Source organism: Glossina fuscipes, unplaced genomic scaffold, assembly GCF_014805625.2.
Source record: "Glossina fuscipes isolate IAEA_lab_2018 unplaced genomic scaffold, Yale_Gfus_2 61051, whole genome shotgun sequence".
Taxonomy (NCBI): domain Eukaryota; kingdom Metazoa; phylum Arthropoda; class Insecta; order Diptera; family Glossinidae; genus Glossina; species Glossina fuscipes.
Genome location: NW_024003300.1, coordinates 202,134 through 274,222, shown reverse-complemented (window position 1 = coordinate 274,222; position 72,089 = coordinate 202,134). Strand labels below are relative to the sequence as shown.

The window sequence follows — 72,089 nt, the reverse complement described above, 5'->3', positions numbered from 1 at the left end:
TAAAACTTAACAACAATAGCCAGAGCGCGCAGAAACGGCCCTTAAACCCCGAGTATCATTCGTGAGATAAACATACATTATAATATTATAACATATATATATAAATGTTATAGTGAAAGCAGACACACGCAGTACATGATCATAACATACCTCTTGTAGATTATTGTGTGTGTATGTGTTATCTATATACCTGCCATGATATCTGCTTTTTTCATTATGTGCAATAAAGTTCACTTCCTTTTTCAAAGTCTCTGGATTTCTGTAAAAATTCAACCCTGGAACACTCTTTTTCGTTCCTTTTTTATATAAATCTACCCTTATCATGTAATTTGAAGCAAATCTCAATTGGAAATGTGTTTAGCTTTCCTTTGTTTTTTATACCCATCACGGAAGGATTAGAAGTCAAAATGTTTGCAATGACCAAAATGGAGCTCAAGAAACCCCTCATTGTATATATATTCTTAATCAACATCAAATTCTGAGTCTATTTAAGTATGTCCCTCTGTCCGACTGTGTTATGTCTATTGTAAACATTCTCCTGGCCGCAAAATAAAGCTATCTTCCTCGAATTTGGCAGAAATCAAGAAAATTCATGCACGCAGATTTGTATTGGAAATAGGAAAAATCACTCACAAAATGCGTCTATATGTTTTTCAAAAGTAGTACAAATTTTGTACTATCTGTAAAAAGAAAAATTTGACTACTTGTATTCAATATTATAACATATCAAAATTTAATTTACTTTTTCAGTACCTTTACAACATGCAGAAATCAGGTCTAAAAAGTCCATAAAGTATATATGTATAGTGAGAACACATCTGTTTTCCGCAAGAAATGAATATTTGGATTTTTGCTCATTACTATAGCGAATATATATTAGTTTGAGGAAAAAGAAATCCATTATTTTTATATGAACTTCAGGACTTTATTTAGGTCAAATATGCACCGTTTTGTTGTATGATTGTTGCCACTTTAAAGGTAACTTCAAAATGCCTGTCTCATAGAAGTCCTGGTCTCTATTTGCAAAAAAATCTAGTAGTCGATTTTCACAAGCCTCCCTAGATTCCAATTTTTTATCATTAAAGAAATTTTGCAATGCAAGGAAAAGATGATAATCCCTTTGTGCCAAATCCGGACTGTATGGCGGATGCATTAAAACTTCCCAACCAAGCTCCCGAAGTTTCTGGCGAGTCACTGTACATGTGTGTGGCCTAGTGTTGTCCTGGTGGAACACGACATCTCTCCTGTTGGCCAATTCTGGCCGTTTCTGGTCAATCGCTATCTTCAAACGGTCCAGTTGTTGACAGTAGAGATCAGAATTTAGTGTTTGGCCATATGGAAGCAACTCATAATAAATAATCCCCTTCCAGTCCCACCAAATGCATAACAAAACCTTCCTGGCCGCTTGAGGTGCTTCACCGCTTTTTGACCACGATCGTTTTCGCACAGAGTTATCGTATGTGATCCATTTCTCATCTCCAGTCACCATCCGTTTAAGAAATGGGTCTATCTCATTCCGTTTGGTCAAGGCTTCGCAGATGGAAATTCGATCCATCATGTTTTTTTCTGTTAATTGGTGTGGCACCCAAACATCGAGCTTCTTTTTGAATCCAGCTTTGTGTAAATGGTTTAAAACTGTTTTATGGTCGATTTTTAGCTCCTGGGCGATGTTACGACTGCTAACATGCCGGTCAACTTCGATCATTTCTCCGATTTTATCGGCTTTTTCGACGACCGGCCTACCTGTGCGAGGGGCATCTTTAACATCAAAAATTCAAAGCATTATCCAGAAAATTAAAACAATGTTCGGTGAGTGTCACTACTTAAAGCACTCAGTTTCTCCTCAGACTTGTAAAAGCGCAACTTATAGCGTAGCTTGCGGCCCTTTACTTCCGGCTTCACATAAAACGCTTACATACGACAACGTTGCTCGGCACACTTACTCGCCGTTCTGTAATCGACAAATCCGGTCAACAATAGAGCTTGCGGATCTGTAATCGGCAAATTGTTTCAAAGCATTGAATCTTTCAACTCTACGTTTTGAAATTCTAACATTTCGTCCATCGAAAACCTAGCTGATAATACTAATAAGCTGAATATACTCAACTAAATTTAGTGAGCAAAGAATTTTGTGTTTTGCCTTTTAATGATACCTGGCTAAAGCATGATTTGTATTTTTCGGAACTTTTTCCCAACACTCTATATTTTCAGAAAATATCGATCGCACTGGTGCAATTTAATTACCACATCAGTAGTTTTTCCGTTCAAATTTATTATCACCCGTGTGAAAATAAGTAATAAGTTAAGGCTCATATATTCCACCAAGCGCGGACATTTCTACTTATAAGAAATACATCGCCCTTCTTTGCGACGTGGCCGAAACATCAACAGCTAATGATATAGTCGAGTGTTGTGACAATTTAATTTACCCAAACTCACTTGATGTTACATTTATAATTCAAGCTGAGCAGTCCCGACGCCCACAAATTACGACGAAGGCTTTAACCAAGCTTCAGCGAAGGCCAAACAGGAAACGTCCGTGCTCACTGAATTTAGGAAAGTAGAACGATTTTTGAATTTAGGCCCCTAACATTTTGATAAATGAGAGTTAATGAAACCGCATATACTTGCACATAAGTACGAGCCCATAGTTCGCCTATGCGCAAGATCGTCGAAGGCTTTGAACACACTCTCATCGTCCACGAGCATCTAAGATTTTTGTAAATTTTTGTGATCCTGCAAGAAAGATCTGGAGGCTACGGCTCACGGATGCGATTTGTACTCTAATTTTGACCGCATAAAGACTATGTAAATTACACGAATGCCCAAGTATTTTTTTCACCGATCTAAATCCTATGTTCTTGGTAGTTCGATACTTCGAGCACATGTTATGTCCAATGAACATCATTTTATATTGTCATTCCTAAAATGTAGAGGTGTTGGTACTCTTTTATTAACACCGCCAAAGAAAAGAAATTGTTCATTGGGTCCTGGTGGCGTTAATGTTTACCTTATCGGCTGGATGGTAGTAATTATTCCCTAAATTTTGCGAAGAGTATGCTTTCAGTTGTTGTATAGACAATTTTGTAAGAAGTTTCCAGTTCAAACTTTACGTTTTATGGTGTATTCGGATATATAGTAGACGATACAAAAAACGATAATTGAAATATATCTAATATTTGTTAAAACGATTGGACACTTACTTTCACAAACGCACTTAAAATAAAGCAGCTTACATTAAGCGAAGACAGAAGCAAACTTTAAATGAAATGTTGTCAAGTAAATATATATATCCATATATCTATGATGAATTAATTGACTTTAAATTCACAGGATCGCGCAATGACTTGCAGCGGATTGGCTAATTAGTAAGCAGGTACCTGTATTCTTCAATTATTTTTTCATTTCTTCAATTTCTTCATTACCTTCAATTTTTAGATAACAACGGATATTGTTTACAGCCGCGGTAGATAACACTACTTGGAAGTTCAGTGAATCCAATTAAAAGGAAATACATTACAAAATAATGAACGTTGTGGACAGATACATTGGAGTGTATAAAGGTCAGCCTTATATATTTCCAAAACCTTAACTAAGTCTTCTTCCCAGTAATAATAGTAACACCCTTAAATGTTTGCATAGTGCTTCACTACAAAATTAAAGTTTTATAGAGACCAGCTACATTTCTTCTTGTTTTTTTTTTTTTTTTTGGTTTAATGTCCACTTACCCTTTAAGAAAAGAGAGAGACAGAAAGGAACCAGAGCCTGGCATATGCATATCCAAACACTCACTACAGTTATGACCAAACATTAAAAGTAAATAAATTATGGGCTGCTGCGTTGGCAACTAGACGTGGTATGCCGACTTCATCTTCTTAATTTTTAACTACTCGGCTGTGCGGTAACTCATCAATTCTGTATGGAAATAATATATCTATTCGGAATTTAAACTTTAATTTATTGTTATATCCATTCTTTCCATCTTGTACATATATAAGCGTCTATAAAAACATACATGTTGGCACTGATCATTTATGGCGTTAACTATGTTTTGTTTTGTATTAGTCGTTATGGGTTAGTATTGGTTTATTAGAGCTTGCAACTAAGGTGTCTGTATATCCAATCTAAACATTTGTTGATTATGTATGTCTATCCAATCTGAACGCTGGTGTTGCTTTGAGAGGATTATGTGCTGCACGTGTCATTGATGAGTTAGTTAGTTGGGAAGAAATGGGGTATTTCAACTTTTATCCCGGAGACACACCACAGACGGTTACAAAAAAAGATATACATGTACTTTAACTCATATAAGGTCCAACGAACGGACGAAGCGCATTTGCTGGACGGGCTGATCCTACACCCTGGGCAGTTCTTTTCCCTGCTCTGCCTACGATCTCCTTCGGTCCATGATTTTCAATGAAAGACCCCGAACTTGGGTCCAACGACTGCCTAACTACTTTTCTCTATACAGAAAAAAAACCTCTAACTCATTTTCCTTTTTTTCACATGTTCATTTTAATAATAAAAAAAAATTAATGAGCAAATTTATTGGGTGAAAAAATTGACCCCACTTCGGAAAGGTAAATTTGCTTCTGAATGATTTATCAGTATAATATATAACAAATTTTCTTGCATTGCATGTCTAAGCGTTAAAAATTATTTCAGTTTTGTAATTATCGCAAATCATTCTCCATTGTCGCCATTCGTAACATTGTCATATTCTCATTTATACATACATTTTCAGATGTGATCGAATCGAACAAAAAAAGGATCGATCCATTGTCTCCTACTAAATAATCGTTTTCTTTCTTTATGGTTTACGTGTAAGCAGATTGAACATGTCTTGTTCCAAAGTTAAAACTTCATTTTAAGAAATGTTCTACTTTCTCTCTTTTAATTTTAACTCAAAAAGAAAAAAAAATGTAGATGTTTATTATTCCCACAGCAGATTTTTTATCGGCAACTGTTTGTTTTCATTAAACTTTCTACCGTTTCTTTAGATATCTCAAATCAAAGTAACTGTAAATTAATTCCACTATACTTTAAAAAGCATAGAAGACATGTTTCTTAAATAATTTTTTCATTGCCAAAAAAGCTCGAAATTAATATTTACAGCTTATCACTGTTATTACCAAATTATAATTTTTTTTTCCTCGTAAGGCAACTCTGTCGCGCGGTATAGTCGTCTATATTTTGTTTTCGGTAATTAATAATTAATTTTTTGTTGAATTTCGTGGCTATGTTGCCTTATAGTGTATGCATTTATAATATACTTTGAGAAGAAAGTGATTGAATACAGAGTAAAAGACGTATTTTTTCTATACGCTTTGATTCAGTGGTTTTTTCGAAACAAAAATCTTGAGCTTTGATATAAATCTCTCTTCTTTTTTTTTTTGTTTTCTCTCTATATCTCTGTTTATTTTTTCAATGTTAGTAGTTTGTTTTGTTTTTTATATCATGTTATAGTGTCAACGTAACAGAGAAGTTTTGCACAAATTGGTTGATAAAATTTTATGTTGAAGATTTTTTATGCAATTTGTCTGTTTGTTCTTCATAATCCACAACTGTCTTTTTGACTGGACATGGAGTGTTTATATACATCTTGTGCTGCTGACGCAATCGCTGACCCGTCTAAAGGTTTAAGATGGTCATGTCCTGACTGTAGGCAGCGGGACATTGATTTTTATAAACTTTTCACGGAGACGCGTTATGGTTTCTCGGAATTGAGTAGAAATCTCGGCTCCTTGTGAGAAAAGTTTGAGCTCATTAAGTCTAGGTTTGATGAGTGTCGTTTTATTGGACACTCATCTTCTACTTGTAGCGTAGCGTGTGGGACGTCACCTCTGGCTTTCTTCAAATCTGATTCGTTGGTACAAGTTACCGCTCCCTCTAACTCTAAAATGAACAGTAATGTTTCCGATATTGCTGAGTCGGTTGGTAGCAAAACAGTTACAAACAAACAAGTCCATCGGTTTTAAGCTACGCTGAAGTGGCAAGGGTATCTCCGCCCAGAACCGCCACTCACTCTAATCAAGCGCCATCACCTAAAAGTAATGAAGAGAAAAATAAATCATTCTCTCCTCCTGCCTGTTCGCGTGTGAATGCTGGTCACCAGACTGGGCAAGTCTCACAAACTGCCGGTACAAGGGCGATAACCCCATCTATATTCTCCCCAACTCGAAACTTTCCTACCGTGAACCCCCCTCCTGTTCCAAATAATGAAATTTGCTCGGCGGCAGTTCCTCCCAGAAAAGCAATATTTGTGTCAAGACTGGCACCTGAAACATCGGTGGATAACATAAAAGTTTATCTGGCGACGAAAGTCCCATCAGTCAACTTAAAGCGTGTTAGCATCTTCAAAATGGCTCCTTCTCAAGCTAGGGCAATCTCCTCTTTTAAAATATTAGTTCCGACTGAAAACAGGGATATGTTGTTAAACAAATCACTGTGGCCAGTAGGATCCTTAATTAAGGAATTTATCCCTCGAGATCGTCCCCGTAATACCAAAGCAATAGTCTTGTCGGCTTCAAAAAAACTAATTGTTTCTTCATGCCCACTATCTCTCATTTATCAAAATGTTAGGGGCCTAAATTCGAAAATTCGTTCCACTTTTCTAAATTCAGTGAGCACGGAGTTTTTCTGTTTGGCCTTTACTGAAACTTGGCTAAAACCCGATCTACATTCGTCGGAACTTTTTCATAATTCTTTCCAAGTGTTTAGAAAGGATCGAGTGAATCGCATTGGTGGTGGTGTATTAATTGCCATATCTGCGTCAGTCCCGTCCAATTTAATTGAATTTCCCACTTCTCCTGACGTTGAATTTATCGCCATTCGTGCGAAAATGCCTAATAAACATCTATTTATAACCTGCTCCTATATTCCCCCAAATTCTGATATCTCCATTTACAGGCAACACGCTGCCCTCATATGTGAAGTGGCCAAGCGGTCTAGACCCACCGATTTGGTCGTTGCATTGGGTGACTTCAATTTGCCTCAAGTCACTTGGTGTAACACTGATAATTCTGGCTGTTTGGTTCCTACTTCAACGTCTGATAGGGCTGTTGTGTTCTTTAGTGAATTGTTTGATCATAATTTGGGTCAATATAATCGTACCCCTAATTGTAATGGTAGACTGCTTGATCTCTGCTTTGCCAATTTTCCCGAGATTTACGTAAATCGTTGACCACCTTTTAGTTTACCTGAGGATCCTTATCATCCATCAATATGCATTTCCTTTCATCATATGAATGATGGTTTGTTGAAATGCCTTAATGTGCCAAATCAAACTTTTTTAAATAATTATTGATTTTCATAAAATCAATATTGTATTGCTAAAACATCGTCTTTCACATTTGACGCTTGATTTCCCAACCGGTAGTATTGAAAGCTTATTTTCATCGTTCTACAATACATTAGATCTAGATATTGCTGTGTCTGTTCCGATCAAGCAGTGTCGACCTCGAAGCAGTTGTCCCCCGTGGTTTAATAAGACAATTAAATATCACAAGAATAGAAAAAACTCCCTATTCAAAAAATATTCGAAAAATGGCTCTGCGGTCGACTATTTCGCTTACTCGGTGGCGAGGCATAGATTTAACTCCCTCAACCACCATTATTACTGCAGATACCTTCAGTTCATTAAATCCTCTCTGTTTGCTAATCCTAAATTCTTCTTTAAATTTGTTAACTCTAAAAGAAAAATTTCCACATATCCCTCTCATGTTTCTTTTAATGGCTCTGATTTCTCGGATTATATTGAAATCTCAAATCTATTTGCTGAGTATTTTCGACGAAACTTTTCGATTGCTAATTTCGATTTATCAGCAAACTACCCATATCCTATAACTAACTTGGTTTCAATACCTAACTTGGTTATTTCGGAAGATGACGTCTTTAGAGGGTTGAGTTTTCTAAAATACAGTTGTTCGCCTGGACCTGATGGAATTCCATTATGTGTACTTAAATCTTGCGCTGTCGAGTTATGTCGTGTGATCTCAAAGATTTTTGACATGTCGTTGTATTTAGGTGTTTTCCCTTCATGTTGGAAGAGTAGTTTCCTTATTCCTATCCACAAAAGTGGAAGTAGACAATTTGTTGAGAACTACAGAGGCATAGCCAAGTTGAGTGTCTTGCCCAAGTTGTTCGAGCGTATTGTGACTCAGCATTTGGCCTTTGCCATTAATTCGTATATTTCTCCGCACCAGCACGGCTTTCGGAAAGGGTGATCTACAGTCACCAACTTGTTAGAGTTTACCTGCCATGTTTTCAAGACTTTTTCTAGCGGCTCTCGCACAGACGTTATTTACACTGATTTAAGCAAAGCATTTGATATGGTTAACCATAGACTACTTATCTTTAAACTCCAAGCCTCTGGTTTCCCACCCTACTTAATGAAATGGATAAGCTCATATCTGCACAATATATCCTTCAGGGTTTTGTTTAACTTCATTACCTAGGGTGAATTCCCCGTTATGTCTGGCGTACCTCAAGGAAGTCACTTAGGTCCCATTTTATTTAGTTTATACATTAATGGTCTCCCATCGGTGGTTAACTCCAGCCAGATCGTAATGTATGCGAATGATTTGAAACTGTTTTCCTTCTTCTCTGTTGAATCGCAATCACATCAGGTCCAAGGTGACTTGGTATAATTTTGTTGGATGGTGCTCTGTGAATCTTCTGAAACTAAATATGAGTAAATATAAGAAGCTTTCTTTTTCAAGAAGAAAGTCATTCATTACTCAGTATTTCATAGATTCGCATAAGTTGGAGGACGTCGTTTCGTTCACAGATTTAGGCGTTCTATTTGACCATAGATTACATTTTAACTTGCACATTAAGCTCTCGATAAGCAAAGCTAGGTCCGCGCTTGGTTTTGTAAAAAGGTGGTTCAAAGAACTTGATGATCCCTACATTACGAAAAGGCTGTTCATATGCTTGGTTACACCCATACTCGTGTATGCCTCTGTTGTGTGGTCTCCTTCATATAGGTGCTATGTAGATTCAATTGAATCTGTTCAAGAGCAATTCTTGCTGTTTGCCGTTGGAAATTCGGTTTGGGATCCGATTGCCTCTCTTCCTCCCTACGAAAATAGGTTGCTTCTGCTGTCCTTACCGTCTCTTGAGAAACGTAGGTTTGTTCTTGGCGTTTCCTTTGTAATCAAAGTAATAAATGGTGCTATTGACTCGCCTTCATTACTTTGTGAAATAAGCTTTAATGTCCCTAATCGCTTCTCTAGGCACTTTATCTTGGTTAAGCTGAAACTAGCTTTTATCCTTAAAAATTCGTTACGATTCAAAAATGAATTATTGTTAATTATTATCGGTTGCCAGACTTGTGCATGTTTGCGATGGCTTAGGGGTTCATTCGCAATTTGGTCCAGTACCGGTTGTAAGTGTGGCTCTATGCTGATTGTGTACATGCTTTCTTCTTTTTCCTTCTTATTTGTCTTATTGTACTTATACTAAGTTTTATTATTAATTAATATAAGTTTTGCATTAAGAGCCAATTGAACTCGACTGTTATTTGTTTAGTTGAATTTCTAGTATAAGTAGAATAAATAAATAAATAAAAAGGCATGCTGATGTCTTGAGCCTGCCAATTATATTTCTTATGCGCCAGTTCCCGTCAGTAAATTTACCAAACCTATATTCTACAATGCTGCAGGTTTGTGTTTGTAAATAATTTTACAATCGAAAGACAAATGTTACAAGCAGCATTTATAAGAGCTGTAATTTGAAAATAAAATGAATTTTAAACACAATTGTTTACTTGGAACAAAAAATTTTTAATTTTTGAAAGGTGAGTAAATTAATTTTTTTTTTTTTTTGCTTTATACTCCGATCGTCTAAATAACGCTCGTAATTCGCCAAAGCTTGTAACCAATTATGTACCATTAACCTTTCCATACATCACGATAGACTGTCTACAGTCGCTCATCAATTTATGGAATATCTTGGTGTTATTGCCTATAATCCTAATCCATTTTACTAAATGAAACGAAAAAAAGTGGGTAAAATGTGGTAATAACAAGTGATGTTGTAATAATCAAGTAGTCTTGACAAATATATAAACATTAGGCTGAATTATTTTTTTCCTAATATTATATTATTTGGCCTCTACCGCCAAACGTCGAGATTGATGAAAAAGGAACCTTTTAACTCGTAGAAGCCTGCGAGACCCTCTTACCCACAACCCCTCTTACTTTACCCAAATATGTGTAATTATATCATTTTATACATTTGTCAAATTTAAAATACACATATTATTACATGCAGATTTTGGAAAACTTTCGCATGTCAAAAGAAGCCTTTGAAAACATTTTAGGAATAATCGGCGCGAGTGACTTCTTGTATTTTTAATGGTTTTGTGATGCGTTGCTGTACAAGACACGATGATTGAAGTATTCCTTATAATAATTGAAGCGGTTGAATCTTAGATGGTACCCACATTTATTTTAAAGTAGAAATTCGTTTTAAGATCTGTGGAAATTTTATGGAAATTAAAAATTAAATATTTATATAATACAAAACTAGGATCGATTCTTTAATATCCATAGTTGAATGTGTTAATATATTATATAAAATAATAAAAATGCGATATATATTCAAAGTCCACAATTCCAAATTTTTCTAAGAAACGAAAGTATGAAATTGTATGAAATTATGTCACGTCAAAAATTTTATATAATTTTTTTTCTTTTTAAACAAACAAACGTCAAATTTATCTCTTACTTTCCTATTATTTTTCCGAAGTGAATTTCAAATAGAGAAAGTTTCTCAAGCTACGCTTTCTAAATCACAGCTACTTCGCTAAAAAATACGTAATCAATCTTATTTTTTGCTTATAACATTATTTAAAGTTCGCAAATACTACAATTTGTTATAGTTGATGTTGTTAATCCACTGTTGGACTTCAATTTTTATTGCTAATGGAGAACTTTTGTTAATTCCTACAATTTCATCATACCATAAAAATCATTTGCTTCCATTCCGTACACACATATTTTGCATAATTTAGTAAAATTCAGATAAACATAAGTTGGTTGCTTATATCCTCTTTATTTCTTCAGAGTGAATGATCGATTCCTTATGTTTAGAAAGTGTTGACTCTTCATCTTTTTCTTATCAATATATATTCAACGAACTTAACAGCAAGCCAATAAATAGTTACTAATGAACGGATATTACATTACCTTCAGTGTTTATCAACCGTATGTAGCGCAATATAGACTATATGAATCAACAACGAAACGAAATTTCGAAGAAGTAGCTTATTATAATACCGTACATATATTTTGGCTAAGGTAACATATGTTGTATTGTTTGATACAAATTTGATAATACATTCTCTTCGTGTTGTTATCTTCACATCGATAAAGTTTTTATTGCAGATGCGCCATCAAAACCAAAATTGCCTGAAATTATTAACCAATCAGACGTGCATTTGAATCCAATTTAAAAGGTTGTTGGGGATTGTTCTCTGTCTCAATGTCATTGCATGACGAAATTGCGTTTTGCTTACTTTGAAGACGTCTAACTAGGAATTGTTTTGCGTACTGACAAGTGGTGAAAGGAAAAAAATACACAAAGTCTGGTGACAAATGAAAATTGTTTTAATTTATAATTAAAATATGCATACATATTTGTAAAACACTTAAATGTTTATATTAAGCGTGAGGAAAGGTGTTCAGCACTCTTATCGTGTTGTTAAAGCCTCGTTAAGATTCTGCATTTATAAGAACGTACAAGGAATGCCAAACAAAGCGGAATAAATATTTCCTGGGTCGTGTTTAGGTATTAAAACATTTATAAGGGATAATTACTGCAATTAATTTTGGCAACTCTGCTTCATTTGTATATCTGAAATTGCTTATATAGAGTTTAAGTCTTGCATTTGTGCTGCTTAGCAATAAGGGATGTTTTGTAAAATAGAAATTTGTCTTTTCGAAATTAAACATTTTAATTCAAAAGGAAATAACTGACTAATAAAGAAAGATTTCAATTTATTATAGTTTTAACAATCATGAATATGAAGTAAACTAAAAGCGACTTGGCTGCAAACTGTATATGCGGACAAGGAAGCAAACCAAATCCTTGATAGGAGGGTATCTTTTAGAATTCCAGTTTTGTATATAGTCGTGTGTACAACATATCAGAAGAACAATTAAGAAGGCGGTTTGTTTCAAGTGTTTCATCGAGATTTTGTGACATTTGTAAATAGTTAACGGTTGTGTGATACGTTGCATATAATAAGAAATATATAAGATATAAATATGTCAAATATACAACGCATCAAAAACATGGAGATTGTGGTAGATTGAAGACCTTTTGACCATCTATCTAATATAACTAAATGTCTGATCGTAGATATCGAATGGAATTTGCAAACGGACTCGCAAGGTAAATATTAACGTATTATGCACGTATTGTCGTTATATTTATATACATATATGTACGCATGGCTATGAATATATATAAGTGTAAACATATAATTATCTATAAGCAGAGGGATATTTTTGTGTATATATATAAGTTTGCGTTGGTGTGTGTATATACGTACGGAAATATGTATTTATAATTATGTGCTTATTCACTTATTTTTTGCGTACATACAGGCACATACTTTATTTATTTTTGCGAGTGAACGGAGTTTATAAAAGTATGGAGTTTAAACCAAGAATTTTACATGTGCAAACCCATCTAGAAGTGTTAACAGAAAGAGAAAGATATGCAGCTCTTGTGATTTTGGAAAAATTGTGATTTATATGTATACCAAAAATTTTGAAGTTATGGAATATCGCTTGCGTATATAGTGTTAATATTATTTACTTCTTTACATGTTAACGACTTTAATTTGAGGGAGGTAAATGTGTATAATAAATACAGGAAAAAGTTCATGCTGTTGTTTTTCCACCAACCTTTAAACAAATTCGCTTGTACTTTCAATGAACTTTGTTAAGCTGAATCGACAAACTGGTGCCATTTTCTTGATAAAGTCATCATGGCATTACTGAAGAACTTGTGGGATTTCTGGTCAAAGACCAGAACCAAGTGATTTGCACAGGTGTCTTTTGAAATTAATTCTGCACTATTACACATTACAGGGATAGCGAAACAAAGGGGGTAATGTCCGAACTACGTAGTGGATGTTACCTCCAAGCCGAACTCTGAATTTTCGACGTGCTATTTAAGATGTGTGAGTCAAAAAGACAGCGTATTTCCAAAATATTAATTCTCGGAACATCATCTTAGTGCGGGGTTTACTCCAATGAGTTCCTGATGGTGTCGAATGCAATTAATTGTCTAGAAAGATTGAAGCAGTTCATCCTACACAATTCACTTTTTGCTAAACAAAACATTATCTCATTCTTATTTAACGTCAACTTTAGCTTTGCCACCGTTTCTCATTTTTCATGCGTTCTGGATCACAATCTTTATAGCGCATTTCGCATGTGATGCATTTTTCATTGTTTATTATCAAACACTTCAAATATGGCTCGATTTGGTTCCGTTCCAACAGCATTTCAAAAATGAAAATTCAGCCTGGAAATTATTTTCGATTGAACAGATGCAATTGTGGTCTATCTCCAGCATGTTATTATGGTAGGGCTTGACACATTTAATCTTGTCAAACTTGACACAAAAGCTATCTATTATGAAAAACACCATGAAATTATGTTCTTGAGCCAATTGTACCATTTAATATATGATATATTGATCCTTGGGTTATAGCATAGTATTTTAGGTTCTAAAGATGAATTTTTTTTGTTACCAGTACGTAAACAAAAAATGCATATAGACACCAAGAAGTTGACTTCGCAAAGCTGGTCTATACAGGCTTATACTCGAGTATTGAAACTTCTCACAGACTTCGAATTTCTTCGAAAGAATTAAAAAATTGGAACAATCTGAAAACACGAAGGAACTCTTACATTTACTTACTTATTTTATTAGTATTGATACTATATTATTAGTATTTATATTTGTTTGGAGAGAAACTATGTATTCTTTTTAGGATTTACTATTGTATTTCTTAGTTGGTTACAGGCTGATTAGGTCAGTTATCACAATAGATATAGTTTCGATAAAACTAATTTCTGAACATATGTATTAGATTAGGCTTTTTTTTATCGTTACTATATGCTATAATTATTGAGCAATTATGTTGTCACCGTATAAATAGTGCTGTTGATATCCTAATAGACCGAGCAAGGGCGAGTGCAATGTTTAATTACATAGATAGTTTAAAATAAATTGTAAGCCTTCGTCAGTATCAAAAAGCGAATATTGAACCGAAGCTCAAACTTGGCATATATATAATACATGTGTCGATAAGTCTTGCGACAAGATAGGAATAAAGTATTTTTGTTGTGTGTAAAATTGGGCTCAACATGGTCCTTTTCAGGAATAAAATCCGTTGAACGCTACTCTGCTCTAACGTTTTGTTGTATTTCTAGGGTAAGAGTTATCAAGACTCTCAAAATAAGCATTGCACTTACCCTTTGGTGCATCTCCGTTTTCTGGAATATCTTTTTAAGATTTGCAAACAGCTGATAGTAATATGTATAATACGATGAATGGGGGATCAATACAAGCAATTTGTATTACGTTTGTTGGGCTATGACTACTGTGATATTCATTCGGGAAACAGCTTTTTCACGCCAAATTTTTATGCAAAATTTTGAAATGCAATTTCTTTTTTTTATTTCGATTTGTAGTGTAGCAATCACTTTTGTACATCCGTTATCTGAAAACGAGCAAACCAATAAAAGTGTCTGCGTTCGGCTTACCAAGGAATTTCGAGAGTTTTCGTTTGAGCGTTCGTACTTTTTTAAAATATTGAATTTTGTAGGTAAAGCAAGCTGCATGTATTAGTCCCAGAAATTACTGATTTATCTGTTGTATTAGGTTGATAGAAGTAGATCAATTTCGAAAACGGGCATAATTCGCCCATAATCATCTTTTCAAAATGTATAAAAATCGTAGTCTTCAATTATGGAAGAAATTTATTGAAATCTCAAAAACGCCTACCAGAGCCATTCTACAATTTGAGTGTAAAGATAGCTTTTTGTTTTTTACACCCCACACCACTTGTAGTCAGGATGTGCTAAATTTATGCACAGATATGCTACACAACGATGAACTTAAGGTAGACTCATCTTTAGCGATTTTATAAACCAATTTAAGCCTACTTGCCCGTTCGATATCTCGTTATGTATTCTCGTGTTCACCTTATATGTTTATATTTGAGACATTTTGATAAAATTTTGTGCTTTGCTTATTTTAACCCAAGGAGAGGTCTGTTTTATGACCATTTCCCATATAACGCTTCCTTTACCAGGGTAGTTATACAAAAAAAATTGCAGTTTTTAAAACTTCATGATAAAAATCTGTGAAATCGGTTTTTCTAGCATACTAAATGAATTCGGAAACTTTGGATGGGATGAGACCATTTTTTTAATCCTTTTTACGGTTTTATAAATCTTTATATGCTATGGAAGTCTAACATATAGTATTTTAAGTTTAATATTTTTCCAAAATAGTAATTTTGAATTCAAGCGTCCTGTAATACGTCTTATGGAAAGCACGCCTTTATAAGGTAGATAGGTTAAGAGTCTATCATGCTCAATTGTACCACTTTAATTTATTTGTATACCCATCGTAAAAAGTTGAGGGGTATTTTCATTTTGTCAAAGGTTTTGCATCCAGAACCGAGTCCGAGACACCCCGTAAAGCTTATACACTTTTGATCAACATCTAATTCTAATCCGATTTAGCATGTCCGTCTGTGTCGTGTCTACGGTAAATATTGTTACGGTCGGAAAAAGCAAGCTATCGGTTTCAAATTGGCACGCAGGTTGGTATTGAAAATGTGGCAAATTGGTAAGAGCACTCGCCCACACTAAAGCGTAAACTGGTCACATATTTTGTTTGTTTTGGCTTTTTATTTGTAAATTATTAAAGATAGAAGCCTGAAATTTTTTATATTTACTTTGTGGAGGATTCGTACCTCCTTCATTTAATAAAATGGAAAAAATCGACCACGCTCTTACAAAGTTATGTGATCAAATTTTTCTTTAATATTTCTTAATAGTTGAATTGAGAATTAATTCTAAAATAAATATTGTGGACTTCACAAGGTGGAGGATTCGTTTTTCCCTAGCAGTATAATCAGTTGGGTATCAAATAAAAGGACTTGAAGAGTAGAGTGCGGCAAGTTAAGTGCGTTAATTGTAAATTACATATCGCAGTCACGACGTAGTGCAGCAATTTAATCTCCACAATCCAGCCGATATAGACCTCAAATAAATAGACTTAGAGAGCAGATATATATGGCAAAACGGCGATGGACACTAAAGATTCGGTCGCGGCCGAATATAAGTTTCTTATTTGTTTTACTTTAACTTGCTAGTTTCGCACTAATGTATTGGGTATTTTTTTTGTAGAATAAAGTATTTATACTTTCCTGTAGTATTTTCGATGCAGACAAATCATCGCGCATTTTACAGAGCTCTCCTATATTATAATGTAGGGAAATAACTTTTTTCATTCAATATAGTTTCCTCGGACATATCGAGTAACCAAAATTTAAAAATATATTACATATTTTTTAACCATAAACGTCTACGATTATCTACTAACATCTGTACGCTCGTGTTGTTTCGTAGGTAAAATAAAAGTAATAAGCTTATTTGCCTTGAAGATAATGGCTACATCAGCGGTATTATCATCACAAAGTCTGCACCACCACCATTTAAAATCCGAATTGCCATTAATACCTGCACGGCCCAAGATCGTAAAACACCTGAAATGTTATAACAGAAGTGATGTTTACAAAAATGACAATACAGCTTGCAAAAATTTACCGTATATGTGTAGCATAGAGGATAATACCAAATTTCTTTTTTTACCACGACGTTCAATTTCGAAATCATCGTCACTGATCCAGTCCCATTTGACATCAGCGGCATCTACAAAAACCCCTTTAAAGTTTATAGAACAAGCTCCATTGGTAACGGTAGACTCGCCATTGCACCCAATATGCAAAAAATCTTCCTCAGATCCAATATTATGTTCGCATGTTTCTACACAAAAGCAAAGATGCTTAACTTGTGGTAATACTAAGCAATATTTTAGAAAAAAGATGTATAATCATGCAGTTTTTTCACACGCGGAGCCGACATTGTCTACACTGTCCGCGAAAACGTCACCCTCATTCTCATGGGCAAAAGAAGAGAGCTATGTAGCCACAACAACTCTTAACACAACATCAGAAACTACTGATAGTTCACGACTGGAAAGTAGTGCAATGACTCAAATTACTTCAAAGGAAAAACATCATGGCAGCGACGGCAGCGACTGCTCCCTAGGATTACCCTTACACTTATTTTGTTATAAAAACAAACGTAAATGCTATCAGTTTAAGCAGAATACGAATCGTCGAAAAGACGAAGCTTTAAGAATATACTTTATCATTTTCTTAGTACATCATATTAAGTTATGGTATCGGTTTATAGCTGCTACAGCTTCTCCTAGAATCCTAAATCAACATTCAACATTAACAAGTCATCAAACAGTTACCGCAATGATAAAAGAATCAGATTCTACAAGTACTTCAGCAACATCACGGAAAACACTACGTTTATTACCTCGACTTGGAGCAACATCATTTTTTACGCTTGTAACCATCATTTGTTTAGAAACGATTTTACTGTCCACAATGTCTACTTGTGCAAAAACATTCTATATGCACTGGAATACTTCAAACAGCATGTAAGTACGCCTACCAATTAATAAAAATATATATGGCATTTACTAATCTTTCGTATTTAGACGTTTTACAAGGCCTATAATTATGAGAATGCTCTAAAGCTCAAATATCTTTCCTTCGAATATATATAAACCAAATTTTAATCGAGTTCTATCGCTATAATTTTTAGAAGCTTAAAAAACTCAATCCTGTGCGTGGCAATGATGAAAAAAACTTCTGGATTCGACACGAATCATAATGGCAACCTTACTGGTTGTTGTTTATTACTTAAGGTACGGTGCAGTAACCAATACACTATTGGAATCCATTCTTAAGATTGTTTCTTGAAGATTGTGATCTTTTTTTTTTATTACCTCACTATATTAGTATAAAGAACCTCTTAACAGTTAGAAATATCTGGGATAAAAGATTTAAAAATATTAATAACAACAGATAAAGAAGAAAGTCGGAGGGCTAACGCGTCAGTTAGAATCTACGTTTGCATCGAAATCCTTAGGGTTTTGTAAAAGTTTTAGTTAAGGTTGGGTTTTCTACTTCGTTTTGACATTTCTTTTAATCTCTTGAAACTAATATATAGACATACATGTGTTTTGAAACTAAGTTAAAAAAAAAACTTTTTTATGTTGTCTTTAATGTTTGCGACTTTAACGTGTTCAAAGTGGTTGAGGGGGTAAGTTCATCTTATCTTCGAACAAGCATGTGAGTTGGCGTATTTGCGATCACACATTTAATGCCCAAAACATCTCAAACGATTGCAAGAAATGAGCCGATCGATATATCGACAGCCTCAGCAACTTCTTTAATAGTGATGCGACGATTGTGTATAACAATTTTCCTCACTGCTTCAACGTTTTCATCCGTTATTGTCATGCTGTGGCGTCCAGGGCGCCAATCGTCATTAATATCTTCTCGACTTTCTGTGAAGATCTTTTAGCACTCGTAAACCTTTTTCTGTTCAAAGGAAACTCGTCAAATGCCACAGTCAAGATTTTAAGTGAGTTGGAGCGCTTAATTTTATTTTTCACAAAAATTTTAATACGGAATGATCCATCTTTTTTTATAAAAAAAAATCGCCAAACACCCTAAAACACGTTACGTTTATCCAAAATAATTCAGTTTTAATAGTTCGCAATACTCTGCACCTTGCTGACCTTACCATATGCATAGTAAAACTATGGCCATCAATATTCCTCATCGGTGTCAACATATACACCTCTCTTGGAGTTATTGTAGTAACTCTTCATTGCCAGTCGCAACACGCCACAGAAAAATGTCTGTTTGCAAGCCATGAAACCGCTATGTTGGAATGGTTCGAAGTGAGATTTTCAATCCATTCGCATGGTACCCGTTTTCCCTCCTTTTGTCTGGAAACAGTCGATTCATCATCAGCTGTTCGAAAGTTTTTTGGAAGTTTGAGTTGAGTTTTCACCAAGTGAATCTTGCAATTCATCTTCTTTGAATTTTTTTGATCCTCGGAGCTGTTTTTCGTTTTTTTAAATGAAAACCATTACTTTTAAACCATTGAAACCAAAACCGACAATTGGGATATGATGGAGCAGCATGACCATAAGCTTCGCTAACCACGTTTGGGTCTCGGCAGCAAAACTTTTCCAAATCCAACAACAAAAGTAATGAATGTCGAAAATGCAATTTTGAGCGTTCTAAGGTTAGTGTCTGTACACACTGAATAACTTAATTATACTAAATGGAAAACCATTACTTTATGTACAAAAATATTAAAACCGTCAAAATTATTTGTTGTGGACATTGATACTTCGCATTACTTTATCATTTTCACCAATCGCTACCGCTCATCAAAATACATGCAAGCACCTAATAAATTTCCTTCGAACTTTGGAAAAGATTTTGGAAATATGCTTTATACAAAAGTGTATCTTTATTACTGCTTATCTGTAATTCTTCATCTTCAAATATGTGTGGGCCATATATGCGATCATCGTTTTTTAACCAGAAGTATTAAATAATAAAACTAACGCTTCCCGCAAATACAGTTTGTAAGGGTACCTCCTCCCATTGACGTCACTCAATCTACTCAGGTGTCATCGTCTAGAGCTAATAATGAGAATAGCAAATTGTCCTCTCCCCCTGGCTGTTGGAGTGTGAACGTTGGTCGCCAAAGTGGGCACGTCGTACAAACTGCATGTGCAAGTTTGCTTACCCCTTCTATATTCTTTCCAACTCAAAACTCGCCGTCCGCTACTAGTACAGATGACAGTTCGTCCCAAAAAAGCAATATTTGTGTCAAGACTGGCGCCTGATAAATCTATGGCTAACATAAAAACTTACCTGGCGGTGAAAGTCGCATCTGTGTATTTAAAGCGTGTTAGCATTTTCAAAATGGCTTCTTCTCAACCTAGAGCAATCTCGTCTTTTAAAATTCTAGTTCTGACTGATAACATGTATATGTTGTTAAATTAACCATTGTGGCCGGTTGGATTCTTAATTAAAGAGTTTATTTCTCGCCATCGACCCCCTAATACTAATGCAGTAGCCCTTTTCCCTTCAAAAAACTAAATATTTCTTCAGGCTCATTATCTCTCATTTATCAAAATGTTACGGGGCCTAAATTCAGTGAGCACGGAGTTTTCCTGTTAAAGCCTGATCTACATTCGTCGGAACTTTTCCATAATTCGTTTCAGGTTTTTAGAAATGATCGATTGTATCGCAATGGTGGTGGTGTTTTAATTGCTATATCTACGACAGTCCCTTCCTATTCAATTGATTTTCCTACTACTTCCGACGTTGAATTTATCGTCATTCGAGCGAAATTTCCTAATAAATACTTATATGTAACCTGCTCCTATATTCCCTCAAATTCAGATATCTCTATATATAAGAAACAGGCCGCCCTCATTTGCGAAGTGGCCAAGCAATCTAAACCTACCAACATAGTCATTGCGTTCGGTGACTTCAATTTGCCTCAAGTCACTTGATGTTACAGCGTTAGTTCTGGCTGTTTGATTCCAACTTCAACATCTAATAGAGTTGTTGCGTTCTTTAATGAATTATTTTATCATAATTTAGATCAATACAATCGTATCCCTAATTGCATGGTGCACAGCTAGGTCATTGCTTCGCCAATTTTCCTGAGGTTTGTGTGAATCATTTCTTCCTTTTAGTTTACTTGAGGGCCCTTATCATCCAGCATCAGGTATTTCCCTTTATTACAAGCATGATGGTTCGTTAAACTTCTATAACGTTCCGAATTCAACTTTTTTAAATAAATTTTATAATTTTTATAAAATCAATATTTCAATTCTAAAATCACATCTTTCACATATGCTTGATTTCTCAGTTGGAAGTGTTGATAGCTTACTGTCGTCGTTCCACCATATATTTAATCAAGCTATTTCTGCATCCGTTCCGATAAAGCAGTCCCGTCCTCGAAACAGGTGGTATAATAAGACAACTAAATACTAAAAAATAGGAAAAACAAACTTTTCAAAACACTTTCGAAAAGTAGTTCTTTCGACTATTTCGTTTACTCAGTAGCAAGGCATAGATTTGATTCACTCAACCACCAATATTAGTGCAGATACCTTGAGTTTATTAAGTCCTCCCTGTTTGCTAATCCTAACTACTTTTTCAAGTTTGTTAATTCCAAAAGAAAAATCTCCTCCCATGTTTTTTTTAATGGCTCTGAGTTTTTGGACGATATTGAAACCTCAAATCTCTACGGAAAATTTCCAACAAAACTTTTCGACTACTAATTGGTTGTTTCTGAAAATGACGGTTTTGAAGGGTTGAGTTCTCTAAAATATAGTTGTGCGCCTGATGGAAATTCATCATGTGTACTGTGAGGAGCCAAAGGCGTACTTCGTTTTGGCCACACGGGTTCTCCGTCTCTGGTGGGAGAGAGAGAGTGCTAGTTCAAGTTAGGGAGTAAGTTAGCAGAGCAACAGAGTAAGAATAGAATAAGAAGACGATAGGAATAGGGTGAGAATAAAATAGGGATAGATTAGGAATAGAATAAGAATAGGTTAGGACTAGGGTAGAGCAGAATAAGTTAGAATAATTTAAAGTTAGTCTTAGTTTGACGGTCTTTGAGAGCGAGTCTTAGTTTGTTATTAGTCGTTTATTATATACCATTACAAAATTAAAGAGTGAATTATACAGGTCCCTTTGAATACAAATTTCCTTGTGTTTTTCTGGGCCGCTGAGCTACCCCAGCCCCTGAGATTGGGCCGGAACGCCCTTACAGTACTTAAATCCTGCGCTGTCGAGTTATGTGGCGTTATCTCAAAGATATACATTCAATTGAGTCCGTTCAAATGCAATTCTTGCTATTTGCACTTAGGAATGTGGGTTGTGACCCAATTGCATACCTTCTTTTTTAAACTCCAAACTTCTAGCTTCTCTTTCTATTTAGTAAAACGGATAAGGTCTTATCTGCACAATATATCCTTCAGGGTTTTGTTCAACTTCATCGCTTCGGATAAATTCCCCATGACATCTGGCGTAGCTCAAGGCATCCACTTAGGACCCATTTTATTTAGTTTATACATTAATGATCTCCCATCGGTGATTAATTCCAGCCAGATCTTAAATGTGAAACTATTTTCTTCCTTCTCCGTATAATCGTAACCACATTTGCTTCAAAGTGACTTGGACAATTTGGTTGCAAGGTGCTCTTTGAATCTTCTGAAACTAAATCTAAATAAATGTAAGAAGCTCCCTTCTCAAGAAGAAAGTCATTCATTACTCAGTATTTCATTGATTCGCATAGTTTGGAGGACGTCGATACGTTCACAGATTTAGGCGTTCTATTTGACCATAGATTACATTTTAACTTGCACATTGAGCTCTCGTTAAGCAAAGCTAGGTCTATACTTGGTTTTATAAAGAATTGATCCAAAGAGCTTGATGATCCTTGCATTACGAAACGGCTGTACATATGTTTGGTTAGACCTATACTTGAGTATGCCCCCGTTGTGTGGTCTCCTTCATATGGGTGCTATGTACATTCAATTGAATATGTTCAAAAGCAATTCTTGCTGTTTGCCTTAGGAATTTGGGTTGGGACCCGATTGCCTCTCTTCCCGCCTGTGAAAATAGGTTTCTTCTGTTGTCCTTACCGTCACTTAAGAAACCTAGATTTGTTCTTGGTGTTCCTTCTTAATCAAAGTAAAAAATGGTACTATTAACTAGCCTGCATTACTTAGTGAAATAAGCTTTAATGTCCTTAACCGTTTCTCTAGGCACTTTATCTTGGTTGAGGTTAGTCAATGTAAATATAATTATGAGCTGTTTAACCCGCTCAGAGTTGTTTGCAAGAACCTAAATGATGTCTACCACTTATTCTCATTATCGGACTCTTTAAAGTCTATTAAAGCAATTTTGCTTAATATGCGTAATTTACCTATGTCGTAATTAAACTAACATTTCATTCTTAACACCTCAGTTTTTTTATTTAAAATAATATTGTGTTGTTAACGTTTTGGTTGGTGTGCTTCTTTGCTAGCTGTACACAAGCTTTTTATTTATTTATTTATTTTTCTTCTTCTTATTTATTTATACATGAATTATTATTTTTAACTTATTTGTAACTTACTTTGTTATTATTATTCTTCTTTTTTTTCTTCCTTTTTATTGCATACTAGTTTTAAATCAATTAGTATAAGATTTCCTATTAAGATGCACGGAATTCGTCTGTAATTTTCTTTAGTTGAATTTCATGTATAAATGAATAAAATAAATAAAAACAATTTAAATAAATAAATAGTTTGGCTTCGGAAATTGTTGCCTGTTGGTAACGTTAATAATAATTATATAATAGCAGTGTGTTATTAAATTAAGAAATTTTTTCTTTATCGCAACTTTGCGGCAGACACTATAGACACTTTAATTGATTTGATTGGAGTTTTTTTACTATCCTTCAATAGTTTGCACAATACAATACGCGAGTTATTTGCAATCAAATGTCGTACGTTCACTTGATATACAGCATATCGGATCATACGTACATAGTACATGTAGCACCTGCATAAAATCGTGTTTTATGTAAATTAACAAAATGCAATGAGGACATACTAGAAATCGTGTTTATGTACATCACCTAATTTATATATATGCAGAATAAAGTTATCTCTATTATTATAATTAGAGAATAATTAAATATTAATAAAAGAAGTAAAGAGAGTTTAAGGAGTGCACGACTTAACAACTTGATTCGAGGATGTAAATTTAACGAGTGAAGACTGTTTCCTTGCCTTTCTTCCCCATGTTCACGCCTTCGTTTTAATGTTCGCCATCAGCTCTTCACTGTATACAGCTCTTCTAGGTATCCACATGATACATTTAGGTATTCCGCTCTTAACCTGTCAAAGGTGACAGAATAACTTCCTTCCCTTTAAAAGTTTCCTCCGATTTCATATAATCAGCACATACAACTTCAAATTCTACGGCTTTTTTCAATGTTATGATGAATGCTACATTTTATTTTGACATTACTCCTTCGCCAGTTTTTCACAAATTGTGTGCTTTTAAAGCCAATAATTGCATGAGTTCATATGTTTTTCTCATTTCTGATGCTTATCGTGGTGCGGCTTATACATATATAGCGCGTTCGTTATTTGTAGTTTAACCTCTTTTCGCATTTTATCGCGCTCAACATTGTAGTGGTTGTCTATTTCGCGCTCTAAAATATGCAACAATCTATCTGGTTTCTATTGATCTTCGTACGTGTTCCAAAGTGTACATCATAGGTGAAAACTTAACTGGAAAATTTAAAGAGACTTTGCCCAACCTTATATATATATACATAAATCAGACAATGATACTTTCGCCATAATTACTATTGTATTTTAATTTTTTATCTGTGTGACCATTGTCCAGAATTAAACCAGTTCTAGTCTGAATATTTGCGATATTATTTTCTTCAGAAAAGTTGTTACATTCTTTGGATGTGAACGCTTATTATTGTTATTGGACAACGAAACTCGTTTGAACAAACGTTTGAATTTTTTATAAATTCTTCAGATCCGGTTGTTTTTGAGCAAAATAATTAAACGAATTTTGAAAATGCCTACACCGTTGACGGAATGTATCTACAAAACTTACCGCCTGCATCTATTTGTTGCTGTGCTACAGTTCTCAATCTTCTTTATTTTTTGTGATACTGCGTTCTATTTATAACGAGTAGGTTCTTTTTGGTAGGCTTTTCAATCTTACGACGTCTCTTCGCTCCGAACTGATCCAATTTAACCATCTTCTTAACCATCCTCTGTTGATTGATATGTGCTTGTCTTTTAATATTTCGTTAGCTTCTAAGTTGTTTTGTAATTTGACAATAGGATTTTCAGTTTCTCACAGTTATATATGGATTTGACATTTTGCTCTGTTCTTTTTTAACGTTGCGAGCTTTTGATTCTGAATTCGGCTTATGTTTCATACTGTCTTCAAGTTTATTATTCGCCTCATCTCGTTTGTTAGTTAAGGATTAGATGTTTCAGTTTTCTCTTCTAAAGCTTGATTCCCATTTTTCAACTGTTTCTCCAACTGGGTGATCTTTTTGGTCGTGATTGATACACTTTTTCCATTATTTTTCATTTTACCCTCTTGAAGTTGGTCCCGTAAATAGTTTTTTTCACTTTTCCATATCCATAGTAACAAAGAATTATTTTGTAAAATCATTCAAATTAATTGTCCATGATCCATGTGTAATCTATATTCATTTGGCCTTTATTCGACCAGTACGTCTCTACATACCATTTACTGTGTGTTCAATTACTGATGATAGTTTATCAATCGCACTCATACCAAAAATTTTGTCGACAATTTTTGTACATTAACAAAGCTTTTTACATTTCGTAATTGCTGGATTTTGGAAATAACCGCGCTTTGCTTGTTATTTCATTACGCGCTTCCGCATATATTTGTCCTTCAACTAAATTAAATGTGTTTGCACCATATTTTGACTGATATTGTTTCAATATCAAAATAATTTATAATTTTTGTAAACGATTCTATAGAAATGTTTTTCTCGTGTTTAGGTTTGTTATCCACTTTCAAAGACAATAGTTTAATTTTTTCAAGAGCGCTTGGGCCCCTTCTTTCATGTCCTTTTATTATTGTTTTTGTGTTTGATTGCATTTTCACCCTATTTTGATATGGACTATCTTCGTCTTCCATGTCATAATCATAATTTCCTTTTAGTGAGTGCTCAAATGTGAAAAAGAATGATATCTACTTGTATAACTCAAGTGCAAAATTTTGTACTAACGCTTATTTGACAAAAGACAAAAGAAGTAAAAGAACAACAACTTTTCACGCTCTATAATATGGAGTGGACAGCTGATTCTTTCTATTTTCAAAATAAAAGTTTTTGTCACGTAGGCATGTGAGCGTTGTAGATGTGGCCTTTGAAAAGTCAAATTCTTTTGCAAATTTGTAGGTGATGTTCATTTTCGCTAACGGGAGAGTGTTTACTACAAATACCCCAAAGTTGTGCAAACAGACAGACGGACAGGCGAACAGACAGACATGTTTACGTGCATTCCAAATTTGAAACTGGCCAAGAATTTGCCTACTTTATGGGGTTTTTGATGCTCGTTTATGCGCGTTACAAAGGTATTGAAAAAGCATTTAAAGGCGTACTAATTTCTTCCATTTTTGAACACAAATGCTACAGCATCGTTAATAGAATGTGCGTTCAAATTTTTGTACATTTATTTGCTATAGTTTATGAGTAATGAGCGAAAAACCAATTTTTCATTCTTTGGAAAAAGCGGATGTGTTCTCAGTTTATGTGATGCTGTGGGCTTGTCCTTCGGCCGATTTGGCCCATTTTCAATGCCAACCTGCGTGCAAAAACTTAAAATATTTCCGCCAAATTTGCAGTCGATAGCGTCATCTTCGCGACCAGGAGAATGTTTGCAACAGATATTACGCAGACAGACATGCTTAAACCGTTTTAGAATTTGATGCTGATCAAGAATATATTTATACTTTGTGAGGTGCCTGATTCTTCTTTCTGGTCCTTGCAAACGTATCGACAAAATGAACATACCCCTCAACCCTCGGTGATGGGCATAAAAGAAATTTCACGAATACATACCTCACAACTTGATTGGAAGACTTCTACTTAACGACTGAAGATTGTTTCTTCGTGTTTTCCTTCCATCGACTTCCTAGCCCATATCTTCATTTTCGCTAAAGGGAGAATTTTACGGCAGATATTGCACAGTTGGGAAAATGTGTTTATTTATTTACATATGAAACTCAACTAAAATAAATTAATAGCCGAATTCTCTTAGAAGTAAATCTTATATCAACTATTTTTAAAAACTAGTATAAAGTATATACGAAGTAAAGAAAAAAATCATGTTTAAATGAATTACAAAGAAAAACGCATGTACACAACTAGAACACAAGCACACTCACAACCAGTACAAAATCAAATCGCAAGTGAACCCCTAAGTCATTGCAAACATGCAAAAGTAGTAAGTAACACCGATTAATTTTTGAATCAAAGTGAGAGGTTAGGATTGCAAGTTAGTTTAAATACGACATACACAAATCGCGCGTATAAAGCATAGTCGTTTTGATAGACTTTAAAGATTTCGATATTGAGAAACAACTTTGAATGGTTAACAAATTTAATCTATTTTTATTGGGAGGCAGAGAAACAAGCGGGTCCCAACCCGACTGCTTAACAACAGCAATTGCTTTTGAATGGATTCAATTAAATCTACATAACACCTATAAGAAGGAGACCGCACAACAGAGGCGTAATCACGTATTGGTATAACTATGCACGTATATAGTCTCATTGTAATGTGAGGTCCCTTTAGATACTTTTAACGAAACCTAATACGGACCTAGGTTTAATTAAAGAGAGCTGAATACGCAAATTAAAATGTAATCTTTGGTCGAATAGATTTTTTTTTATAGATCTAATTTGATAAAATTTAACGAGCACCATGTAATCAAATTATTTGGGTCAAATTTGGTGGTGATACGATTGCGATTCCAAGGAGAAGAAGGAAAAAAGTTTCACATCGTCAGCGTATATTAAGACGTGGCTGGGTTTAATCGCCGAGCGTAGATCATTAATTACGATGGGTTTGAAGTGGCTCCCCTGTGATCTGTTATGCCGACAAGAGATTATCCATTTCCATACTAAAAAAGAGAAGTCAGAACCCTGGAGTATGAAGATCAATAAGTTATGGTTAACTTAATCAAAGGTTTTAAGTAAGACGTTCAATTTGACCTCTATAGTCTCCATAAAGAAACTAGTCTTCTAACAAATAGGGTAAACACGTGACTTCAAGGACTGATTAAAAATCTTTTAACTAATACCACATTGCTTATAAGAGCATGATTTGCTGAATGGAATGTCATCAGGTCTAGACGTATAACTACACGAATCATGTATAACGTTGTTTTCTGATATAGCCTACTTAGAAATCCAAGCTGAGTTACTTATCAGATACGGATAGTTAATAATTAAATCGGAATCAGCAGTTGAAAAATTTCGTCGAAAGTATTCAGCAAAGAAATTTAAGGTTTGAATATCACCAGAGTTTTCAGAGCCATTGAAAGAAACATGCGAGGGATATATGGAGATTGGGGCAGTGAGGATTTTATCAACTGCAATAAGATTGGTGGTTGAGGTAATTAAACCGATGCCTTGCAGCAGAAGAGTCGAAAGAGTCTTACGCAGAACCACTTTTCATAAATTTTTTAAAAAGTTTGTTTTCCTATTTTTGTAATATTTAATACTCTTGTTAAACCATGCACTTGCTTCGTGGGCAAGTTTGCTTGATCAAAACGGATGCGGAAATAGCTGGGTTTAATACATTATAAACGATGATAGCAAGATTTCAATATTCCCAGCAGAAAAATCGAGCATAATGTGTGAAAAATAAAATGTGAGCAGTATGATATGGTTTTTATTAAAATCATAATATCTATTGGAGGAAGTTGGAATTGACCTATTAGAATGGTTCAATGGAACAACGTGCTTCTAATCTAGAAACGCAAATTGCTGGATGGTATGCATCCTTAGGTAAACTAAAAGGTGGACAGCGATTTACAGCTATCTCCAGGAAATTGGCAAAGCAAAGTTCAAACAGTCTCCTATTACAGCTAGAAGTACAGTTCTATTGAGTTTAATTACGATCAAATAATGTGTGGGGACCGTACAGCAATAATTATCATTATAGCGCCAAGTGACTTGTAGCAAATTGAATGAGATCTTCGCATTTGGGGGAATATGGGAGCTGGTTGCATATAAGTGTTTATTGACAATTTTCGTAATAAACTCAACATCGGGAGGAATAGCCAATTCAATTGAGTAGGAAGAGATTGCAGTAGATATGGCAATTAAAACACCACCACCTGTGCAATCCAATAGATACTTTCTGAAAACCTGAGAGGAATTGTGAAAACCTTCCGATGAGTGAATCAATGGAAGCCAAGCAGGAAATCGCTGTGTTCACTGAAATGGGAAATTGAAGCGAATCTTCGAACCTTCGAATCTTTGTAAATGAAAGTTACCGGGCGTGAATAAACATTTAGTTCTTTGAGGGTGAAAGAACCACTAAATTAGTATTACGGGGACGATCTCGAGGAATGAATTCCTTTACTAGGGCCAATTGGCCAAAACGGTTTATATAACAAAGTTTCCATGTTTTTAATCGGAGCGAACACCTTGAAAGACGAGACAGCCAATTAAAAATTGAGATGGAGTCAATTTAAAAATGCTAACACGATTTAAATAGACGGAAAGGACTCAGAGGTGGTAGGCGCCATTTTTAGCACGAACATTGCCGTTCCGGGGGCCTCTGCTGGGGCAAACAGACTTCATTGCCCCTAGAAACTATAGGATTCACAGACACACCCAAACAGAGTAGCCGGAGTGGCACCATTGGGAAGAGATACCCTTGCCACTTCAGCATAGCAGAAACGAGAAGACCTTCCTCAACAATAGAGGAAACCCTAATGTCTTATGTCGGCAAGGATGGAAAACTCGAATGAATCGATGTATAATATTTAGGCTAAGATGGAGCTGAGGTACCGCATGCTGCAGTTCAGGTTGGCTTTTTACAGGCTGGGGGAAAGAAGTGCTCTAGATAGCGACACACATTGTCACGAAATTTTCACTTTATGCAGAAAAACCATTCCTAGTCTCTGAAAAGCCTATTAAAGTCAATGTCCCTTTTCCCACAGTCACGACCAACATAACCCCTCCGGACGATCTAGAACTGCAACTGCAGCAGGACCAGTAATATCTGCGCACTTCGCATGACAAAGACGCTTGCAAGCCCAACAAGTAACGAATGGTTAAGAATCAGAGCTTGTTTTGGTTCGACATTATATAAGCAAACACTCCAGGTCAGAAGACAACAGACAAGCTAGTCTGTGGAGAAAAAAAAACAAAAAGTATGTGACTTACTGAAAAATGCTCACGAATACACGGACATGTTTACGAGCTGCCAAAGTTGGAACTAGGTAAGAATCTATATATACTTTATGGGGTTTTTGAAGCTTGCTTCTGTGTGTTGTTTACGAATTGGAAAAAGAAATTAAATTTTAATATACCATAATTTTACGCGTGGGCAATTTTTCCCATTTTTGTACAGGTGCTAGACCAAGTCCCTTAAAATATTTGCCCAAATTTCCTTAGATTTATCTGCTGAAGCTTATGGACAATGACCAAAAAATAAATTTTTTATTCCTTTTGAAAAACACGTTTAATGTATAAGCGCGTTCTTCGAGCGATATTGCCTATTTTCCATACCAACTTGAGTGTAAGAACTTCCAAAGCTTACGCCAAATTTGAAGTCAATAGCTTTATTTTTGCGACCAGAAGAATGTTTAAAACACACCTACAGATGGACATTCTTAAATTAATTTAGAATTTCAAGTGTACTTTGGCGGCTCCCTGAAGCTTCCTTCTGAGCGTTGCAAGCGTTTCAACAAAATGAATATACCTCTCATCCTGCCTCAATGGATTTTAAAATAAAATAAAAAATGAGAATCGGTTTGACAACAATATTATAGGTCGCTCAGTGCACAAAAAGAAACAAAATTCAAGAAAAAGAACAGAGATGAGCTATATCTACAACATAAAAGCAGTCCAGCTTGAGAAACACCACACGAGGGAGCAAATAAAAGAGAAGGATTATTATCGTTGGGAGATGTAATACCGAGTATCAATCTTCCAGAAGTACTGTAAGTGAACGGTTTCTTGTTGTTAAGTAGTCGGGAAGAAAAAAAAAGGAAAATCCGTATAAAGCTGTAAGTCGTCTAGTTATTAAAAAGAGAAAACAAGGAGAAGCTTTCAACATTCAATTTCTACCGGCAACCTTCATTTCAAGTCGTTGTTTCTAGTCAATAAAAACTAGGAAAAGATAAGAAGACAACAGATCATTAGTCTCTCTACGGCAAATGTTCATTTTAAGCTTAATTCACTCCCTAACCCAAATAGGATAGATAAATAAATTAGTAATCAAATGCTTTTGTTATTTACAATAAATATCGAATTAGTTACTTGTTGACATTTTAAATAATTATATATTGTCGCAAGTTAGTAAATAAAAATTAAAATTGATTTTATCTCCAAACGCTGATAGAAACTAAAACAGACTGATCCAATTGATTTTATCTCTAAGTGTTAATAGAGAGTAACAGATATTAATCATAATTCATTACATTAGTCAGCTATCGCTCCCCGCCGAATTAATTTAAATAAAACTCGATGCTCGACAAAATTCACTCTTATCTAACGCTTGGATTGGGCTTAAATCAGATAAATTGTCCGCCATACATAAAAAAAAATTATATATACATTGTTAATACATACCACAACTGTACTGGCCTTTCACATCGCCGGATCTACACGTTATTTAACTAGTTCTGCCATAATATTCTATAATAAAAACAACGAGAAAATGTGAAAAAAAGGATTCTTTATTGCTTTTACGTAGAACAAGTATCCCTCGTTATTAAACTGAACTTTGTACACGGTGGATGAGTATTGTAAAGCAAATGTGTGCTCTTTTTTCTACTTATGTATACCACAAACGATTACGATTAAGTTCGGACGCTCTATATGCCCTCCTCCAAGGGAACACGTAGCTGCCTTACTCTCGCACTACAGTAACGATCGTTAATAGATCGAAAGAGATGCATTTAAAAAAAATTTTTTTTTTCACCTGCTAAATACCTCCAAACAGAAACGTGAAGGAACGTTCAAAGAGTTTGCATTATGTGTATTGATGATGTTTACTGAGTATAATGAAGCGCGAAAGGTGGAACGATTTACACGAATATCTTACTAGAGTATTTGTGGTACACACGAAGACGTATTTTCCACACATTAGGTGAATCCCTAAAGCTCAGGGACGATCTTTCATTAAGAATTTTAAAATTTGAAAAGAGAAGTGAATTGTACTTTAGTTTGAAGCTTCGACATAGTAGCCATATTCTGAACAAAACAATCAAATGTCTATGACGGCACAGATGCGCGCGATGCTTCCAATTTTTAATACGTCTGCTCAGCGACAGTTGCGTTATATTTGTTCGCCTATGCTGTGTAAATGTTCGCCTCCAAATGTTGCAAAACTTGTGACTTGTAAGCATAGACTTATGTAGTCTGAAGGAAGATATTCATGGATGTTAAATCACACGACACCGGCCGCCTGAATAAAGAAACGGTCATAGCAACCCGATTTTCTGATGAAAAAACAATGATCAATCACGACTGTTCTGTCACTTTGGTAACTTTTTTAATGATTGGTAAACATTTGGAATGCTGAGTCGTTGCATGATAAAGCACACAAGAAATATATCTGAAACTTTCATTTTTAAAACGAATTGGTTTTAATGAAGAATCCTGTTGAAACTTTTTCCATAGGAATTGTGACGAAGACATCTTCGCAAGTGCAACCACGAACAGCCAAATACACTGTTCCGTGAGCAGTACGGCCAATGCCTCGGTTTTGTTTTGCCAATATTATGTCCGCCGTGCAATAAAGAATTCAAGCTGCCTACTTCAGCGGCAACAATCATTTAGTTTACAACGTAAAATGAAGAGATATCAGGAAAGTATTTTAGGAGCAAGAGACTGTGAGACTGAGAGATGATAGACCTAGGAGTTACTATCTCCAATTTGAACTGTAACGCTACTAACCACACAACGCCGGAATAGGTCGTATTGTATTCCGTTGCGATTACAATCCGCTGTTGTAGCTGATACCGGTTAGGTCTCAACTGTGTAGATGGCAATGGTGGAAGAATTTGCCGAACCAAACACATAAACGTGGCATCCGATTACCTGATGGGACAAAGACTGAAAAAGGTGCTTCTCTCTTGCGTCCAGTAGACCTTCGAAGGTTTCCCTCGCTTTTATGACTTATGGTGACGGCAAAGCGACAGAAGAAGATTAGCACGGCGCCGTCTATTGATTCTGAGACGTCAACTGAACTGAATCGAACGACTAATTTAATAACCCCCAAAATGATTTAGATCACATCTTTTATATCGATTATAAAACTGGCAAATGCAATAAGCTCTAAATAAAAGCAGCCGTATTAAAGCTCACTAATGGTGAATATACTCATAATACGAATAAGGTAATCGGTAAGAAAGATACCACACTGTTAGTACCCGCTTCGTCACGCTCACCGATTATAATAAAATCGATAAATAGAACAAAGTAATTGTTACGGCTAAACAATACCCTACTTGCTGATTACAGAAATACCAATAAATCGCGCTGGTTAATTAATACGTATGATATAAACTTTATAAAGATTAGCAATCTGACAAGACCTAAGATGTACCTCGCCCGCTGATAAACCGAGTGATGCAATTGTAGTCAAGAACAATGATTCGATAAAGTATGTTTACTATATCTCGCTTTCCGTATTTGTTAATGCAATTTATGATAAAATGGGCATATCAGCCACAGTTCCTCAGGAAGGACATAGCTTATGCCACTTGGAATAAAAAAAATTCTGCAGGCCATTTATATGCCATCGAGCGGTAACGGATCGAAACATTTCTCCACCACACCGTCGGTAAGTTACCGATAGAGACGTGTGGACAGTATCAGCGCCGTCCGCTGAGGTGAGGCTTCAAATTTGAGTCGTAAACCAACTATTTGTGTATGTGCTGTTACTGTCAAACCCTTGCAGCAAAGAAGTTTTCACTTTCCAACATTTCCAGTTTTATCTGTTGATTGTATGCTGCCATATTCTTTCATAAAGTGAGCTAAGTACTTAATGTAATATTCTGCATAAAGAAAAAACTGAACGCAATATAAAAGAATTTTAATATATGGAAAGTGTATTTGTAATAGTAGTTGCTAAAATCTGAATATTTTTGCAACTAGTTTGTAAAATCTGTTTGCTAGTATATAATATCAGCAATAACCAAAAAAAAATTTTTTTTAAATTTAAGAAATTTATAATATTGTAACGTAAACATGTCTTTGGTGTATTTTCCGTTTTTATTCAACTTCTTTTCAAATTAAGCTCGTACCACTGCATTGTGATTTTTTGTTTCCTTTGGACAGTGTAGATTTTAGGAATTGTAATCTTAGGAGATCTCTTTACAAATTATTTGCAGAAACTTGTGTTTACAATGCTTTATGTTTAATGCTCATCGTTCTGTTCCTGTCCGTTCGAATATTGCAATTCAACTCTCTTGACTTGACCGACTCTTACCTTCCACATATATATTGCTTACATGATCCTTTACAAGCAAGTTGTCAATAATTAGCTTCGTCGCGATATATCTTGTGTTAATCCCTTTTTCCATCGAATGTTTCTGCTAATACCTCTCTAAATCTTTTCGACAATCGCTCTATGTGACAGGTAAAACGTTGTGAATGTGTATTTGGCATCCCTCTTTTTGGAATTTGGTTTTAAGAAGATAGACTAATTTTCATGAAATCTGGCATCTTCGAAACAATCTATAATTTAGTGGCAGTGTATATGGACTAAACTTGCGAATATTTGAAACTACTACCGGAAAAAACTCCTTCGAAGTTCGCGTAGCGTCTATATCTAGCACTTAGGTATGACTGTATTATATATATATATATATATACATATACAGATGTTATAAAAGCAAAGTAAAGTGTAATCAGAAAAGAGCTACATATTTTTAATATGAAATAGGAACAAAACGGTGTAAGATATCAGCATGGTTTTTATAGTCATCACCGAAGGATGAGGGGTATATTTATCTTGTCAAAACGTTTGCAACGCCCAGAGGCAAGCATCAGGTATAGATGCTCTTGATCAGCATCAAATTCTAAGTCGATTCAAGCATCTGTCCATCTGTTCGTCTGTGTAATGTCTCACGAATTGACTATGCTTGCATGTGAAACTTGGTTGTGTCCCAGATACTCAGTAAGGGCTAGGTGGGGAGAAAGATCTCTTATTATTCTATTGTGGGGTCTTGCGCCGGGCCAAACTAATGGGAAGACATTCTTGCTGCATCCGTGCAGCTAACATGAGAGGAAATGCAACGGTCGTTTGTGTCAACGTTCTTGTTACCATCAGAAATTTTGGAGTACATTATCTGGTTGTTAATATTAAAACTAATAAGTTGTGAACTATTAGCCAAATGACTTATAAGTGTCGAATTATTAGGTAGAAGTTAAGATGGGACACTCACAGCTTTTATAAGATTAAGAGACGTGAGCTTCGGAACCTCTGCAGTCGAAGGTACGTGCAGTGAATTATTGAAAAGTCTTCGAAGTTTGGAGTTTGTTTTTGCGGCTTGCTCTTTTCAAGTGATTTCAAACTGTCATGAGTTGATGTTTCGTGCTTCCGCTATTTCCTGATAGCTTGCTTGTCGGTCTTGCTTCACCAGTTGCAAAATTTCATCAACCTTTTCAGTGATTTTTTTCAAGGTTGAATTTTTGACACTGAAATTTCCGGAACGGAACCGAGCAAACCACTGCTGGGCCCTTCGTTCACTCACAGCATTCTCACCGTATAATTCACAATGTTTTTTTTTCGGCTTTTTACCTTTTTTATAGTAAGAAAGCAGCGCATGGCGTGTTTCTTCAGATATTTCAGTCATTTTCAAATCAATAAGACTTTCTAAACGAGCAACGAATTAAAGAACTACCTTCACAAGATATGTAAGCTGAACTATCACTTTTTAAGCACATATTCCTTTGAGACAATCAAGTGTTTTCTGCCCGATATATAGACATCACTACCATCCCGCGGAAAAAACCAGGGAGAACTTTTAATATGATCAAATATTTATGTGCAGTTGGCCACTACAACCAAAGAGTACACAGATTAGATTACGTATCTAAGAAATAAGAAAAATCGGATTTGGTAGATTTTAACCGTTAAATGCATGAATTTATATTTTTAAAAGAAAAAAATTGAAATTAATCAGAAAATGGGCGTAGCTAACGTTAAAGAAGAGCATATAAGGATTAATCTTTAATTTTCGAAACATATGTTGATGAATTTCTACATTATCATGTGAAATCGCGTCTTGACTTCTAGAAAGGTACTGGGTACAATAACATAATACTTCAAATATAAATAATACTTCTCACTAGATTACAAAATATGGAAATCCATGAAACAACTGTTTTTAACATTTAAACATAAAGAAAATTTTTACTGCATTTGTTACTTGACTACTGTGTGATACCCTTTCATAATAGAATTTCGCACTTCATTCTGTTTGAAACTATAGGACAGAGACCAAAGCCGTTTTTTCGTACATTCATAGATGGCAAAAGATGGAATGACCCTGTAGGTTTTTCCGCCTGTAAAACTTTGCTCTAATGAGCTTTTAATAGGCCCACTTCTTTTCTTGTGTATAAGACACACATTGCATAGAGCATCATTGCGGAACTGAACAATTGCAATGGAGTTTTTTTCCATAAGTATTCGCGGATTTATTATGGCAAGGTTCAATGGATAATAGAATAGGCAGGGGAACCATTTGTGTGAAATTTTTTGTCATAAGTTCTCCTAGCAACCATCGTTTTGATTAGCTCCTTCTTGTCCGCGAATCTAAAATTAAGCAATTCATTCTGTTGTACACGTCCGACGCAATGAATCCCTTGTTCCCATAAATAGAACGCGAGGAGCAACGGTGTGTAAAAATTATCGAAGACACCGACGGCATTTTTGGTAAGCCCCGAATCTGGTGATCTAATACATTATTTGTTTTATTTTCTTGTCCGGAATACACTTCGAAGCGATATGCGTATCCCATGAGTTTACATAAAATAAGTATCTTTTAGTCACATTTGTGTGGCTTGTTTGGAAAATTTTGTTCAAGTAGATGACCTACTTTTGTTAAACACATTTGCTAAAATAAGTATCTTTTAGTTACACTTGTGTGGCTTATTTGGAAAATTTTGTTTCAGTACATGACTATTTTTGTGTAACACATTTGCTACTCTATTAAGAGGTGTTGGCCTGTGGGAATACATGAAGTTTTTTCAGTTAGGTGGTATATTACAGGGCTGATCATGTGTAAACGATGATGATTTGGATGATTTTTCTGCATCACTACCCAATATTACTATTTAAGGGTTAACAGAGTCAGCGAAACAAAAGTACGTAAAGAAATAAGAAAATAGTGTATGCAAGTATACGCAGACAACAAGAAAAAGAAACAAATAAATTATTAGGCAACGATTGGTAGTATATAAATGCCAGTCAACACAAAGCAAAAAACATAACTTAACAAAGCACAACATAGAAACAACAAAACGAGGGCCATACACTCACACAAAACAGCGTGGTAGCGCTCACTACTATTCCGAGACACCAAAGTGCTATCAAGTCTTTTAGTCTTATAAATACCGCAACTAATACGTAACATTTAGTCGGTTGATCGGCACTCATTTCTAACATTTCACAATTTATCAAGGAACAGGGATTTAATTATAAAAATAATGCAAAAAAAAAATAAAAAAGCTTGCAAAACAATACAGGATCACCGCGTGCGCGGTTTTGCCAAACTGATCTAGGGTGCTCAATGGATGGGCTTTCCAGTCTACTAATGTTCTTTCTTGTTATAATCTAGTAATTGTTTTCCCTAATCAAATAGTTTTTGATTTTGCTATTTATGCTGGGATCCTTTTGATTATTTTTACTATGCCATCCCTTCATGCCTGTAAAAGTGTGTTATGTAAAAAAATATCTTTGCGTTCGTCGTAAAATGTATATTCCTCCAATGTTTCTCCATTGCATTTATTTAATGTTGTTTGCACGAGGAATTTAATCTGAACACCTGTATGATTAAATTTTTTAAAAAATGTGTTTTCTTGTGTGAGTTCGTTGTGTGTTCGTACTCCTTCTTACTACGTTTGAGCAAAGTATTATGAAAAAAAGTTGCTCTAACTCACTAAGTGTAGAAGAAACGCTCGGTTGTCACTTGCGCGGCAGAGGTAGCAATTCCCCACCAGCTAACGACATGGAAAGCACATTTTACGCTTGAATGGTCATGGCAAAAACGAAGACGAGAATGAAGTATGAAGTATAGGAAAATTTGTTACTTTTTTTTTGATTTTGAGCGAAAACGAACGGCAGCATTTCTTAATTAAACGATCGACATTTACATTGATTGAGAAACAACTCACATATGTGCATGAATGTTAAAGGCAACTACTATCAATAAGCGTACGAGTGTAAGTAATTGAGAAAGAGACAACTTATAACTACCTTAAACTAACTTAAAAGAAGCTTAACACTTGCTGAATAACTTAACGTTATCATTGAGTTTAAATGAGAAAGGGTATTCGATGGTTGGCATGGGTCGGCAGCGCCACCAGCATCAATTTTTTGTAGATGGAGGAGCAACCTATGGGTGTTATCTGATAAGTTACAATTTCTACTCTGCTAAATCCTGTACGCCCGAAAAAAAAAGAATTAGATTTTGACCTGTAACATGGACTAGGCATGGCCGATTTGTTACTTATGTACCAATACTGTAGGATCAGTCACATAACGTATAGAAATTTTTATCATTCCAGCTTATTAGAAATAAACGAAACAACTCAACTTTGCCTTCGAGAATAGAAGCGTTTCAGTTTACGTCTGGCCAAGTTTCAACACCGACTTGAGTGCAAGAACTTGTAGTGAAATTTGAAGACAATCTAATTTTTGCGACCGAGAGGATGGTTACAAACGGTCAAATTGAGTACTGCAAACGTGTTGCCAAAAAGAATTGTGTAAAATTTTACCTAGTTTTATCTATTTGTCCATCAAGCTATGCTGGGATAGAAGAGCTCTACAATTATTTTCTTCTAGCTATTGGTTGATTTGGATTAGAATAATCATCCCTAATTGGTCCCTATCGTAGATCAACGCTTCAACTTATCAATTTTCACATGTATTTTTTAATTAAGCAACCCAATTTATGAAGCGCTTTCTATACGTTTACTTGCAATTAGGTTACTAGTTAAGCGCTGGCGCATACATGTTTTTGAGTGTTGTTTGTTGTATAAGGATGAGGTCTGGCCAGGTTAAAGGCTATAGTTCGAAGAAGCACAAAAAGATAATCGGACATTGAAAATACCCTTTATCGTATGTTCGATATTGGCACCCCATTACTCGATTTGATTCCAAGCCATATATTCAGTCTTTCAACGAGACCAGAAATATCTGTCTCGCCCTTCCGAGTCGTATTGTGTAGTAGTTAGCCTACTCCTAATATACATACATTACATACATACACTATCTCTTGCCGTGGTTTACTTGAAGCAACGTTTCGATTTTGCGGGGATTTGTTACTCCCTTCGTCTCCGCTCGATTGTTAATAGTGATCATCTCTTTAGTATATCCTATGGGTCTGGAGAAGGAGAAACTCTAAAAGTACAACCCTGTATGCACAAGTGTTCTCCAAAGTTTCCAATGAAAGCAATAAATATCAAATTGACTGTGTCCCTTTCGCAGATTTAATAGTTTCATAATTACACAAGATAATAGCCAACCGGTAGCAATAGATGATTTCTAGGGCCCACCAAAACCATTTATAGAACATAACAGGGATATGGCAAACCAATGGAAATTATGGAAACAGCAATGCGAATACTTCGGCGTAGCCACAAAACCAACTTTCAAGGAGGAAGTGTACAATTATAGGTAGTGCAATAATTGAGATTTCTAATTCTCTAATAAGTATCTCACGCCAAACGCTTCAGGAAATCAAAAGTAAATTTGAGGCTTACATTACACAAAAAGTTAGCATCACATTCGGGCGCTATAATTTAATGAAATCGTACAAGCCGAGGGTGAAACACTCGATGAACTGATCGCATATTTGCGCTTTCAATCCAAAATTGGTATTGGTAGCCTAAGTAATAATATTTTCCGTAATCAACTCATCGTATTAAGTGATGCAGGTTGTACGAAGCTCCTTTTAGGAGAAAGATTTTCAGACATGCCAAGGTACTCAACAAGCAGAAAAACGCACAGCTGAAAACCAAAATGAACAAGCATCAATCCGCTTAAATGTTGTAATAAATGTAAAAAGTTTGACTGCTATAGATGAGGAAAAAATCATACCATTCGTAATTGTCCTGCATTTGGTCTTAAGTATAAAAGCCTGCTCCGTTCCGAGATTCTGTGTACAAAAAATACAACGTTCAGCAATAATAGCAAAGGCAGAAAGAACAAAGTAATTACCGCTCTTAGTAGCAGTGAACTTAATGATAGTGGTGATGAAATTTTCGGTAGCAGGATTGACAAAAACAATACATCAAAAATCGCTCAATGGAACAATTTTGATAAACGGCAAATGCTATAATTTGAAATTATACACTGGTGTACAATGAAAAGGTTTGTCCAAAAAATTAGCGAAAGCTCCACAGCCCACATTTCAACTATGTAATATCAAATATCTCATAGCATTCGCTTTGAGTACCCATCTGACAATATCCTTGCTTATAAATCGACGAACTTCTTCAACGTCTTGTAGTGCTGGTGTTTTGCTGATAGTTGTTGCTTTATTGGGATGAGTGCGTAGTCTACGAAGCCAAATGTCAAATAATGGGTAAATTAAATGGTCTTCTCGTGGAATCTATACATTCACTGTCCAATAGATTATTTACGTAACCATCTATGATTGCTTGAAATGCTGGGTTGACGATGCTGAAGCTTAAAAGGCTGATCATCGTTAATCATAATCCGATATTTAACAATGCCACTTGATCCCTTTATTTAGGCACAGTTCTTCCCACTATGTAGTTCCTTTGCTATTGGCAAACTGGGCATATTTCTAATTCTTCTGTGATTGTTTTTTGGGGCTTTCTTCGAACTTACTCTGCCGATTCCCACTTTATGTTTATCAACTTTGGCTTTAAAATTTAAACCAGTTTGATATTCCACTGAAGGTGGTGGATAATGGAAATTTTGCTTTATTGGCGAGGTCTGCTGGATGTTGAACACTTCACTCAAACACATAATTCACAATTTCTTGACTGTTGTTGAGCGACTATCTACAGCTGGGTATGTTGTAACCTGTTATCCGAAGAGCATTAATTTTTGCTTCTACTTACCTTCGTAGAAATTTGTAACATTGCTTTCTGATTATTGGTGGTAATCGTGATCGGTTCTCACTTCTTACACTGCCCTTTTATCGGCCGTATTCAGTATTATTCATGCATGCACATGCACTGCTTGGCCCTTTTAATGTTTCCTTATGACCTGTCGGCTGTTGTTCAGCGAGAGTTAGTGAAGTCCAAAGGCAACTACGTGAGTATCCTGTGTTGGCAAAATATGTTGCGTTTCCCGTGGGATCTGTTGGCTTCTGAAAAATTTTGCACACTGTTTTTGTGGTTTACCTACGCTGGTATACATGATTAATTCAAATTCTCTTAGGCATTCTAACAATTTATTGTGCGTGTATGTCCACTTTCCACATATATTTGACGTTTTTTTTTATTGGTGTTTGTGCAGATTTAATTAGAGAAACCTGCCAACTAAAACAACAAAAGTAATTATTTCTTTATTTGTTCATTACAATATTTAACTAAATAATTTGAACATTTAAATATATATTAAAATTTATATAAGCCACATAAATGTATATTAAGGGAGTCAAGCTCTATACCTATAGATTTAACAAAAGGAATGGCAACTTAATAACTAAGTGTGGACTTCAACGAATGATTCTCGCTAGTCTGTTCTGTTCATACGATTATCCCCAATGGAAGAATTTAAACGAGTGATTCATATAGCATTAGATTACATTTATATACCTATCACCGAAGGATGATAGGTACATTCTATATTCACTTTGTCAAAATGTTTGAAACGCCCACAAGAAAATGTCAACGTCCACCGAAATTGCCTTTCTGGGGTGTAAACTTATCTCTTTCGAAGAGATCCTGCCTCTCGCGTTTGGATTATCATATGGGACCCCTTTTTCATGTCCAGTGACCAAGCGATCAAAAAACGGTTCTACGTTGTGCCGCTGAAGCGATAAGTTGCATGTGATGGATCGGTTAGCTTTGTTTTTTTTTTTGTTCGTGGGCCCCAAGCATCTGCTCTGCCTACTTTACCAATCTGTTACAAGTGTTCTTGAATGATTGACGAAGGTTGGTTAAGAGTGGTTCACAGTTCCTCAATTGTTTTATACCGATTTGCTTCCATTTCTGCCCTTAGCAAATAATTGTCATTGTTGATCTTTCTGGTCGGTAGAAGCCGGAACAATCGAAATTACGGGATTTGAACTTGGAAAACCACCTTTGGCAATTCCGAACGTTTAATGCCTGTGGATAACCGTGTTTAAGATTTTTAGTAGCAGCTGCTTCTTTTTTTTTGGTATTTGTCTGACCATTTCATCATAAACTGTAAGAATCACTTAAGATATTATTATTTACGAATAACCAAGTCACTCTAAGTTTAAAATGTCTTTGGCAGGACTTTGAAATACACAATGAGCTGATAAATGACCAACGAATATCGACATGCGTACAAACGACTTTACATTGCGATTGTTCTATCATTTATCTACACTCCATTTTTGACTTCTTCGATATCTATATATCTATAGTGTTAATCGTTGCCTCCGTTTACCTCTGAATGACCAATTTCTCCTTCTCCGGAATTTATCACACAGTTTTGAAGTTGAACTCTCTTTCCCTAATTTCCCTTTATTAAATTTTTTCAACATATTTGCTAACTTGTCTCTGGTGGGGTCCTTACTCGATTTATCGATTTTATTTACACGCTACGGCCGGTAAGTCTATTTAAGTAATATCCATTATAACCTAATTGATTCTATAATTATCTGCGTAGTGCTATGCTCAGTTACTTTCTTTGCGGGCTTTATGTCCCTTGGTTTCTTTTAAACGATGTCAACCAACCTAACCTCCACTTTTCGATTAGTTCTTTTACCTGTTCGGTTTCGAATCCTTTGCTATCAATCTCCGGGTTCTATCTAAACAGTTTCCGCTAAGCCTAACGCCTGTAATCCAGCTTCTTTTCTGTTACTACCAAGTATAAATTTTAATTATCTTTGTTCTCAGTGCTAAACCTTGCCGTATTACCTCAGAGATAAGCCAAAAATACCTAGTTCTTCCCTGTCCTCTAGTTTAGATCCTTTTATGTACATTTAACATCACTACCTGATTGAAAAAATCCTTGATCCTTTGCTTTTTGATTTGTTTTGATTGATTTATCCTCGGTATCTTGGCATTAATGCAAAGACACATCTGTTCTTCCCTTATAATTCATCACTATTGTCGAATCCATATGCGTTTTAGGTAGAACTAGGCTCCAAACTGTATATCTCAAAACTTCATCACATTGCGACCATTAGTTTACAAGTTACACTTGTTTTTAGTGACGCTGTTTCTGTTTCTGGAAAAAATAGAAAAATCTGATTTTGATGTGTAGAATTTAGAATGAAATGTCCTACCCAAAATTAAATATTTCTCTCAGTTTTGAAATTGAAGGGAAGATAAAATTATTGCTATTTCTGGCCTTATTTGTAGAATTGAAATTCTTTAAGAGAAAATGCATTCATGTTAAGCGCAAGTACTAATGCATGCATATTAATGTATGTAAGCGGGAGAGAGAAAACCTATCAGCTACCCTATGCTATGTTTTAAATCATGATGCGATTGGCAGGGTCACCATGTTATAGATAAAACAGAATTGATTTTTTAGTGCCATGAAATCAAAAATAATTTTGACCTTCGAAATACTCAAAAACAAACTATCCGTCCATTGCGCAAATTAAGTTTCACGAATTCTCGCGATTATGCCTGGTTCTTTTCAAATGAGTAAAAGTTCCGAGGTGAATAATAGACAGTGTTGAGAGTCATTTTTGTTCATTCAATTGAATTCTCTTTATTAATTCTTTCCAATTAAATCAATTTTGTCTTACGTCGAAAGCGTACCTTATATACTAATATACTAGTATATAATTACAAATAATGTTTGTGTTACCAATAATTAAAATTAAGTCATAGAGAAAGAAATGCTTATAATAATGAAATTATATGAATGCATAGGCTGCCAGAAATTTTTTAAATGGTTATGTTAACAGAAAAAATTAGCTCATAAAAATGAATTAAAATAAATACATTGAGTAAGAGCAATTTGTGATAAAATTAAATTGGTATATTAAATACATTACACTTAATTTACTATGCCTAACTTGTCAACGAATACGTTGCGTCTACGTAAGCCAAGTAGATAAGAAAATGTGCGAAGAGCAGCAAAAACAAAAACAATAAATCGCAACAAATTATTACAAAGAAGTCGCTACATTTAGATAAATATTACTATCTTCTTCACCTTCAAATTTAAGTAGTGATACTGAAAGTGTTGATGTCCAAATTCGATTTGATTAGGTGCTTGCATGTATTTTAATCATTTTTCACTTGAAAACGACATCTATTATTAATATTATTAAGTTTGGTAAAATATACATTAGTCAAAACATTTTCCATTCTTTTTTATAATTTTTTCCCATCTTTCTGGCAACATGGCGATACCATGTCGAAAGAACGATATTGGTTTGGCTTCTTCAGTAACTGGTGCCAGCCAGGTCATATTTCATCAATCTGAAGAAGTAGTAATCAGAAGGCGCTATATTTGAGGAGTACGCTGGGTGAAAAACAACTTCCCAATCGAGTTGCAAAGGTGTACTCTGGACTACTCTAGCAAACTGTCGCCGAGCATAGCTATGCAAGAGGATGACTTGACGTCTGTTAACCGCTATTGCTGGTCTTTTTTGCAACAATATCCCGTTGGTAGATGTCGGCAGTAATAGTTTCATTCAGTTTTAACAGTTCGTAATACACTACATCTTATTGATCCCTCCGTATGCACAGCAAATGAAAGGGTATGAATATTACGCTATGTTGTCGAAGTGGATGGCTCTCCTGGACTAACGCTTTACTTTTTGCACTTTGGATTGTCGTAGTAGGCACTTATTACCGCCAGACACAATACGTCGCGAAAAACTTACATATTTTGGCCTGGCAAGCAATGAAACCGCGATGTTTAGGCGGTTTGAAATAAGGGTGTGAAGTTATATTTAAATATAACTAGCAAAGACACAAACTAAATTTTTTTACAGAGCTTTATAAAGCCGTTAACAGAATTCTGTTAAACGAAGTCTCGAAGGAATTTAACTCTAAATACAAGTAAAATAGAACTTTTCGAGAATTTTTTTGCAAATTGTTATAAACAAAACATAACTTTACGTAAATTAAGTAATATTCGAAACCAAAACTTTTTTACACTATGCCATAAATTAGGTTGATAAAGCGAAAGTTTGCGGAGCTACTGTGGCCAAGCCACGTCCCTTAGAAAAATGAAACTAGAACAGAGTGAATCTTCTATTTATAGCCTTTCCAATGGTGTGCAGGTTATATTAAGTTTTGCCTGAAGAATTTTTTATGGAACTTTGAAAATTTCTATACTTAATATGGTATAGGTTAACATATAAGCAAACTTTGAAAGGCCATTGTGGTCAAACCATGTCTTTTGAAAAAATGAAACTAGCACAGAGTGATTTTTATAAGTCTGAAGTGTAGATTTATAAGTCTGTTAGGAATGAGGCAGTTCACGCTGTTGAAGCGAAATAACGAATGGTTTTTGTTTACAAAAACACTTAATTTAATATAGTTCGAAGAAATTTAACATTCAGTGCAAGAAGAGCATCCATTTCAATCCTTCATAAGCAGGCGACGATGCTACACCTTACTTTTATGTGTGTGCTCAGAGAAAACGTAATATTTGGTTTATGCCTTTGATTCAATGTTCAAAAATAATAAAACAGTCATTTGGAAAAACATAACCACCGATGCTAAACTTGTTACCCACTACTACAACTACTGTACTGTTAACATGTAGTTGCAAACTTCTAATCACATGAAACAAAAACTCACTCAATAAGACTCCAGTCTGTCACATACACCGCAACACTAATTTCTGGATAGTATCAACCTGCAAGTGATAAGTATCAAAATTTTATGATATTCCGGTCATTAGTTTACAACTTATAGTTATCTAAATAAGACTAATTTTTTGCTCGCTTCGGACGGCTTTAGCCGATTGTTACCATCCCCGCAGACTGACGATTTATCCCTCGAATGTAGCGACGAATCCATGTCTCATTCATCGTCACATATCGCCTAAACAGCGCTCTAGGCAGAAACGATATCCACTTCGAACGAAGCTTTCTCATGGACAAACGTTGATTCGAAATACATATATAAGCAGTTAGCCATCTGACGCAAATTCACTTTTCAGTCTTCTGAAATGTTTATATATATTTTATTTTTTATATTCTGGAGCAACTGTCGAATTCCATCGAGCTGGAGGATTCAGGATATCATTGTCCATACGACTGTGTTTAAACTCAAATCAGCTACACATTGTTTTTCGCCTAGCACTCATCGTCATTACACCTTTCAAGCCAACGATGATTGTGAATGCGTTTTTCCTCATCAACAAGTGACGTTTAATCGTCACACGAAATTCAGATTTTTTTTGATGGAATCATATTTATTTATTTATTTATTTAGTTATTTTAATTCTACTTATACATGAAACTCAACTAAACAAATAACAGTCGAGTTCAATTGGCTCTTAATGCAAAACTTATATTAATTAATAATAAAACTTAGTATAAGTACAATAAAACAAATAAGAAGGAAAAAGAAAAAAGCATGTACACAATCAGCATAGAGCCACACTTACAACCGGTACAGGACCAAATTGCAAATGAACCCCTAAGCCATCGCAAATATGCACAAGTCTGGCAACCGATAATAATTAACAATAATTTATTTTTGAATCGTAACGAATTTTTAAGGATAAAAGCTAGTTTAAGTACGACATAGGTAAATCACGCGTATTAAGTAATGTTGCTTTAATGGACTTTAAAGAGTCCGATAACGAGAATAAGTGATAGACGTCATTTAGGTTCTTGCAAACGACACGGAGCGGATTAAACAACTCATAATTATATTTACACTAAGCTTAACCAAGATAAAGTGCCTAGAGAAGCGATTAGGGACATTTAAGCTTATTTCACCAAGTAATGAAGGCGAGTCAATAGCACCATTTATTACTTTGATTACAAAGGAAACGCCAAGAACAAACCTACGTTTCTCAAGAGACGGTAAGGACAGCAGAAGCAACCTATTTTCATACGAAGGAAGAGAGGCAATCGGATCCCAAACCGAATTTCCAACGGCAAACAGCAAGAATTGCTTTTGAACAGATTCAATTGAATCTACATAGCACCTATATGAAGGAGACCACACAACAGAGGCATACTCGAGTATGGGCGTAACCAAGCATATGAACAGCCTTTTCGTAATGTAGGGATCATCAAGTTCTTTGAACCTTTTTATAAAACCAAGCGCGGACCTACCTTTGCTTACCGAGAGCTTAATGTGCAAGTTAAAATGTAATCTATGGTCAAATAGAACGCCTAAATCTGTGAACGAAACGACGTCCTCTAACTTATGCGAATCTATGAAATACTGAGTAATGAATGACTTTCTTCTTGAAAAAGAAAGCTTCTTATATTTACTCATATTTAGTTTCAGAAGATTCACAGAGCACCATCCAACAAAATTATACCAAGTCACCTTGGACCTGATGTGATTGCGATTCAACAGAGAAGAAGGAAAACAGTTTCAAATCATTCGCATACATTACGATCTGGCTGGAATTAACCACCGATGGGAGATCATTAATGTATAAACTAAATAAAATGGGACCTAAGTGACTTCCTTGAGGTACGCCAGACATAACGGGGAATTCACCCTAGGTAATGAAGTTAAACAAAACCCTGAAGGATATATTGTGCAGATAAGAGCTTATCCATTTCATTAAGTAGGGTGGGAAACCAGAGGCTTGGAGTTTAAAGATAAGTAGTCTATGGTTAACCATATCAAATGCTTTGCTTAAATCAGTGTAAATAACGTCTGTGCGAGAGCCGCTAGAAAAAGTCTTGAAAACATGGCAGGTAAACTCTAACAAGTTGGTGACTGTAGATCACCCTTTCCGAAAGCCGTGCTGGTGCGGAGAAATATACGAATTAATGGCAAAGGCCAAATGCTGAGTCACAATACGCTCGAACAACTTGGGCAAGACACTCAACTTGGCTATGCCTCTGTAGTTCTCAACAAATTGTCTACTTTCACTTTTGTGGATAGGAATAAGGAAACTACTCTTCCAACATGAAGGGAAAACACCTAAATACAACGACATGTTAAAAATCTTTGAGATCACACGACATAACTCGACAGTGCAAGATTTAAGTACACATGATGGAATACCATCAGGTCCAGGCGCACAACTGTATTTTAGAGAACTCAACCCTTTAGAAACATTATCTTCCGAAATAACCAAGTTAGGAATTGAAACCGAGTTAATTATAGGATATGGGTAGTTTGCTGATAAACCGGAGTTAGCAACCGAAAAGTTTCGTCGGAAATACTCAGCAAACAGATTTGAGATTTCAAAATCATGCGAGGAATCAGACCCATTAAAAGAAACATGAGAGGGATATGTGGAAATTTTTCTTTTAGAGTTAACAAATTTAAAAAAGTATTTAGGATTAGCAAACAGAAAGGATTTAATGAACTGAAGGTATCTGCAGTAATAATGGTGGTTGAGGGAGTTAAATCTATGCCTCGCCACCGAGTAAGCGAAATAGTCGACCGCAGAGCCATTTTTCGAATATTTTTTGAGTAGCGGGTTTTTTCTATTCTTGTAATATTTAATTGTCGTATTAAACCAGGGGGGACACCTGCATCGAGGTCGGCACTGCTTAATCGGAGCAGATGCAGCAATAGCTAGATTTAATGTATTGTAGAACGATGACATTAAGCTTTCAATACTTCAGGCTTGAGAAATCAAGCCTCATATGTGAAAGACGATGTTTTAGCAATACAATATTGATTTTATGAAAATCATAATAATTATTTAAAAAAGTTTGATTTGGCACATTAAGGCAATTCAACAAACCATCATTCATATGATGAAAGGAAATGCATATTGATGGATAATAAGGATCCTCAGGTAAACTAAAAGGTGGACAACGATTTACGTTAATCTCGGGAAAATTGGCAGAGCAGAGATCAAGCAGTCTATCAGTACAATTAGGGGTACGATTATATTGAACCAAACTATGATCAAACAATTCATTAAAGAACACAACAGCCCTATCAGACGTTGAAGTAGGAATCAAACAGCTAGAATTATCACTGTTACACTAAGTGACTTGAGGCAAATTGAAGTCACCCAATGCAACGACCAAATCGGTGGTTCTAGACCGCTTAGCCACTTCACATATGAGGGCAGCGTGTTTGTTGTAAATGGAGATATCAGAATTTGGGGGAATATGGGAGCAGGTTATAAATAGATGTTTATTAGGCATTTTCGCACAAATGGCGATCAATTCAACGACAGAAGAAGTGGGAAATTCAATTAAATTGGAAGGGACTGACGCAGATATGGCAATTAATACACCACCACCGATGCGATTCACTCGATCATTTCTAAAGACTTGGAAAGAATTATGAAAAAGTTCCGACGAATGAAGATCGGGTTTCATCCAAGTTTCAGTGAAGGCCAACCAGAAAAACTCCGTGCTCACTGAATTTAGAAAAGTGGAACGAATTTTCGAATTTAGGCCCCTAACATTTTGATAAATGAGAGATAGTCCGCCTGCAGAAACGATTAGTTTTTTGAAGGCGACAAGACTATTACCTTGGTATTACAGGGACGATCTCGAGGGATAAATTCCTTAATTAAGGATCCTACTGGCCACAATGATTTGTTTAACAACATATCACTGTTTTCAGTCGGAACTAATATTTTAAAATAGGAGATTGCCCTAGCTTGAGAAAGAGCCATTTTGAAGATGCTAACACGCTTTAAGTTGACTGATGGGACTTTCGTCGCCAGATAACTTTTTATGTTATCCACCGATGTTTCAGGTGCCAGTCTTGACACATATTGTGCTTTTCTGGGAGGAACTGCCGTCAAGAAAATGCCATTTATTGGAACAGGAGGGGGGTTCACGGTAGGAGAGTTTCGAGTTGGGGAGAATATAGATGGGGTTATCGCCCTTGTACCGGCAGTTTGTGAGACTTGCCCAGTCTGGTGACCAGCATTCACACGCGAACAGGCAGGAGGAGAGGATGATTTATTTTTCTCTTCATTACTTTTAGGCGATGGCGCTTAATTATAGTGAGTGGCGACTCTAGGCGAAGATACCCTTGCCACTTCAGCGTAGCTTAAAACCGACGGACTTGCCGGTTTGTTTGTAACTGTTTTGCTACCAACCGACTCAGCAATATTGGAAACATTACTGTTCATTTTAGAGTTAGAGGGAGCGGTAACTTGTACCAACGAATCAGATTTGAAGAAAGTCAGAGGTGACGTCCCACACGCTACGCTACAAGTAGAAGATGAGTGTCCAATAAAACGACACTCATCAAACCTAGACTTAATGAGCTCAAACTTTTCCTACAAGGAGCCGAGATTTCTACTCAATTCCGAGAAACCATAACGCGTCTCCGTGAAAAGTTTATAAAAATCAAAGTCCCGCTGCCTACAGTCAGGACATGTCCATCTTAAACCTTTAGACGAGTCAGCGATTGCGTCAGCAGCACAAGATGTATATAAACACTCCATGTCCAGTCAAAAAGACAATTGTGGATTATGAAGAACAAACAGACAAATTGCATAAAAAATCTTCAACATAAAAGTTTATCAACCAATTTGTGCAAAACTTCTCTGTTACGTTGACACTATAACATGATATAAAAAACAAAACAAACTACTAACACTGAAAAAATAAACAGAGAAATAGAGAGAAAACAAAAAAAAAAAAGAAGAGAGATTTATATCAGAGCTCAAGATTTTTGTTTCGAAAAAACCCATGAATCAAAGCGTAAAGAAAAAATACGTCTTTTACTCTGTATTCAATCACTTTCTTCTCAAAGTATATTATAAATGCACACACTATAAGGCAACATAGCCACGAAATTCAACAAAAAATTAATTTTTAATTACCGAAAACAAAATATAGACGACAATACCGCGCGACAGAGTTGCCAAACCTCCTTCATTGTTCTAAAACCTACAAAATTAGCGTCATTAAAAAAACCGCAACTTGTAAACTAGTTCTCAGAATTTTGCAGACGTACTATTTGAATGTTGGTACCATTCGGCAATTTTATGAACAACAGCGTAATGAAGTTTAATTGCTTTACATGCGTAGTTATGTTGGATAGATGCCTTTAGCTGATTAACATGGATACCTGCCGTGGAGGCTTAATCCCACGATACCCGATGGCACACGAATTGTGGAAACGCACATTCAGCGTCCTAACATAATCTCGAGCTCCAGGGGGGATACGTATATGGGCGTATACCCCCTTCCTAGTGTTGGCGAGGCATTATCTAAAACCTCTGTCCTTCTATGCACCTTCACATCAAGCCGAGGCTCTTCTTGCGATTCTTCTTCCCGCTGTCAGGCCGAAGCAGGAAGATTGCTTTAGGGGTTCTTGACACTCGTGGTACCGGATATAAAAGGAGAAAGAAAAGTGATGAAAGCAAAATAATAAAAATCGCCGGTCAGATAAGATCGGAAACTCGGTATGAGATAGAATCTATAGAGGAAGCTGCAGTAACAAAATACCAACCAACATGATACGCATGGACATTGCGTTCTTACTGGGCGGAGGAGACCGATCCCAGCCTCTTTTAATTAAAAAGGGAAACGGTACCTTATGGGTATGAGTGAGCAAAGCTCAATCGAGTTGAAACAATCATAGGAATGCAAGGAAACGTGAAAACGAGTTTCCATCACAATGACGTACAAGTTAGAGGAGTAGTTTCCGATAAGACTTATAGAACCCCATACGGATTACCCACCAATCAGTCAGTGAAGTCAAATAAACTGTGGATAAACCCGTCATCGCATAGCTTACACAGAGTTACCTAAACCTCGTCGAATAAGCTGGCGCTTGAGGAAAACACCAGATGCAAGCGCCCTCAATGCAAATGTCGTCTCAAAAGCAGAGAGAACCAGATTACAATCAATACTAGCGTGAACTACTCTGACTCTCATGGCCTCTCTATCTCTGAATGCAGAGTATTCAGGGCGCACCAACAACACATGTTCATAGACCGGAGAGACCGCCACATAGGCAAGCCCAAGTTTCAGAACGGCTTCTTGCATGAAAAAATGCATTCAGAGATTCGTGGCCTGTACGCAGATGCTAGCTAAAGCTAGACTCTGGGTGCTTTTCGACAAACGAGACGTCATGAATAAAGTTAAAAATGACTCTACTGTTCCCACTATTATCCCAACGACTTCCGCTCCCTAGAATTTAATCTCTCCACATACTGAGTTCGTAGCCCGTCAAATAAAGGCAGATCACTCTTTATTTTATAGGCAATGCTCAGACGCAAAACCTTAAGGTCCAGAAGGGGTGCACCCATCAATACCTGCAGAGCGTCAGTTGAGACCGTTTTACAAACGGGCGGACACGCCAACAACATTATGCGTTGGCAACTCAACACCTTATTGCGTCTCACATAAGACATGACGTTCGGGCACCACACGGGAGCACCAGTTGTGTGGGGCAGAGAAATTCCTATGAATCAAATGTACTGAAAGTGTAAAGTATATGGATGTGTATACTCGTTTCCTGACCCTGCTCGGCTGTTTCCGCCAACACTTGCACTCTTTCTATTGCCAAAATTGATTCGGCCAAGCGCGTCACCAATCAATGAAAAGAATGTATTCACTTGGATTTCATATGTGCCAAGACAAGCTTAGCTTGAAATTATATCTTAAAGTTATTAGCTCTTACTTCATTGATAAAATTGGTTACTTATATACCAGTTTTGTACAAATAAAATGTATGTACAATTGCTTATTTGTAATTTTCGATAATGGACGCTTAGTGTAAAGTGCTTGTCTTTTGAAGAAATGCAGATGCAGCATTTTTGTAAGTGTGCTACCTGGTTTTGTGTCTGCGTTAATTTCGATAGGTGACTTCTACAGGTAAAAATTAGAAAGAAATGGGAAATACTAGAACACGAAAAGATTAAATTCGATAACTTCGACCTTTCTTTACCTAAAATAAAAGTTTTCCATTTAATGTTGTTGAGTTATTTAGCGTATGTCCACGCTAATCACCATATCTCAGTTGTCAATTTTGGTTTCAACGGTTTAAAAGTGATAACACGAATTGACTGAAAATGCCGTTTTGGCCACTTGTTGCAAGACTTGTCCAGGATATACTATTGCAGCTCAAATGGCAAGTTCTGCCACACCCAGCCTGCTCACCAGATGCCTTCTGATTATCACTTGTTCAGATCAATGCAGCGTTCCTTTGCTGAAACGCGGTTCCACAAAGTTGAAGAAGTACGAAAGCCAAACCAACATCGTTCTTCTAACACTGTATCGACATCTTGGCAGAAAAATGGAAAAAAGTTATAGAAAGTGATGGAAAATATTTTGGTTAATATATATTGCACCAATTTTTCTCAACAAATGCCCTTTCAAAAAAACCTATCAAAATTAACACTACCCCCTAATATCTATGACTGCGTTACCTACATCAGGAATGTTGTGGTCTGAGGGCGTATTGAAAATAATTTATTATATAATTTCTTTATTCTATTATATATTTTATCTATTTATTCTCTACATCTTGTAGTCAGTTAAACAATATTACCGCCATTGATTTCACTAAGTGAAAAGATGTTAATTTTTTCGTTAACCCTAGCACTCTCACTAACGTTCTCTTCTTCTTCTACGAGATAAAAAATTGAAAATAGACGATTTACTGCCTTAAGTAAAAATGTTTTTAGCGGACGGTTTCTTTTAGATCTCTTACCAGAATCTCTTACCAGAAGTTTCCTACAATACAAACGAATAAGTGTTTTTGAACATAGCAGCACGTATGTATTTTACAATCATAGGAATGTCAGAATAAAAGTTGTCAAAGCGTGACAAACTTATCAAACAAAACACCGTTATATTATCGAATTAACATAACCATTTTGTCAGTCTTAAATGCCAGTAGAGATTACTCATTCATACGATTTATAATTGATAAAGAAAATATTTGAAATAATAAAAAAGTACATATTTTTTCTGATGTTACTTTTACAGATTTCGTATAGATAATACGGATCATATAATAGATGTAAATAAAGGTAATCTAGCATTCGAGTTTGATCAAGTTCATATAATATGCCCGGTGTATGAACCTGGGACGTTTGATAATGAAACGGAAAAATACATTATATATAATGTTTCAAAAGTTGAATACGAGACATGTCGGATTACTAATGCTGATCCTCGTGTTATTGCCATTTGTGATAAACCGCAAAAACTAATGTTTTTTACAATAACTTTCCGGCCATTTACACCACAACCAGGTGGTCTGGAGTTCCTTCCTGGGAATGATTACTATTTTATTTGTAAGTTAACATGAAATGATATCTATAGTAACTCAACGTAATATTCTTTGGCACTGGAATTAGCCAAGATTAATTACAAATTTGTTAAATGGTTCGGGCTATGTTTGTTCTGTCTCTCAACTGGACGCAGTGAATTTTGTTTGTGTATAAATTGCAATGCTATGCCCTTCTATGTGCTGAGTTACGTTGACTTGTTATAGTTATTTTGACAAATTTTGAATTGCTTAAATATTGCATTAAATGTGTTTTTTTTAGCAACCTCGTCCAAAGATGATCTATATCGGCGCATAGGTGGTCGGTGTTCAACTAACAATATGAAAGTTGTTTTCAAAGTTTGCTGTGCACCCGAAGAGAAAAATAAAACCTCCACCAGTCCTCAGATGATTGGTGGAAATAAAAATAACGGTGGAAGCCCAGGAGTTTCTGTACAACAGGTTGCTCCCACTGATATAGGAACTACCAGTGTTGAAGACCCTAATGGCTTGACAAATGTCAAGAATCTACATGCACCACATAATAACATAAACGTAATTGGTGTAAACGGTATGAATAGCGGCGTAATGCCCAATGGCGTCCTGAATATAAATACCGGCAGCACTAACAACAATGGAATGCAAGTGAATCCGGTTGTAAACAGTCCCAGTAGTACTTCAATTAACACAAATGTAGATCAATTTAACCGCATACCAATTCAGACAAATAACCTAAATGTTTTGGGTAATAACATCGGTGCTAATAACGTTGGTCTTGGTAGCCATGGTAGTGGCATTATATTAACCCATGGCAACAGCGGTGTTAATATGATACCGACCGGAGGGATCGGAGTAATAGGTCAATATCCCAGCCATGGATATCATGGACAAAGCGGAATACGCATAAATAATGTGCCATCATCCCATCATATAAATCACAAAAATAGCAATGGTAAGGACGAAAATGTCAAAGAAGTTAGTAATTATGACGGTACAGGTCTTATGGAAATTGGGTTCGGCAATAATTACTTTATACCACCCATAATTAACACAAACCACAGTAACATTGTACAAAGTACCTTAAATTGGCCAGTATGGGGCAAAGGGAACGACAATACTACATACACATACAAGCCAAATAACATATCATCTAATAGCAGTCAGGAAAATACTAACATATTTTCACCAACATCCCATAAACCAACAAATAAAAAAGGCAGAAGTAAGTAATTTCGATCTAATATTTACGTAGAAGCATAAGTCAGTTTATGATGGATCCTTTCACAACATGATCTTATTTACACACAAATAAACGCATACGCATACATATTTACAAATTTCTACCAATCCTGTATAGGGTCGTATTTAGGTATCCCTTATAAAACAGCATGTGAATTTGGTAATTATGAAATATTGAAGAAATTTCTATATTTAATTTGGTGTGCAGAGGTTTGTGCAAACAAAATGCTAACATCTTTCAAATTCAAATGCTGGGTATTGTTAAGAAAGTATGTTCAATAAAAATTCCACGTTCAATTTTATATGCACACAGCTTATATGTTTGCGAAGATCTATATGGCCAAGCTTTTAAGTCCTCATCTTTTAAAATTCATATCTTTGTTTGGTAAGGCAATAACATCAATGCTGTACATATTGTAGGGCTAATTCTTTAACTAATAAAATAATTTAATAAAGGTTTAGTGAATCTTATGCACACAGTTTCCTAATTCTGATTTATTATCACTAATTTTCATTTTGCATCAAGCAGAGGTCTATTCCTCATTTTTTGTATAAGCAATAGTAGACTAAGAAGAAGAAAGTTCATGCCATTTTCTTATATTCTTACTACAAACGTTACAACTTTAGTTACAAGTCTGCAAGTTGGGTGGTCGTCTTTACCATCTTTACCATATTGTAAGGTTTCACTTGTAGAGCACATTGCATTGATTGTTCTTGCTGTTTTTTTCTGAAAAATTTAATATATGGGAAAGTTCTTTCATGTTAAATCTTATGCATTATGTACAGTTTTTATAATTGTTATTGATATTAAAAGCATATTAATATAGCACTAATATTCTTATTTCTGTCGTGTTACAGCCACCATTGTAAGATGGGATATATTCATTTTGTTTTTTTCCATAATGTTTGTAACCCCCATAAGAAGCTTCAGAGAAAGTGTATATATTCTTGGTCAGCGTCAAATTTTGACTTGAATTAGCCATGTCTGTCCATCTGTGTGGTATGTGTTTTTGGCATCCTCCTAGTCGCATGAATGAAGGCATCTATTTTAAATTTGGTTGATACAATGAAAGTTTCTGCACGCAGATTCGCATGGAAAATGGACCAAATTAAGTCGAAACAGATGCGCGCAGTGGAGCGTAAACTGGACGCAACACCGTTTTCTTTTTTTTAAATGTTTGATTTTTTGCTCGTTACTCGGAACTTATTAAAGTATGAAGGTTCAGATTTTCCATATTTACTCTACGAAGCACTCTACTCTTTACGTCCAAACACGGAAACAATTGACCATATGCACGCCAAGTTGCAAGTAATTAAATTTTATTTTTTCACTTTTTTGAGGGCTTATGCTTATTTATCACAAAGAAACTAAGACAGAATGTTTAAAACTATTTTGTACACTTCTGAAATGAAGACATATTATCTGCCTAAAAATGGGTTAATTTTAAGATCAATATGGTAGACGTCGCGATTAAGTTTTTCTTAATAATACCAGCGATATGCGCATCAAATAAAAGAACTTGCATAGTGGTGGGTACGCGAGATTCGGCCACGGCCGAATACAACTTTTTTACTTCTTTTCTGGTTGAGTTTCTGGTCGTTACCTTATTTTGTAAAATTGAGACCTAATCAGAATCCCCCGTTGTAGAAATGTGTAACTAAAAAAAATTGAGACAATAAATATGAGATAACTTTTTTTAAAAATCAATTTCCCAATTTTTTTGGATACTTTAATTTATTAATGGATCCTGATTGTTTACAAAAATAATGCATATATTTTTATTACCGTCTAATTCTTTAAGGCTTGGGAACAATTTTTCTCAATCAATTTTCCATTAGCAATGATATCTCCCGTGTGGTTATCTTGGACATAACTTTTTTATATTTTCGGATAATCAATGTATCTTTTAGTGTATGGCATACTTATCATAGTCAGTAACAGTTAACAGCATTATTCACTTCCAAAGGTTGTGTATTCTCACTCCTTTTTGTTGTTACGTTATTATAATTCTTGGTCTTCCTGGATTGCAATGTTTTTGTCACTTTCAAAATTTTTGACGCCTTTACGTCATCAATATTAATGAGACGTAAGTCGTCCACGGTCCATCCTTGATATGTTCAACAGTAAACTCATGTCCTAGATGTAATCGCATTCTCATGAGTTTTGATGATAGGTCTTTCAATGAAAGTAAATCAGTCAGTAGCTGATCAAAAATTTGCGGCCATATACGTAGGGTTTAAAATAACCCATTGCTCAATGTATACTGGCAAGCTTTGTTTTCATTGTAGATTAGGCTCTCGCCTTTTGTGAATGCACGAGATGGGTTAATTATTGGCATTTGTAATCCATTGTGCTCTTGGGCAGCATGCATATTTACCGATTTCGGTGATGATGGAAAATTCCGTTTGAATATCTGTGTATTGTGGAATCTTGGGACTTATTAACTGCTTTTTGAGATAACTGAACAGTTGTTCACATTGAGTTATCCACTCAAAAGGTATAGTTTTTCGATTCAACTTACTGACTTGCTTTTGGGATTGTACAAAATTTGCCATTGACTTCCTATGGTAATTGCAAAAAGCTACGAAGCTTTTCGCTTCATCACCATTTCTAGGTTAGACAATTCAGAATTAAAAAATATATACTATCATCCGGTAAAATACCTTCGTGTGTACATTTATGTCCCAAAAACGTCACTTCATGGCAAAAGAATGAGCATTTACGTGAACGTAATTTGAACGTACACTGCGGCATGTATCAAAGACGCCTCTAAAATCCCGCATCTTTGAACATCCAATTACGACCAAACTGTTCATGCCAACGAACGGCCAATGTCGTCATTCGTTGAAAGGTTTTGGGAGTAACCTTTGTGCCGTAGTGAAGTCTTCTAAACCAAAAAGATCCGTTTCCCTTAGAACAGGATGTTATGTTCCGTGATTCGTTTTCAAGATCTATCTAATGAAAACCAGACACTAGACCCAGACAAGCGAAAAATCTGGCTATACCTAATTGATCCAATGTGTCATTCATATGTAGCGGAGGAAACTTGTCGGTTAATAGTTTTTTGGTAACTCTACGATAGTGTGCGACTACCTCTTCTCTTATCATTCTTTCCTGTTAATGATTTTTCGGATCCTAGTAAAATAGAGTTGTTGCATCCATATGTGGATAATTGCTCTATACTGTCTACAAGTAGTTCTTTTACCTGTTTGTTCACTTTTTTTTTTGGGAATGGGGAATCCTGAAGTTTTTAATGTCTACTGGTTCGTTGTCCTTTAATCTAAGTTTCTGTCGATAAAAGTTATTTTCCGAATCCAATCTAAAAATATTTATAAAACTAGAGCATTACTTGTTTAATTCCTTTCTCACGAATTCTGGAAAACTTCAATCTATTCAGTTATGTCTATTGCTCTGGTCATTTTGAAGTGGCTGGAATATAGCTTAATCAGATCATATATGATGGTATTGCTTATTTTAACTATGGGAAGTGGTTTTGATATTATTGTGGGAAACGGCTTCCTGTAGCATCTGGTTAGGTATGAAAGATATATTATCTACTTTAGTATGCTAAATAAGTTTGACCACTTCTAATTTTGCTTGGATGGATATCGAACATCCTTAAGATGAGCTTTGTATTGGTATAGCAACGTCTACATGATGTAATGACCTTCCAATGAATCAATCTTAGTTATCGTGATAGTCGAGTTGTATATTCTGACAAAGTTCATCTCAATGATTCTATCATTTGAAAGTGGAAGGTATCGTGTACAACATGGAAATCATGGGCAATGAGAAGATCTTCAATATTCGAGTCTGTCTCTACCTTATCAAATATGTTTATTAATTCCTGAAGAACACCATTAAGACCTGTATATGTACCTATATGTTGGTGAAGAATTGTACTATCCTTGAGTAATGAAATATCGGCTCTCGCATCTACTAGAAACGTTAGTTTTTCTGCATTAAGGGTTGTTCGAGCGGAGATAAAGCTTTAGAGATTTAACTGGATCTGGAAGGCTTTACTGTTTATGCATTTAGGATGGTTATCTCGTTTCCCGTATTGTCGGTAACGTGGCGAGAATTTCGGTTGTTGTGTAATTTCAACAGCCCATTGTGGTGTCTATCTCGATAACTGTTTCAATTATGACCCCTGTTGTCATTGTTCCGGTATCGCCGCTGCAGCCGTTTCCTCTTCCTCGCTCTGTAAAATTATTGTGACCATTTCTACTACTGTTGTAGCGAAAGATTGCATTGAATTGACCATACACGTTAGTATGTGTGCTAACAAATTTAGAAATCATTTCGTTCGTGTTGGGAAATTGCCTGCATAATGGTATGAACCTTGTCGCTTTGGCGATTCATAGTTATTGCTTTCGTAGTTATTCTTTGGCATTATCTAATGATAGTCCATTCGAAATGTAAGCACATTGAAGAGATTTTGCTAGGTCTTGGATTTCCTTCACAAATGCATGCGCATTCCTTCCCTTTTGTCTTACGTTCATTAACTATACTGTTAGTGTGTTAGTATTTTCCCGCTTGACAGAACCCCTTAGTTGATTCATAATTCGTTGGCGGCTTGTCTCTGTGAAAATTGGGTTTCACGTCGTCGCTTTCAATTTTACACTGACTACAACAAATGCTGCTTTTTCGTGTGAGTATTTTATTATGGTTAACAGAGCAATGGCATGCAGAAAAACTTGTTTTCTGGTTTGCCGTCAAACTTCGGCAAAAGTTTGGAGGCCGTATTCAGAAAATCCAGTTTCGTCTGCGCCATTGTCAATATATTCGAAGCGATAAATGGTTTATCCTGAGATAGTTTGTGTTCCTGCTCCGGTAAGTCTGTATTCTCTAAATTTTGTGAGTTTTGCTCGAGAGTAGGGTATAAAGTCGGCAAATAAGATATCTTCAAGCGCAATTTCTTCATGGTATGCATTCTTTGAAAATTTGTATTGTAAAGGCGTCAGGTACATGAGTAAATTTAGAAGAACATACATTGGCCAAATTTAATCTGATTAAAATGATCTAATAATGAATTTTTATGATTTTAGACAGTATGGTCACTTATGGTTCTCCGTTTAGCAACTACACAAAACCAATTCCGTAAATTCAATATTAGTTCAACTCTTACTAACACTTGGTATTTTTCACATATATACCGTTCTTGTGACATCCATGTGACTTACTTTATCTGTACCGTTTTCTTTTAGATTTTAATCATTGATTCATGAAATACTTGCTTCATTTGTAGGACTGATCAAGAGATAGCTTAAAAATAAGAACGTGATTAAGCCCATTAAATGCTTTACCATAATCTATAAATATGACGTCAGTTCGATCACGCTCGGTGAAGGGTTTAAAAATGTGACAAGAAAATGCTAAGCAACTTGTAAGAGTAGATTTGTCGCAGCAACGCACGTGCTGGGATGCGGAAACCGCTGAGCCAGCAGAACGGATCAAATCATTAGTAACAAGATGTTCAAATAATATGGCATTACATCGAGCAATGCACCCGTAGTTATTGACTCATTGCCTATTATTATTTTTATGAAGCGGTGATATACAATTCATTTTCCATAAATGAGGGAATACAGCGCTGGAAAGCGATGAACATATTTGCTCGTGGCTTGCATAGAATATTAGCGGCCTTAATGAGAATGCAAAATGAAGTTGCGTAACGACCCAGCCCAGTGCAATATTTTACCTTTTGCAGGCCATTAATGACATCTTTGGTGAAAACAAACCAATCGGGAAAGAGGTGGAAATGATTTAATTTGAAACTGATAAACAAGTCGGTTAACTATTTAACCCGAATATGGTTCTAGACAACAAGTAGCAAACATATTAGTGTTTTCAACAGGGTCAAATGATTCTTTATTTCCATAATTCATATGTGTTCAAACGACTTATGTTTTACGCTCAGATTTAATGCATTTGGAAAATATTTTAGGATTCCTTCCAAAGTTAGAACGTCTTTTATGCCTATAATCGTTATAACTCTTTTCATTAACTATGAAATGCATGTTTTCAGCAACAAGCGTGAGAGGGGACAAATGAATTCAGATAAATAAGTATTTACAGCATTATTGTAGATAAATATGTTAATTAAGGCGAAAGTAGCTTTATTGAAGAAATATCGTTTCAGTTTGGCGTTATCATTTGTTAACTTACCACGATAGGGAATATCCTGCGAAACGGAAATTGCTGGAAATTATAAATGATGTTAAGCATCTACAGGATAAACAAATGGATCAGTTCGCGAAACTGATATATTCGGCATATTAGTGAACATAGGCGGGAATTTTATTGAAAGAACGATAGTGCTAATTTGGGTAATGTATAAGTTGCATATATCGTCGTACATGCTACAATTGTAAGACGAAATCCAGCATTAAGATCATATATCACTATTCATTCCATCGTACATGTGGCAAATTATAGTCACCCAATTCAATCGCCAAATTGTTTGGTTTTAACATCTAGGTCGTAGTAATTAAGAATGGCAGGTTTCTTAAAAATAGCAACAAGAGATAAAAATATATATGTCTTCAAAAGTAATGCGTCCACATAAAAATTTAACATCGCCCGGATGATGGAAAGATCCTAGTTCGGATGGAAAAGGGTTATGTATAGCTAATAGGACTTCCCCCTCTATTGGAGTTCTTATGTTGTCTACATACCGTATAAACAGCGCAAAAGATTTCCGAAATGAACATGTTCGTCTTTAGTCATGTATTGTAAAATGAAGATTTAATAATCACAACCGATACTATATGTATACTTACTATACTATGTAAGCTTAGTATTACAGTCTCTAACATTTTGATGAAGAATTGTGCAGGCGAGACTTGCTATGTTTATTTTTTTCGGTCGATAGATATGGCAAAAGGAATAATAACTATACTCGCATTGCACAGTTTGTTATGAGGAACGAATTGCTTTCGTAGTGCATCGTGTGGCAAGGCATTCGGTAGTTCGTCAAAATATTTTTATTTTGAATGAAACAACTTCTCGTGGTTGCTCAAAGTTAAATTTCAACAAACTGACCGCAGACCTTGGGATATATGTATTTTTGACATATATGAATTGTTCAATGTCATCAATGGGTGTACTCACAGATAATCGACTTGGAAATATCGATTTTCATGGTGCCACGACTCTTAGTTGAATTATATAACCATTGGCATTACTAGTCAAAGATCCGGTCGATGGATTTTCGCCCCCTTGCGTTGTCGGTATCAAGCGATCTACTACCATAGGATCCGGTTACACACCCACTTAGGATGGCAGCAATGCATGGAATTGCTACGACTAAGCTTATTGTTGCTTATTGCTAAGGTTTGTTGTTATTTCTGCTGTTATTGTTGTGGTTGGAGTTGTCGCTATTTATAGTACCAATGCTTTTATTATTATTGTCGGTAATGGTTAATGCGTCTGCATATCCTTTAACTTTATTAATTTCGATTCTCTTTAAACATTTGAGTGCGCAAGAACGCCATTGCGCTTCTTTTTTTTATACCGAAAATGAGGAGACGAGCGATCACGCTACTGTTGGTGAGTATAATTTTCGTACCAATTAAGATCAATTGTATTCATATTGTAACGTAAGCCGTCTTCTAGATCTTACGTTATTTAATCGACTTCCTTTGAAATAAAGTTCGTACCGCTGACTTGTTTCGTAGGATAGTGTAGGTTATATTTGCAAATTATATACCGAAATTTATATATACAACGTTTCAATTCTCGTTTTGGTCTTGTCCTTTTGAATATTCCAATTCAATTTTCTTGACTTGAGTCTCACGATTCATATTCGACTAACTCGACCCGGTTTGTGTAAATTCACTAAATTCGTGCACCAAAACTTTTTTGTAATAAGCGAGAGTAAAAAATATTTTTGTTGGTCAAAATCGCTTGTTACATAATAATTGGAAATAATTATAACCATTTTCATTATTTAAAAAAAAAAACTACGTATTTCATCCCGCACTTTTAGCATATATATAACAGAATTTTTCAGCGTTCAAACAGTTCCTTTTTTCTTATGGATTAGGCCACTTGACAATAAGGTTGTAATTTTTTAGATTTTATTTAACTTAAGATTGAACTTTGAGATTATGAATACCACTGTTTCATTGACCCTGAAGATATCAAGAGTATACGCCCTGTTTTATAGAGATAAGATATGCTAGTAAGAAAATAGCTGAGGATAAAATTATATAGTTGTAGGCACGTTTTCATATGACAGACAAAATAAGGTTGCTTTAACCGTTCCCTTCAACACAATCCTTCTTTGCAGTATAGAAACATGATGCATTCCTAGTGAAATATACGATTGAACTAATTCCGACGATGGCTTAGTGGGTCAATAAAAACAATAGGTAGCTTCTAAAACACTTTTAAAAACTGCAAATTTGGGATTTGTTGCCGATTTCCTTTAGGTTCCTTAAATAGTAATAGTAATACAGATACCCCCTGCGGAAATAAACAGCAGACTTTCCGTTCCTTTCGCGGAAATAAATAAATATTCTATTTTTTCAGCAAAGGATGAAATGAAATCTGGAATACTCAATCCATCCATAGTCAAGACAACTTCTGCATATCATATCAACCCCTCAAATATACTCTGCTGGTTCGCGTTAATTTACGGATATAGTTTCCAATGAAAAGCGGTTCAAATGCAATAAACGAAAATATTGCGTGTAGAATTCAGTAACTGCATTTTTAAGGTTACTAACTAATAAACTAACAATCTCATTATACAAAAGTAGCATATCTGTAATGAAGAACAACTAGACGTCTACATATTGCATACAGACACTGCTACCGGAAACGAAAGAGTCGATCTGACGGTGGTAAAAGATGCAATTTAGAACTTAAATTGTTGACGCCAAAATGTTGATTCCAATATGGAGAAATAAAGACAGCAACTAAGTCAACTCTAGTATTTGTGTTGGTTTAAAATAATGCTCCATTTTTCTCTACTTGCCATCACCAATATTTCTTAAATCCGCTTGATCTCTGTACTGGGCTGCGAATAAGCACAGGACTTTATTTTCAAAGTATGAAGAATTATTCCCAGGAAATCATTTACAGAGTTAATGTGCATTTTTTTTCAAAAAGTAGACCTCCAGTATTTCACGACACTATACTTTATTGAGCTGTCAAAAAAACTTGACTAAATTTTCTTTTCGAAGAACATAATATTACTCTCCTGGCCTGCGGAAATCTTATGCCTACAAAGCTTTCGAAACATGCCTGGTTACTTCTCTAACTTCATAAATTTGACCGTGTGTTGTTTGCATACGAAATTTACCTAGTATATTTGGTAACCGCCAAGCCTCCATGTACCATAAGGTGCATTTTTTTAAGATTCGCTCGAAGCATCAAATATTTTTATATTATTTTTTCAACATTTTGTGGAAAACGTTTTTAACATAATTAAGCGGTTTTTACGTAATGTTTACAGTTGTGTGTGTGTTCTCCGGCGAAAAACATTTGATAAACTCGACGCACTGTTATGAGCACATTCGAAAATTAAAAGACTAACTTTTTAATGCAAAACGTGTCGCGTTTGAAATTTATCAACTAAGAAAACTATATTCGATCGTGACGGAATCTTTAAAGTCATCACCGTTATCGTTTGTTGATCAGCACCAAATCGACTTAGGCATGTCCGTCTGTCTGTCTGTGCAATGTCTGCTTTAAACATTCTCCTGGCCGTATAAATTGAGCTATGGACTTCAAATTTGGCAGAAACATTGGAAGTTCTTGCCCGCAGATTGGTATTGAAAATGGGCCGAATCGGTTGAAGAGCACGTCCACAGCACAACGTAACCTGAGAACACCTCTTTTTTTCAAATGGAATAAAAAATTGTTTTCTTGCTCATTACTTATAAACTATAGCAGATAAATGTACAAAGATTTGAGCGCACCTCCTATAGGCAATGCTGCAGCACGCGTACAAAAGTAGAAGAAATTGGTTGCGCCTACCCAGTATTATAGTATATCGCAAATTTAGTTTTAGTGTATAGTACAAATTTTTTTTTTTTTTTTTCAATACCGTTATAATGCGCAGAAACAACCTTCAAAAATCTTATAAAGTATATAAATTTTTAGCCAGTTTCAAGTTTTGAGTATACCTAAACATATCTGCCTGTTCGTCTGTCCATCTGTCCGTCTGCCAAACTGTGTAGTATATATGGTAAGCATTCCCCCATTGACGAAAACGAAGAACATCATCTACAAATTTGCAAAAGAATTTGAAAGTCACCAAACGGCCAAACGCCTGTGCGAAAAATACTTTCCTTTTGAAAAATAGAAAAAATCAGCAGCGCCCACTTTATATAATAGAGCATGAAAGTTTAGTTCTTTTATTTTTATTTTTTTTTTTTTGTATTTTTAGGATACCGGTGCTGGTTGTAAAAAATTAGGTCACGACATAATACAATTTTCTTACTTATTTCTATTTATATCAATTTCCGAAATATTGATGATATACATCTATTACCGTTGAAGTGAGTCAACTCGAGTCACTTTTCTTGTGAGGTTGCGCCAATCGTAAGAATGAAGATGAGAAATTGGGTTGTTTATTGAACAAGAAAGACAGCGCCCGAATGTCAGGGCTCTATTGATATAATATACTGAAAAGTTCTGGATAGATATGCATTAATCTTCTACTGGGAATATGTGTTCTTCTTGTTCTTAAAGCTTTTAAATTGTATTAGTTGTGGTACCATTATTCGCGGAGTGTTGCATTTATCCTAAACTATTTTTTATAGGCTCTAAGCTTGGACAATAAAATCACTGAGTGATTTTTCTTCATTAAACATACAGGTTCCTTTCAGCTAGTACCTATGTTTGTTAAAAATTTTTTATTCTCATACGAGCGTGACTTGGTTGATCTTTCATTTGGTCCTAAGAAATATTTGTACCATGTCTTAAATTCATGCCTCTTAAGTGGTAAAAGCTAAAATTTTCTGCATATTTTCCACCTGTTTGTGGGCGGAACCTTTTTTCACTTATTTCGGGATGTTAATCTCCTTTAGATAAGCACCTATGATAAATTGTAAAGCTCAATTTTTTTCCTGCAGTGCTTGGCTAACGGAAATGTATTCACCTTAGAGCAAATCTTTAATGTCTTAAACGAACACGTGAATATAGCAAAATATTTGTTTGTATTTGTTGTAGAAGTAGACCGTTGAGGAACACTTTTGGACATAATTTTTATATTTGTGAATTAATGATTTATAGGTTTAAGATTTTTGCGAAATAAACTCATTTTCAAACTTGAAAGAGACCCCTTAACTAATCAAGTCCGGGTTAGACTTCTGGCCTCCATCTTAATTTTTCCAAACTTGAGTTCTTTAGAAACATCTGGTTAACAGACGGATGGTTAAATAGGTTAAAAATTTCTTGCTAATCGATAATTTATGTATTTCATGAGATCTTGGATATCTGTGTGTAGATAAAAGCATATCTATGTCAACCAATTGTCCCTTTCTGGTAAGTTTACAACACAGACAGCTCAAAATCGTCTAATATTCTGCACTGTCAAATATTATAAATCGAGCTAAAATTTAGCGCAAGTATGAGCAATTACCATCTGATAGGATAATATAAAAATGGTATCGGTCAAAATTGAACACACAAAAAAAAAAAAAAAATAGCTGTTGCTAAAAATTCGTCTTAAAGGTAATATTCGTCTCTTGTTCGTCAATCCAAAAGCATATTGGCAGAAACAAACGCGTATTTAAACATATTAGCATTCATTGAAGAAGAAATAGCGCATTCTCTTCATAATCACTGGTAACTGCAACTATTAAATTTTGCTTTCAGCGATTAAAAGTGTCGAGTGAACTACTTACATACTACAATTTTTTTTCTACACAAAGAAGGAAAAAAATTGTTCAAAAATTTTATTTCGTTTGTTCGTTGTGGCCCGAAATGAACACAAATAATATTTCAGCATGCTTATCAACATAAGTTTATATTTATATATAATGGTCCTTTAAGTTTTATGAGTAACAGTAAACTATGCGCTGCTAATCTGAAAAATTGGTTTTAAAAATTATTTTCATTGGCAACGATTAGTTTGTAAATTTGAAGTGGGAATAAAGCATCTTAATAACTTATTTTCTTCTCTTTTTTTGCACCTACAGATGACCACTATGAAAAACACCCCAACGAAGTTGTCAAAAACGAAGAGCTTACGTATAACAGTGGCGCAAGTAATATGGTAAGCCGAATATTTTTTATTGATTGGACGACCGAAATTTTAAAGGCTATACTTTCATCGAAAAGTATTGATACCACGGCAATTGCGCTGCATTTTATAACCCAGTTACAAGAGAGTGTACACTGTTGCATCGATCAAGTTTCTGCGATTTATTTTAAAAGCTTCATACTGTACAGTATGTCTCCAATATGCAAATTAGCTGTAACATTTTTTGTAGTTTTTAAAGCCTTAAGATATGTTTTTCTCCTAAAGCCTATGCCATTGCTGAGGAAATATCCGAAGTTAAAATCAAATGGTCCTACGAATGGAAGTTCAATAGCATCCTATAGATTGCCACAAAAGAACAGTAGTATTAATCACACGAAATTAGCAGATAGAAGGTGAACGCATATCATTTGATTTCCACAAACACAATTTGAAATTCTAATATTCTAATACACAAATATGCATCAGAAATGAAGGAAGGGAGAGAGAAAAACTAAGCAGAGTCAAATGGATAGAGATACACTGATATTGCTAATGAGAGGCAGACAGTGAGCGAATAGAAAAGAAAGAAATAAATGCAGCCAGACCATTAACTGCATATAAAACACGCGCGGCAACAAAGCTCAACATTATTTTTTTCAATAATTAAGACAACTTTCAGTTGACGTTACGTTAAATGAAGATGTGCGCGTGATTAATGTAAGTTTTAATTCAATTTTTCTCACTTTCTAAATCACTATTCTGATTTGAAAGAAGGGTGCGTGGCTTACTGAGGCATATGTTGTTTTCAAGATAAAAAGCGTGTCAAGTATTATCTAATTCTTGTAGCATCTATATTACGAAAGTATAGTATAGAGTTAATAGTCTAAAACATTAACAGTTAAGTTAGAAGAAAAAGCGTATTTGATTTCTTACAACACTAGCAAATTACTTATTGTAGCGTGCGAATAGTGTCTAACATTTTCACTTGTTTTAGTGTTCTTTATGTACGTTTGAAAATTGTGCACAAACTGAAGGAATTTAGTTAATTTGTAGTACATTGTAAGCAATATCCACATAAAACTGCTTTGTCTATAGGGAAAGTTTTTGTCCACTCCAAAATTAGATTCCTTTTTATTGAAAAATATCTCTTTTTTTTATATATTCGAGTAAAATAAAAATTATATAAGTATGCAAGTAATCCGATTAAACACATTTTTACAAAGAGCATCCATCACAGTGCATTGTTTGCAAAATTGTTTTTAAATTTTCAATCTTTTTGTTGGAAAGAGTTTGAGTCTGTTTATTGTTAAGAAAAAATGTAACACATTTTTAAATGTAGTTTAAAGACAGATTTTCAACAACGAAAAAGTGTATAAGGTTACGCAACGAATTTTTTTTTTTTTTTTTTTTTTTTTGCATACTTAATGGAATTTCCAATACTTACTCGGGTCCTAAGTTAAATAAAAGGAACAATATAAAATAAAAAGAGTAAAATAAATTATTTAGGCACCAATGAAATTTATATTAAATATTTTTCAACGCGCTTCTTGCCTAACCTTTTCTTTGGAACATATATGAAGGAAAGGCATTTACAAATCTTTTTTACCTATATCTTTACTAATACATTATAATATATTAAAATAAAGTATAATAAAAAAGTAGTATTAAATATAAATTGCACCATATAAGAAAGATATATATACGAGAATAAGACATTAGTTTAATAAAATAGTCTAAGTGCTAATTATAAAATATCACGAATCCCGGTTTCTTTTCTTTGATAAATGGCACGGAACGTGTTAAATTATACTTCTCGGAGTATTTTTTAAAGAGAATGAGACTTAGGAGATATAATGTCTCAGCGTGAGATTAAATTAATCAAATTGCATTAAAAAATTTTGCCATCAGTGATGTAGGGATTTACTTCAAGTAATTTCAGTCGCGTGGCTCTCACAGTTGGATCTTTTAACGAACCAAAGAATGAAGTAGGTCGTTCTAGGTGTGTCGTGAATCATCATATCCCATTATCTACATTTTTTCCACAATCAACAGGCTTTTTTGGAACCGCCGTAAGGATCTTTTACTTATTTAAAATTTGTATTTCGACTTTGTTGTTAAGTAATCATTACGCGTGGTAATGGAGGAAGGAACTACTTGTAACTATAAAACTCAAACGTACAATAATTATGGTTGTTGAAGGATGATCACATGCTAACTGAGAAAAAATTTGGTTGGCTCAAAAACGTACCCGTTAATATGAAATAAAACAAGGAGAAGAGGATCATATCCAAAGAAAATCCTCAAAACCTATAGAGCAGATATAAATGTAAACAGAAAACATATAGATAAATTTTCAAAGGAACCGTATACACCTGTTGATGTAATCCGACATACATTCATTTTCACCCCGTTCCAAATTAAGATTTCGTGCAGCTGACAGCGAAAGATATCTTTTTTTTGCTCGCGACGGCAATAATTATTATTGTTAGTTAGTAAAGTCTCTATTACTCTTACCATGCCGTACAGCTACCACATCGCTACAATTATGGAGTTTTAGCCGCGTTCATCATATATAATTTAAATTTAATTTTCTTACTACGCGTGCGCCAATTTTCTTTAACTGCGGGTTGACGCTATGAATATTTACCTTAATTGACATGTGAACAGCTTACTTTGGTACATTTCAAAGTTATTTAAATCCTTTTAACTCAAAATACGGGTTTACTTTTAAGATTTTTAAAAGTAAAAAAATGACTTAGGAACGTAAAATCAAGGGACCTCGGGATTCATTTGGAGGATAGGCGTTGCCTTCAAACAAATTTCAAAAACAAATGAAAAACTTCAACTTGAGAGCTAATGTATTTTAAACCCTTTCTTCAGAAAATCACCCAAACCTGTACCTCCACGAATAGAAGCATTAAGTACACATAAACAACGCATGTGGCGGATTCATTTTTTGGTCAAATTTGAAGGTCAAGCTAAAAATTTTAGCCAAATCAAACGCTTAATTGAGACACCTAAAACTTAGGTATACATAGACGTAAATATTCCTTGTCATTTTGTATGTAATCTGCAATCTGTAATTATCCTCAAACATTAACTATATTTGTGCGTTTATAGGTTTGTTCTGCAGTACACGATACACTGTAAGCTAAGCGTGGATTCTCTACGCAATCACATGATCAGATTGTCTATGCTTATCTTCTGAAATATTCCTCAAATTTTTGTTAGTATCGCATTTTGTCGAAATGTCGTCACTATAATAAATATCCAAAGTTTATGCCTAATTTGTAGATAGACGATTTGAAATTTGGCGAAATATTGTGCTCCAGAAGTTCTTGACGCTCTTGAAAAGTCAACAATTTAATTAATAATAATTGTCGAAAAATATAATTTCATTATTCAACAGAATAAAAAATTAGAAAGCGACGTTTTGCAATAGATTCCCTAATGATTGTCCTACAAATAAGAAAGCTACATTCACCTCGGAGCCAATACTAGATACCTAATTTCTAAGGTAAAGGTAAAAAAGGTGGGCATAATTTTGGTTTTTTTTAAAGTTGAGCTCTTCTGCGACAAGTATTTGTGGAAGGTGTCTGTTTCCGCTAAAGTTGTTCAGGTGTTAACGATATTTCATGGGTTTTAGCTTTTACTAGATGACAAAGTATATACAAAATTTCAGGACTATATGATTGGTTATCGTCACAAAACGTTTGCTTGGAGCGTATTAATAGTGGTGATAGTTATTCCGACCAAAACAAGTAAAATAATGCGCATTTAGCTCCAATATTTAATGAATTTTACTGCATTCATACCATGCATATCTCTTTATATCCTACATCACTTGTGGTAAAGGGTGTATTAACTTTGTATGGACATTTGTAACATCCAAAAGGTAAGCTTAAGATACACCAATCACCAATCGATGGACTCAGTATCATTTCCATTTTTC

General features: G+C 35.2%; 1 protein-coding gene across 4 annotated transcripts; it reads left to right on the top strand.

Moving 5' to 3' along the window:
- Window positions 1–11,636: 11,636 nt before the first annotated feature.
- LOC119643481 lies at window positions 11,637–68,634 on the top strand. 4 transcript variants are annotated; one of them, XM_038042834.1, is made up of 6 exons: window positions 11,637–11,793; window positions 12,012–12,399; window positions 16,668–17,772; window positions 54,416–54,726; window positions 54,982–55,650; window positions 68,094–68,634. In XM_038042834.1, the coding sequence occupies exons 3-6, from the start codon at window positions 16,706–16,708 to the stop codon at window positions 68,552–68,554; spliced, it is 2,508 nt and encodes an 835-aa protein (XP_037898762.1). In that variant the 5' UTR covers window positions 11,637–11,793; window positions 12,012–12,399; window positions 16,668–16,705; the 3' UTR covers window positions 68,555–68,634. The 4 variants fall into 4 exon arrangements, with proteins under 4 accessions (XP_037898762.1, XP_037898761.1, XP_037898763.1 ...); XM_038042833.1 differs by lacking the exon at window positions 11,637–11,793 and having other exon boundaries at window positions 11,854–12,399; XM_038042835.1 differs by lacking the exons at window positions 11,637–11,793; window positions 12,012–12,399 and adding an exon at window positions 12,647–12,862.
- Window positions 68,635–72,089: the final 3,455 nt, after the last annotated feature.

Excerpts from the sequence above, each read along its gene's own strand:
- LOC119643481 (XM_038042832.1), top strand. Across the intron at positions 54,727-54,981 it reads GAATGATTACTATTTTATTT|CAACCTCGTCCAAAGATGAT; the intron begins GTAAGTTAACAT and ends TGTTTTTTTTAG. Across the intron at positions 55,651-68,093 it reads AAATCACAAAAATAGCAATG|ATGACCACTATGAAAAACAC; the intron begins GTAAGGACGAAA and ends TTGCACCTACAG.